This window comes from Melampsora larici-populina (assembly GCF_000204055.1).
Source record: "Melampsora larici-populina 98AG31 unplaced genomic scaffold MELLAscaffold_32, whole genome shotgun sequence".
Taxonomy (NCBI): domain Eukaryota; kingdom Fungi; phylum Basidiomycota; class Pucciniomycetes; order Pucciniales; family Melampsoraceae; genus Melampsora; species Melampsora laricis-populina.
In genome coordinates this window covers 298,207-367,468 of record NW_006768796.1, presented here as the reverse complement: position 1 = coordinate 367,468, position 69,262 = coordinate 298,207, and the positions used below count along the sequence as shown (strand labels likewise).

The following is a 69,262-nucleotide window of genomic DNA, read 5'->3' as shown; positions in this document are numbered from 1 at the left end:
GCCGAGGGCTAAGTCTGAGCAAAGACCACACTGGCACTCATGTCAATATGCTGCATCAAGAAAAGGCTGACTGAGACATGTTCCGAGCTCAAGCTAGTAGCAAGCGGATGTATTCTCACCCAGCAGGACCAAAACCACCCCCCTTTTCTAGATCTGTTGGCCATGCATGCTCAGTTGGATGGATGGTTCAGTATAGTAACAAGCATCACCCTCACAGCTTAGTCCAAGGAATTGTTAATGTCAATAGGAATCTCTGATCTATCCCCCCAACAAAGAAAGCCATCTTTGACCCCTGGGACCACTCACCTGTACCTGACAACAAATATCCGCAACCTCCTCAAGAATACAATGCTGAATGGTTCTCCCTGGCTAAGCCTGGCAAAGGTAAAATGCCGCCTTGTATTTTGCATGATGATGAAGTACTTGGTAATCACCTAGACACCACCAAAGGCAAACCTGCTCTTGGACTCATCTTTCTGGCGGAAAAGTACTTTGCAGCCCATCCTGAGCTCCGGAGACCTCTCACATCTGTGACTGCCACCACGACCAAGGCCAAACAAGGGAAACAAAAAGATTCAGAAGAATTGACTCTTTCCAATCAGGCACTGGATGATTACTTTAGTATTGATAATTCTCTTGACACTGTTCAATACTCGCGGTCAAGCAAAACCAAGTCAACCCCTTTGACTTCCACCAGAATCACCCCACCTCCATTGACCCGCAACAAGAGAGCTCTCACATCAAAATCCATCCGTTCAGTCAGACCTTCCAAGAGTCATATGGTTCATAATAGCTTTACTCTCCCACCACCCAGTCTGCGGCACCTTTTCCCAAATCCAATAGCTGAAAGAGCCCCGATCACAGAGGTGGTCCCACCAAACCCCACCCATAAGTTGAAAGAAACTGACTGCTTCAAATGGATAACTGAAATCTGACATTCAAATTTTCACAGTTGTAGCTTTTGATTTCCAAGCCCCAATGGACATTTCTGCCTTCGGGCAAAGCTTTCCAATGGCTTCACCACTCCAGTCCACTCAGACATTGGATGGTTTGATTGATGGAAAGAGATTACGTATGCAATCCAATTCCAAAGGAAGGCTTGAATGGAAGGCGGTTCAGTATTATTTCAAAGTAGTTGAGAGTACTGAAATTGGGGAAGGCAGATTCAGGCCATGCTACAAGGCCTTTGGCAAGGATGCGACAGGTCATGTGATACCTATGGTAGCCAAAAAGTGGATGGTCTTACCCTATCATAAATCTGCTCTTGATGTTCATAGAGAATCTGGAGGGACTTATGCGGCGGTAGCAAGTGTTATTGAGCAATTCAAGCAAAAGGCATCAGAAGTGGAAAGGATCAAGCTCTCTCCTCATCTAGCAAAGATATTTAGAGACATCTGTGTAAGTCTTCAAACAAGCTTGAACTCTGATTGAACATGATACTGACTATGTATGGTAACTAGATTGTAAACATCTTTCCTGTCTACTCCGGCAGAAGTATCAGTCCAGATTCAGCTTATGTCTTTGAAGAAATGCTTGATGTCAACAAATATTGCAAGTATACAAGCAATGTCAATTTTGAGTCCCGCGGACCAGAAGGTGACATGACTCACGATGTCATGCATGATCTGACTCATTGGTCTCACCGCTATTATGAAGGAAAGCGGATAGTTGCTGACTTGCAAGGGGTAGGCAGTGTCCTTAGAGCACCCACTATGGTTGCGTTAACTTGGTGATATAGCGTTACCCTAACACTAAAATAGCAACAGGTCCACTATGGACCTGTTTTAGACCTGCGGTCCGTACGGCTGCGTCAAGTCTTGCACTTCGTGTGCTCAGATTTACGCAAGCCTACGACTTGATTTATCGTAGGAACTAGGGAAAGCAGACGATAAATCATCCCATAGTGGATTTCACGCGGTTACCAACTTTGGTAAAACACGCATGATCAAACTTTGCGCTCAGGAACGCAAACTTTACGATAAAACACTCCCACCATAGTGGGTGCTCTTACTGACCCGTTGATAGTGGATGATAGTTTGAAAGTTCTCCTCCATACTGAAGACTCCACAATACTTACCTGATCCTTGCATCAAACAGATTGACATGGAATGAAGGTAACACGGGAAAGAAAGGTCTGAGAAACTTCAAGGATCAACACAAGTGTGGTAAAGTATGTGACTTCATGGGTTTAATGTGTCTTCCAGATTCCAACAATGTCAGTTCTGGGGATGAAGTTGAGCAAATTTATGGTAATTCTGCCTATCAAACTCATATCCCTCAAGGTACTCAAGATTATTAGTGGCAATTGGTTGTATACACGAGTGGCATACTGCTTGATTTCATTTTTAAAATAATGTTGAAATGAATAAAGAAAACAAGCATGATTACGCTAAATATTTTAGAGCAGAACCGTGCTTTTTATGATAAGAGTCAATCTTCCTTTCCAGCTGCTCATTGTAACTTCCTGCAATGGTAGGATGTTATCTTTCCCATGTTTCATCATCCATGTCCCCCCGCATATCCATAATACTCTTCATTGCTTCCACCACAGCTGTAGTGATTTGAGAGCTACAAGCAAAAGCCACCACATGCTGTACTCCTTCAAGAGTAGATTCAATTGTGCCGCCTTTTTGCTCAACTGCCCTTACTTTATTCTTCTGCCTTGTAATAGCTGCCTGTACATTGGTCAACTGCTTCTCCTCTTCAGGTGAAAAAAGCGGATGATTGGTATAATGAGTCACATCAGTAGCCCAGAGCAACTCTACTAAATCTGCAGCATCAATATCTATTATAAACCGAAACTCCCCAACTAGAATGACAAACTGAGCTCCAACTTGAGGATGTTGCTTTTGAACATGTTTCCCGTTTTTGTCTTGCTGCAACATCCCTTTTGCCCTTTGGGCTCGAAGTGCCAATTGTCTCTCTGGTGAAATGATATTGGCTATAGTAAATAGTATTCAGTAAAATAAACACATTGTAACGGGGACAAAAATTACTCAACATGTGTAAGCATCAATTAAACAAAAGAACCCAGATGCAAATCCAGTAGCATCCCAGTCACAATGTGGTGCATTGCGGAATCCACCAGATGTCACTATGGTACTTGAACCCACAAAAACTTGACTATGGGGCAACTTGGTCCCTTCCTTAGTGCCAGGCACAGGTTCTTTGGCAGCCCAAGACAGAGCAGAAGTTTCAAATGCAAGCTCCCTATCAGTTTTGTATGCGTGGAAGGAGAGGGAAAATGTCCTTTCTGCCTGAATGTTTTGAACCCAAGGTAGATCATTTTGCCGTTGGTCATTGTCCTGAAGTTTACTAATGTCACCACTAGTACTAGAATTCCGTGCATAAGGGCCTGTGGAAGCAGAAATGGTGAGGCCCAAAGGTTTGAGTAAATGTGGGACAAAATGCTACATACTGATTTTTTTCCCGTACTTGTGTTTTCCAGCTTGTTGCGTGGACCTGAATCCAATTCCCTTCATTTTACCTTGCCTCTCTTCCTCAGGCAGAGCAACTACTGCATGATTGTCTGGAAGATTTCCTCTACCCTCTGTGTGTAAATGCATGGTTCAAATGGCTTGGCGGAAGTCCTCCCAGAGTTGGATCTTTGATGGGTCAGCACTGGCCGTATCCTAAGCAGTCCATGGGGGTGTCAGCTCATGTTAACAATATAAAGAAATAGCACAATGCACCTCTAGGTTGAATCTGGCTACACAAATCAATTTGTTTGCTGCCAGGTTCACTAAGACTACGGTACCTTTCTTGACTTCCTGCATTTTCCGCTGACCAAATTGCGGAACCCACCACACAATCATCTGGAAGGCCAAACCTTCCTCTTACACCACTGTTGATTTTCTTAGTGATCAGGTCTTGTGTTTGACTTCTCACAGCTTTGTGCTGTGCATCATGCAACTTTTGTTGCTTCTGGTCTTTATACCGAGCACTCCTATCAGCCTTATAAGCAGCCCTCTTGACTGCTTGCTTTTGCTTCTTGGCTTCAGATTGGTGTTTAGCCATCTGTTGGAAAAACAAATGGGTGTAAGTATTGATTACCTTGTTTCACCTCAAGCAGATGTAACATATCATCTGATGTTACAGATTTAGGCAGATATTAAAGAGACAATACCTTGATTGGATTGCACTTGTTGGGTAGAATATTTGAAGTGTCTGGATAATCAATTGTATTAGTGTAAGTATTGATTACCTTTTCTCACCTTGAACAGATGTAACACCTCACCGTAACAGCACCACCTGGCTGCAGACAATGAAGAAACAAATGTCAGCATAATGAGCATGCTTCAGCATGATCACCCACATAGAGAATAGATGGAAAGGTAGACCCAGGACTCGTTGATATGTGACTCAAGAGGCTAGACTGGTACTTGGGGCTACCCTCAATTACCTATTCTTACCCCTAAAGAGCTCACATATTCTGAAGCACTGGGTCTATCCCTCCACCCCCTCAACATGAGGTGATCATCTGAAGATAAGATGGAAGGAAATGATTAATAAAATAATACCTTGGTGGAAGCCTTGCCTTGAAGGATGGAATTTTTGAAGTAACAGGGAAAACTGGATTATTGGTGGGGTGAATCTGCTCCAAGATGGACCCAGATCTTATAGAAAACAGGCTCAGGTCCAGCTTGTGGTTTGCATATCATCACATGATCACATGTCTTTGTAATATACATGGCCAGAATGTGGGTAGAACAGGTCATGTGACCTGTTGCGGACACTGCAGTGGCTAAATGGCAGACATATTCAATACCTGATTGGTTATGAAGGAGTCATAAATCAAGTGTTAATAAATGAAGAGAAAATTCAATCAAGCCACACCATTGATATAGGCCGTTGCTATTTGCAACCCACAAAAACACAATGTAGGCGCTGGCCAAATTACGCCTACATGGCTTTTTCCCACGAGAAAGCGCCTTCATTTATGATGTAGGCGTTCAAAACTTTTTAAAATGACACCTACAGGTTAACAAACCCATGTAGGAGTCATTTGGCTACGCCTACAATCTAAGAATAAAATGTAGGCACTATTTTCAAGCGCCTACATTCTCAAATTTCGAATGTAGGCACTTTTTTTGAGTGCCTACATATGCAATTCAAAATGTAGGCACTATTTTGAAGCGCCTACATGGGAAATTCAATGTAGGCGCTCAAAAAAAGTGCCTACATCTTCAAAAAGACATGTAGGTGTGATGTTTTGTAATTTTTGAGCGCCCACATTTCATTTTCTGTATGTAGGCGCTGGCAATTGAGCACCTGCTATGTAGGCGCTTGGAAATTACGCCTACATGGTTTTTAAGGCATTTAGGCATAAATTACAAGCACCTACATTGATTTTTTGGCTCAAATAAGAGCCTACTTGCAGTCTTACATATGTAGGCGCTACAAATCCAGCACCCGCAACTCCAGACTGGTCTGACGGGTAATGAAGAACAATTTTCCAGTCAAAATGAGAGTATTGGAAGAGGGAAAACACAGTTTGGACTTGAAATGAGAGTATCAGAAGATGGGCAAAGCTGTTTGGACTCGAAATGAGAGTATTGGAAGACGGGCAAAGCCGTTTGGACTCCAAATGAGAGGATTGGAATACAGGCAAAGCCGTTTGGACTCGAAATGAGAGTATCGGAAGACGGTCAAAGCAGTTTGGAGTCGAAATGAGACTATTGACATAGCAGTTTGGACTCAAAATGTGTAGTGCATTGCACCTGAAAGAGGGGGCGCAGCATATGTGATTCGGATGTGTCCGGTGGTAAAATGTGAATATTGGAAGACAGAAGAGAGGTTGGACCAAAGTTCCACGCCCACACATGTGTAGGCCCAGTCCCATGCCTCAATACACATGTAGGCGCTTGAAAATTACGTCCACATCCCCCAAAAAGCAATGCAGGCGCTTGAAAATTACACCTACATGTCTTTTTCTGCATGTAGGCGTCATTTTTGAGCGCCTACATGGAATTCCTTGCATGTAGGTGTGATATTCAAAAAATGAGCTGTAGGCGTAAATTTGAAGCACCTACAACTTGAAGGCGTAACCAAATTACGTCTACATTTCATTTCTAGCGTGTAGGCGTAGCCAAATGACGCCTACATGGGTTTTTTGACCGGTAGGCGTCGTTTTAAAATGTTTTGAGCGCCTACATCATAAATGTAGGCACTTTTTTGTGGGAAAAAGCCATGTAGGCGCTGTTTTGGCAGCGCCTACATGGATTTTGTGTGGGCTGCAAATAGAAAGGGCCTTGATATATCAATGAGTCATAAATCAAATACATAATTGACAAAGATAGAATTCAATCAAAGTACACAATTGCCAATTTGATTCCAACAGCATGTTTTATTGCAAGTGACATATTGTATTTAAGGGTAAAATTATAAGTTTACTACTATCCTCTCAGCTAAGTTCCATCTCATCACCATCTTCTTCACCTAACAACTGGATGCTAGCCCCCTTCACCTGTACAGCTGGTGTATAGGCAACAGGAAGTAGTAAATTTGGGTTACCTGGAACCCTAGTACTCCAGTAATATCCAATGTCATAAGCCAAGCATACTGCCAGGGGGATCTTCTGCACATGAACATCATCAAGCTTGGGATTAGAAGTGGAAATGTCACCTTTGAAAGAATTGTAATTCTTGGAACCCAGGCAGAACCAATTTTTGGGCGAGTGTTGAGAAGGTGTGATACAAAATGAAAGCTGTTCTCGTAGTCAGTCAAGTCAGGGTTGGCGGCAAATTTATTGTGCCTTATGACTTCGTCAGCAGCAACAGCGATGGTGTCTTGAAATAAGCAAGAAGCCTCTTGTTGTCAATATTCGGAGGGAGATGCAAGTGGCTTCATTGCACGGTAAATTTGGAATTCCATAGAGGACTTATCCTCTGGAGGGTCTTCTTTGGTTTCATACAACCGTGGGCTCCATATGCCAGATTGGAACAGCAACTCGCCTTCCCGAGGTGAGAAGAAATCAACACCTGCAGAAAGACACATTCAGTGACTAGACTCCAAAAAAGTAAAAAACATTCCAAAACTCACCTTGATCGTTGAGTGTTTGGGTGGATGGAATCCTCAATGTTTCCCTCATCATGAACAATCAACCTTTCTCTGCAGCTCTGTAAAAACTGTCAATTCATCTGGAAATATACACTTGGAAGTAACCACCTTGATTTTCATCAAATGATGGGAACGAGAGCCTTTCAAGCATAAAGTGGAACAGTATCACATCACCATTGAAACTCCTCAGTCATACACTCCTCAGGATCACTTTCACATCAGCCTAGTACCTCTAAGACACTCACGGATGCCCAAATGGAAAGCAGCTTACCCCACCCTAATCCATATTTCAGCTGAAGATCTTGCCAAGCTGAAAGCTATTCCTAGTGGATCTGATATGACACCTGTGAATCAAGTCAAAGCAGTAACCTCTCAGCTCAGAAGACACCAGCAGCAGGGCCTTGGATTCTCACTTGATTGAGAGGATCCACACAATGCTGCATTCACCTCTTTATGGACATCCAAGAGTAGTGCTCACTTCACCGTCTGGACCAACCTTCTGTGTGGGGAGTCATTTATTGCAACTGATCAACAACCAGCTCCTGCCAGTCCTGGAGCTTATAGCTTGAATTGCACATACTCTAGATGCAGCAAAAACCTACAAAAATAGTTATAATATACAAAATCCCAACAGTCAACTGAGAGGCTCTCATACTACTCTACTAATTTGTCTCAAGGGACTCATGGACAATTGGGAGCGTGAAATAGAGGTTCATACTAGGGGACTCAAGGTAATGCGCTGGCATGATACAAAAAGGTCTACTTGTACAAGTGACAAAGAATGGCATTCTGCCGATATCATCATAACAACATTAGGCACTCTGCAGGATGATGATGCAGCCAGTCTTACATACAACACTATATGGTACAGGATTGTAATAGATGGCGCCCAGTAAGTATCTTTTCTCACTGATCAAGCTCCTCTACCCTTGCTGAAATCCTCCTTTTCCTAGTATTATTCGGAATGAAAGTTTTTCCCGCCAATGTGTCACTGCTTTTCAAGCAGTCAATTGATTGTGTCTAACTGGAACACCACTGCACAACCGACTTGGAGACCTTCACATGATGCTCAAGTTTCTACATATAAAACCATTTGACAAGGATTCAGTCTGGGATACACATATTGCTCAGCCGGTTCAGTGGGGAAATTTAGGCCCAATTTCTCAGCTTTTAAGATATATTATGCTCAGGAGAACCAAGGACAGTCACCTTTTTGATTTACTGCCCATTGATCACTCAACAATTGTTTTAGATATGCAACCAGAGGTTAAAGAAGTTTATCAAACTTACTATCAAAGTTTTCTACGTCAATTTGGGGTTGAAAGGCAACAGAAGTTTGACGGAGGCAAATTTTTCAAGCAACTCACCAATCTCAGGATTGCTTGCAACCATCCCCTTCTATTCAGACAAACATTCAAGGGTGTTGTCCAAAAGAATCGACCAATCAATGCAATGGAGGAAAGGCTGGGTATAAAATTACCGGATGAAAGAATCCATGACATCAATGTATGGGATGCACTTTTGACTGACTGGAAACTTAGCAAAAAACTTTAATACTTGGTTCACAAGCTGCAGAAAAAAAATGTAATGGCGGGGGCAAGAGTGTTATATATACTCAGTGGAATTCTTTCATTGATTGGTGACCTGCTGCATACAAATAATATGACCATCAATTCATCGAATAACTTAATTTCCTTACAGGATCATCATGGCATTTGAGGCCTCTGGAATCAGATTCTGTCAGCTGCATGGTAATATGTCTACCTTTGAGAGGACTTGTCAGCTCAATCCCTTCACAAAGGATCCAGTGGTTGAGGCATTTGTAGTCTTGATAGAAGCTGGTGGTGTAGGGTTGAATATGACATGTGCTGATGAGGTTTATTTAATGGTAAGCCACTTTCCTACTTGTGTGCTGGGAAAACTGATGGAGTAGTTGTGAATTTTCAGGATGCCCATTGGAACCCCCAGGTAGTGCAACAAGCAGTGGACCACCTGCACCACATTGGTCAGACTAGGCCTGTAAGAGCCTTTCATGTGGTAACTGGACAATCCATTGAGCAGCATCTCTACAATGTAAGTCAAATAACCACTTTCTCTGCACACAGCTCTTGTCATGGTAGCCCTGACCCCCATAAAACACTTGATTCAGGTTCAGAAACGGAAAGCTGCACTTGCAAAGAGAGTGATTACATTATCAGTCCCTAGTGAGGAACTGGAGGAGTGTTCTGCACTCAAAGTGCAGGAGTTTCCAAAGGGTAATGTAGAAGATGATGGAGATCCCAACAAATGCTACAATAACAGTAGATATTGAAAGATGTTATTTCTTGACTTGATGAAGATGAATCTTCTTGTAACTTTCTCTCTTGTGTCTTTCTCTTGTCTCTAACAGATACACGTGTCAGCCTTTGTAAATTGTTTGTCATAAATCAATACACACATTCTGTTTTGTAAGCTTGAAATTTGTGAAATTGAATTTTCCAAGCTCAATATTACTAGAATCAGTTTAGAGTAAGATTAAAAGCCGATGAGCAGCACAGTATGCTAGTCACAACAAATAAACTACATAGTCACAAGGTCATAATTATTTTATTTTAAATACTAAGTAAGTACTGCATCTGACACACCTATCTGTGGTGCAAAAGGAGTACCAGTCCAGTTGTACTCTCTCAACCTCCCTAATACAAAAGTTAAAACTTCCCAAACATTAGTTGTTCTTAATTCTGAATAATCAAACTGCATGTCTGACATGACTTCATCGACTACACCCGCAAACCACTCAGGTGTCCTACTCCACAATTGTTCTTGGTCTGGATAATCCTCCTCAATGATCTGTTCAATTCTAACTCCAGGAACCTCAATCAAGAAATCTACACAATTAAACTCGTCCGCTAGGTTATATTAGCAATAGATAGCACTGCATCCAGTTGGCAACCTAGAGCGGTTATCTTTACACCATTGAAAATTATTTGTGCAGTCAGTGTAAGTGTCTAAAGCTTCCTGGATTGCAGGAATGTAGAGCTGCAGGAACAAGAGTCTAGAAGACAATGGTTTAGTACAAGAGACACTTGACAAAATTCATAGATAATCTCACCTTTGCATCAGATCATCAGAATCATAATCACTGTCAGCAATCCTTTGAGCAATATCATCTTTCAGATGACCAGTGGCTGAATTTTGCATCTTCTCCCAAGCAGATTCAATCCAGTATTACTAGTAGAGGGAACATATCTATGGTACCGGAAACCAGGGGTTTGAGTGCCGTATTGCTGTCCAAAGTACATTTGATGACCAGCAAGGTCAATGGTCTCAGTACCTTGGTCAGTGGTGAGTTTTTGAGGGATGCCACCGTGTTTCTTGACAAGTTCAAGATACAATAAATCAACATGTCAAGGGTCACTGTTGGTAACATGAGCATGGAGACCTAACAGTTTCCAAGACCAACAGTCAATGAAGCCATAGATTCCAATTCCATAAGTCATCAATTTATCATGTCTGTCACATGCCCAAACCTGGTTAGGACCACCTGCATAATATTGTTGCCTTTTCAGTTTGTGAGCCTCTCTGACTTCGACCGTGTCAGGATTGATGACTTTCAAAATAGCAGAGATAACATCATTAGAATAAAGCGGAAAGTTGAAGAGAAATGAAAGGTCCAGAAAATTCATCAGACATGATCAAGGAACGGATGTAGTCATAGATTAATTACCGATGAATATGATGGTTATGATCTGCCATGAGTTTTCTCTTGATACTCTTGATACCAAGAACATGACCAAATTTTTCCTCCATTTGATTTATTAGTTGCACAAGCTCATCATAAGTAATTTTGTTGAGATCAAGATCATCTCGTTTCCGATGAATCTGAAGTCTCTTCTCGTGGCGAGCTAAGGTGGAGCGGCTGATGTGGATTTTGTTTTTGTTTTTCATTGAAATGAGGGTTTGTTTTTGATTATAACTTTTGCTGTGCTTGTCTAACACAGCTTGCTTCACAGTCTCTTCATCATACTGAATTTGGTGTTTTACTCCCCATGCCTTGATATGTCGGCGGATGGTTTGAACACTGATCTTGATTTGGTGTGTTTGCCAGATGTTGTCTGAGACTGATTGTGCCCTCCATTTGTTGTCATGAGCTTGCTGAAGGATAGGGTGTAAGATGGCATTGGCGAGTTCTATTTGGCCAGGCATGATGAGATGGATTGAAGATAAGAGTGAGAGATTTGGCAATGAATAATTGATTACGTAACTTGTGTCAAAGTGACAGTCCAAGTTGAAGTGTGAATGTCAGCTGTGGGTGATGAGTTTTTGAAATTATGAATAGGTTATGTGTCTTCCGATGCAATGGAAACAGGAGTTTGACATGACTATGGTTGACTTGTGGGACACAATATAAGGTTTGTGTTTTATGTTTTTTGAATTTGTGAATTTTGTAAACACAAAATTTGATTTTTGGCATTTCCATGTAATAACTGTGCCAAAGTGCCAACCAAGCGGTGAATTTCAGAGTTGTGGTTCCGAAAGTTGTGAAAAGTGGCAGAAAACATTGTTTTAACCCCAATACAGGAACTTTTTGACCAGTAATTGAGTTAAATCTGATGTTTAATCTGGTTTTCTCAGTTTCTGACCCAAGGATTCTGAAATTTCAATTTTTGAAATTTGATTTGGCACTTTGACACACCTCGCATTCCGTACAAACATATTATACTATAGTGTAATTCCTTCCAATACAGCACACCATTTTGAAAAAACACACCACCCAAATGAGTGTTGAGTGATTACCACCACTAAAGCAACAATTGACCTCCAGAAAAAATCCACCATCTCCCCCTTCCATATTAACCTCTATCATAGCCACCATATTTGATTTTTTACAGCCCTCCCCCCAGATCAGATGACATCTAAAACTTTTGGGAGACATCTGGCAAAGAATCAAAAGAATGTCCTCCTGGATGAAAACGGTGTGTTCTTCTATTTAGTTCAGCTTTGATTTGACAATGCATACTGATTGTTCTTTTTTTAGAGTCGAATGGCACCAATAGTGATGATGAATCACACAACTCTTCATCATCATACCAAAGTAAGTCACAAATTTATCATTTCTTGTGTAGCCCACTACTTACTTTTTCACTTGACCTATCCTCTGATGACTAGAAGAATCTGATTCTGAGTCAGACAAATCTGGACAAGAGGCGGATCCATAAGATGGGGAAGAAATACCCTTGCCAAAAAAGTGGTGTAGACAAGGCAAGGTGGCCAGCAAATCAAGCAAGAATCCTCACCAGGAAGAAAAATTGCCTGTCTCTGACGCAGCTGCTAATCCTGTTGATTTGAATGGCTTCCCGCTCCCAAAAAAGCCCATCACCAAACCTACCCTGTTCAACTATGAGGAACTAGCTGACAAATGGACTGACATGGAGCTTGAACATTATCTACGCTGTGCAAAAGCCTCCGGTCACAATCAAATTCCTGTTGATATCCTGGCCAAAGCCAGGGCTCTTGAGGAGAAACTTATAACACACCTGAAAGTATTGAGTCTGGCTGGGGGGATTACATATGACACACTCAGATATGGGGTGTTGCATTGTTTATCTTGTTCTCCAAAGCAAAGGTTTTGTCTAATGGTAATTTTTCTTTTCAGTCATTGCGGAGGACACAATTTGGACATCCCACCCTACCATCTCTTCCGTAAATTCAGCTTGGTTGCAACAGTCGACAAAAAAAGTATGTAGTCTCTTGTTTCATGGCATGACGGACCATAATAAAAATGAGCATCTTTTTGTACAAAACCAGTGCCTCAAGTGGTTCCACCAAACAGTGAAGAACTCAGTCCAGAGGAATTGGACTGTCTTGCAACTTACAGCGACATAGGTTGTAACGCTTGGAAAGAACTCAAGCTAACTAGTGATGTTGCCATATTCCAAAAGATGTTGTTTGATCGCATTGCTCTTGTAATAACCAATGATCCAGCCCACCTTCAACCTCACAAATCACTAACTGTCGAAGAAGCAGAATACTTGCCTGTCTTTGAACGCCTCATCAACATCAAGAAGGTCAAAGACCATATGGCTTTGAGCCGTACAACTCAAATTGCAAAGTATCAAGAAAAAGGAATTGGAGAAATTGAACAAATACACTCATTGGTAGGTTTTTAATTGAAATTCAGTATGATCCACCTGTGCTAATGTCACTTTGAATCATAGCTTCAGGTGACTCACAAGGCATACGGAATTCAATACCACCTCATGGGGGCAATCTTGTGTACCTTGCTACTTTCTCTTCTTGCAATCGTCTCCTGGAGAGATTCAATCACTATGGCACCACACGCAATACCACCTCAAACCATAAGGCAAAGCTTACTGGTTCTGGTGTCAGTCCAAATGACCAGTTGGGCAAGGACTTTACCTTGGAATTGAATCATCTGGTTTGTAAGTGTTTTTCATTTGGAGTTGGCACCTATCTCACATTCAGGTTTTTGATCACTCACTCTGATTGGTCATGATCTAAGTAAACCACCTTGAAAGTGTCAATATCAAACTCATAAAACCAGAGTCCATAACCATTCAAAGAGGAGCAACTGTGATGTTGTATTACAAAGTACCATCTTTCCCAATGGTATTAAACTGGCTGTGCATCAAACCAGTGACTCAAAGGTGACCACAGAGATGCTATCAGCAGGCCCTGCAGCAATCATGAATGATAAAGATTTGATGCAGACCTGGTACCAGGATATCTTGGCTAGACGGTATACTGTAAAAGCTGTTACACCTGTTACTCCTGCAGAAAACCACCAACCCATGTTGTAGTGAACTAACCCTTCAATATCCCAATAATGTGGTTCAAATCTATCCAAAGTAATAATCATGCACTTATTTGACGTTTCCTTCTTTCATCTTCCAAAGATTCTGACTTTTCATGAGCAACCACTAGAATAATGGATTCTTGTGCGTGAGGTGCCCAAATCATTGAGCAATCATTAAAAATTAACTTGGTCCAAGCAATTCAAACAACATCACTTGACTTAAATGGCAGCACCCTGCCCATTGAGTGCAAAAAAGGGCTGTGTCCACGACTCAAACCGGGGGTCTCTAGTGCCTGGCTGCTTTGGTAGTCAGCAGGATCAGCTTCTAGCAGAGTGGGACACATTACTCATATCCATCCTCCTGGCTCTTGGGTGTTCCCAACAAATATTGCAGGCAGGATTTGGTGTTACTCTGGTTATGCGGGACCTGTAAGTGGTACCTGTAATTACACTTGTTATTGGTGACACTTGTGTCAAGTGTCGCCAATTCTTAAATTTCTATCATATTAATTAGTTAGGGCAAGAGCTGGTTTTCCTTTCCCTTGTTTCTTTGATCCCTCTCTATTGGTCCCCTTTCCATAGCAATTGCCACCATCACACTTCAATCACTTCAATCTTTTACCTTCCAACTGCACTCACTATCACTATACTTTGAAAGGTAAGTGCTTCCCTTCTTTACAATTTCACCCAGTATTCCCATCACTTCACCACTTCCTCATTTCCTTTGTTTCCACCAGATAGAGTTTGCTCCATTTCCTTTCCATCAAACTGAACCATCACTATACACTTGAAAGGTAAGTGTTCATTTCCTTCCCACATCTGATTCACATCAAACCATGACTTCCACATTCCCAGTGGTGCAGGACTGATACTACTCAGGCTGCAAAGACCACTACCGTTGCAACATGGGGATTGATAATATTCAAGTCCATTACACAACATTCCACCTCCGTTCAATTATACTTCTTTCACCCATGTATTTGTTTTTTAATCTTCTTTGTGTCATGATGCTCATCAATACCTTGTTCTTTCCCAGAATGCCGGCCAACAGAAAGCAGTACTGAGAACCTCAATGTCTGATTGAACCTTACCCAGCAGCCAAGGGTAACAGTAAAAGGACTTCACATTTGCCTGAAGAATTCAAGCCCAAAAAGCCTGGACATCACTACCAAAACCATTTCAACTACAACTCGATGATTGACCAACACATTTGGCAATTGCTAGAAGGTGTCACTCCTGAAGTTATTGACTTCGACCTGGCAGTTTCTTTCTTTCTTTTTGAAACTAATCACCTCACACTACCCAATATCCCTCAATTGGTCAACATTTTCCTCCAGGATCGTGATACCTTGTTCCCCATTAACAGTCGCCAAAATGACATTAGGAGATGTGCTTTATACATCAAGTCAACCATCCAAGCCCACAATTCTCAACCTGGTTCCACTGCCCCTTTTGGTCTTTGCTATCCCAATATGAAAGCCTTACAGCACCACCAACTTAGATGCCTCAGGTCGGGAGATCCAAGGTATTGTCGGATGCAAATCCTCGGACAGATCTTATTCAAGGTTTCTGTCCAAGGTATCATTATGCGCCAAAGATTACCTCCAATCAAAACCTCGGAAAGCTCCTGTCTAAGGTTTCAGATCCAGAACACCTCGGGTTTTGGAATCCGAGGTCAATATGTTGGCAGTGCAGACTCTGATTGCAGAGATATCTAAGTCTCCCCGCTCTTTGGCTTTGAATAAGGCTATTGTTTTGGTGGACCTTGCTGGACAATTCCTTGCCATGGGCCTTGCTCCCAATGCAAACGCATTAGCTGCCGCGGTTCATTGCTCACTCAGTCTTCTTAAGTTCACTATGATTGAATATTTTACTGATATAACCTCTATGGCTTTGCCTTACAGGCAAGCGGCCTCAAAGCTTTGGAAGGCTCTGCACATTTACATGCCTTTCCTGCTTTCATCAGACCCATTAACAAAGACCTACTAGAACCAAAAAACTTGTCTTCCACCATCCACAGCCCTTTTGACCCTTCCATTTCAGCGACCACACGCCACTCAAACCTTGGCAACTATCCTGTTCCTGTGCCTGGGGCGCTACGTGGAAAACTTGCCCATGAGTCCAACGGTGTCAGTCTTGGATCTGTAAGTACATTCATCTTAAGCTCACAACCAAAGCACCCAGTCCATTGCAAGCCTTCAAGCTGACCACATATGGAACAAGGCCAGTGCCCTGGCTGACACCAAGATGGAACTAGGTTTTGAATGTCAGGGTTACAGGCTTGAAGAGTGTGGCGACTGGCCCGATTCTGACCACAATCTCCCACAAGTCATGGCCCTGGGTGAGGATTGTCTTTTCAAGAGAGTTATTAATGCCAGAAGAATTCAAGAAATGCACTGGGCTTACAAAGTATCCCGAGTTATCAACGCTGAAGTCCAGCCTGATACCTATGAAGTGGCTGAAAAGGTTATCAGCTACCTCAAAGAGAACTCTGACCCACTGTTTGTAGAACACCTTGAAAGAACAGACAAGCACATCATTCATGGCAAGTGATACTCATCTAATGCTCGTCACATTGGTTTGATGTTAACAGATTGTATGATTGCTTCTCAGGACAACATATTAATTTTAATATACAAGTAGCACCTCATTGGGATGGCAAAAACTCAAATCCGATTGATTCAGTGTTTGCTTATGGTCAGGACAACTCAGCTGGGCACTGGAATTTTGGTTTGCTAGGTGTAAGCTTTTGTGCTGATCCTGGCTATTCTTTACATGCCTGCTTCAAATTTCTGGATCACTCTGTTGCCACCATACTTCCCATTGTAGACAGTAAGAAACTACCTTTGCAAATATCCATGGCTTTGTACTCACACGCCAATGTGTATGCCAGCACAGCTAGAGTTTCTGGTGCTAGAAGTGGTGGCTTTGGGCGAGCTCAATATATTGATGCTTCCATGATGTTACCCTTTCCACCCGCCCAATTTTTGGTACCAACTTGCAGGAAGCTATTAGAAGAGAAGAATACCGGTGGAGGCACAAGGCACGTGTCCATTCTGCTGCCCATCAAGCTTCTCAAAGTTATGTATCTGGCCTATGAATATAGTGATATATAGTTTCCTGGTAGAATTACAGATATTCAATTTGTTGGTTATGGCTTCAACTCTTTATAGAACAGATTTGCAAATGGAACAGATTTTCAATTTGTTTGTTATGGTTTCAACTCTTTATATAACATATTTTCAATTTGTTCTTTACAGTCCAAGTGTTTGTATTCCATATAAAGACTTGATTGATTTTATATGGTGATGTTATGTAAATATGGTGATTAGGAGAGCTTTCTGAAATTATAATTGTTGTAAACACACATCAAATATGATTGGGTCTACCTGAAATCATGATAAGGTAGCCATAAAGGTGACTTGGTTCTGTTCTATGATAAGGTATGTTGAAGGTGACTCAGTTTTATGATAATGTATGTGTTGAATGTGACAATGTAGGAACAATTCCAAAACAGTGTGCTCCTAAAGAAATTAAATATGGCATTACCTTCTCAAGGCTAGCTTCAGCTGGGCAGCTTGGCCGCACAGCCAAGAGGCCTTAGTCTTAGTAATAAAGAACATTGACGGTAAGACCAGCTGTGTTGCTTTGGTTTAGGTAACAATACAAGACCAGGTTGAGGAGACTTAGGGTTATTGATCTATTTCCACTTTTCATATCATTCCATTATGTGACGTATCTATAAGAGAGGTGGTTGTTTATAATTTTTTTGGAAACGTGACCATATTTATGAATCTCGTATAGTTATGAAGATGGTTCAAATATTTGTTTGTTAAAATATGTGGTCTCTAAAGGTGCAAATATACATTTTTATCTACAAAGTAAAAGGTGAAATGTTCAATCCAAAAATGTGGTTATAAGATAAAACAAGGATTGTTTCTTGCAATCTTTATAAATTCAATCATTCAAAATCATCTTTGTGACTGTCTTCCTAGCCAGGCAAAACCAAGAATGACTTAATTACCTTTGCTGTAGGGTGATTATGTGGCAAACTCCATTGGAATTGATGCAACATACTCTATGTCGCATCAATGTTGTGGTGACTTGCATTTATCTAACATCACTTACTTGGATTGAGTGTTGTGGTGACTTGCATTTATCTAACCTTACTTACTTTGATTGAGTGACCTCCGCAAAAAAAGCGTATACCACACCACGTTATGGAAACTACATAACATGTTTACATTTCCATATAAGCAAACATGCCATTTCTCTTGAATGATCTTCCTCAGACCAGGTTTACTAAGTTTGTTCTTACTAAGTTTGGTCTTTCGTCATTTTATATTTGACTAGTACATTCGGGCAGCGGGCGCCGCTTCAATGAATTGGCGGCTGGCGCCGCTTTGGTTCACGCAATTAAACTCCAACCCCCTCGGACTCATACAAAACTTGTTAATTTGTCCCTTCAACATCAGGGAGCGAACTGATAATAAGGCATGAATAGCAAATTAAGCCAAATATACATGAGCATTTGTTCTCAACCCAATTAACAGTATAGATATGTGCCTATGCGGTTCTGAATACAACTAAGGTCACGTGCTCAGTCAGATGATTGAAGCATTGCTGTTGAGGACAAAGTCCATGTGAGCAATACCACGCTTTTGACACTCGAACGCAACATAAATCCTAATACCACTCCCATGTTCAACTTGAGTATGAGTCGATGTGATATCATCTGTTGGGCAATGATAATTCCGTCGCACGATTGGTAGTACAAAGTATGCGTAGTTACCCTCCGAACCTGCTGGCATGTTTGTCCACCAACCCAGAACATGATACAAATTGGAGTTTCAACACATGTTAGCAAGCTGCCTGCAAATGTATTAGGCTTGTAGTATAAGCTTATAACTCACAAAATTTTTGAATCTGTATGTTTGACACCCGCTCCGCCACCATCGACCAGATGCAGTTCATTAATTGGGCACGGTTTGGGGTAGTACACGTCAGCATGGATTAAACTGATGAAGACGTGGAAACCGGGAAATTTGGAGTAGGGATTGGGAGTTTTGGGAGTTTTGCCGCTGAACACGGTCTTCCTTTAACTTGTATGATGCTTATATATAACTCCATTTGTTGGTTGTTGGATGACAAGATAAAATATCTGACAAAGAATACAATGCTAAAACTGATGATCCTAAATAACCTGAACTAAGAAATTTAAAACAAAGCGGATCCATTCTTCTGTTTTCATTTTCAACAGCAATGAAATTTGGTTGGTCTAATGGATGGTATTTAGTTTGATTTATCTCATTAATTGAATCACATAATTTATCAATTAATTGATCAGTTATGTCAACGCCGCCAAAGATACGGTACTGGTATTGTACCGGCAATACCAGTACCGTACTCGCTCTCACAGTACTCAGATCTACAGTACCTGATATCGTACTTGGGCTCGGGTACAATATCAGATACCGTACCAAAGCCAACGATACCATAAAAAGGATAGCAGGAGTGCCGTACCTTCGCTTGCCAGAAGAGTACGGTACTATACCTTATCATGGGATAGTGAGACGATACGGTACAATACCACGTACCGTGCAAAAAAACAAACACGTTGCCGTACCGTACCGTTGAATTTCATAGAAAATAGAAAACAGATGAAAAAAATAGTAAAAGGACAAAATGGACGTTCACTTTCTTCTCTCTCACACACCCTGGTCCTTTGAAATACATTCCCCCATCATTTCTTGTGCAGCTTCAAACTTGCCTTTCATCTTTACCCCCTGTACTGACCACAAAAGGCCCCCAACTGTGCGCTCAATGGTATGCGGCTTAAGAGACATTCTATTGTGGGAGTACACATCAGCCGACGCAAAAAAACTTCTCTCAACGGGGCATGCAGTGGCACTGATGGCCAAGTAGTCACGCGCAACAGTACTGAGGACTGGGTATTTGCCTTTGTTCAGCTGCACATAGATTCAATGGAACGGTAGAGGTAGATCAGAGTCTGAAAAAGAATTAAAGATAGAGAGAGAAACCTACCCTCCACCAATCCAAAGCTAAGTGTGGGTTCTCGCCCACCTCGGGTGCAGGTTCCTCCGCCATTTCTAAATAGGATCAAAGTTCATTGGCCGTGTTTCAACGGTTTTGTTCCTTGTGCTTGCGGAATTCCTCGTCATCCTCTCCCAGCTTCTTGCTTTGACCCACTGAACTATTTACTACAGTATTAGCATTACATCCACTATCCTCCATATCAGCCTTACATTGAGTGTAAGCGGCTTCAATAAGATATTTTGCCATAGCCGTCTTGGTAAAACCCACTCCAAAGGCAAAATTGAAGTAATCTAAGTGTAGGCTTGGATGCAAGATGGTCGCGAGAAAGATGACATGTGATCCAAGGGCTTCCTTCAGGTATGATTTCACTCGTACAAGCATGGTGTGGTGCTTTGGGAAAAGAGGATCTGCTTGTGATCTGGTAGCGTCAATCTTCTTTTGAAGTGCCTTCTGGAGCTTGACGTACTCCCGAATGACTAGTGAGGCAGTTGGTCCATCTTGTTCAAAAAACTTGGTCAAGTGTTTGAACTCCTACAAAAACCCATAGTGAGTAAGTGTAAGTGATAGTTTGAAATATGATGTGATATGAATCACCTGTAGAAGTTCCATAATATCCCGTATTTGTCTCCATTCTCAGGTGAAATCATCACTTTGTTGAATATGCCTTGTGGTTGATTGACACCGGGAGGTAACACGGTCTTGGCAGCTCTAACGGGTTGACCTCGGTGAGGTTGCTCCATTTGGTCTTCTTTTAGGATTTGATCGATAACCTAAAAATGTTTATTTGTTAGTATGGTTTGAAGAGATGAGATCTTTGTATGAATACTTACTTTGCGGGCGTTGTACAACCAACTCCAACACTGTAATTTGATGTTCCATCTAATCTCATAACCAGGGATTGGCCTTGGAAGTTTCTGCTTCAACAGAGCGTTGCTGACTGCATCAAACAGCATACACATCACTGCTGAACCACCAATCTTACGCCCTACCACATCAAGCTAAGGTGAAAAATACATGTTTGTGTTATGATCTCACATGTCAACACTCTGTGACATTACTTTATCACATGTCACTAAGTAGATTACCACATCAGTTGTGCGTTGCACCAGTTGTACATTCCTCATCTGACAATCTACCTATATAGCCAGAACCAACCTTGCTGAGCCACAACTCTTGTCGAAGAACCCCCGATCCTGGCCTTAACATATTGTCAGATCATCAACAGACAAGCCTCGAGGCATCAAGCACAGATTAGACTAGTATCGAATTTCAGAACGCAGATTTAGAGATAGACCATCAGAAACCCCACCAATCACCAGCGATTTAGATTTAAAACTTACCGAAGCATCGGATTTAGAATTGAGAACACATTAGAAACCTTGATATCAGATTCAAACTTAATCGAAGACTCCTGCAAGTTAAACTTCAAGAATAGATCAGCCGATATATTAGAGTTTAGAATAGATCAGAATCTTCAAAGTTAGATTAAAACTACCACTTTGAAAACCCTACAAGACATCAATCACGTCTCCTTCGTACAGAGCCCCACAAGACGACGACGATCTCGACAGTGACTCCGAGCCAACCTTCGTCGACGTTCCTACCGAACAATCCACAGAACTGCAGGTCGCTCATCCCCGCATTCCTGATTCAACTATGGAAGAGATTCAACGGCAGATCCTCGAACTCCAGAACTCATTGGCGAATGAAAGGTCCCTCCGTGAACAAGCAGAGGCTAATCATCGCCGGGCCGAAGAACGCTTAATCGCCATTGAGTCGCAACAAGCTAGACAGAGTTCTACGGCTAACGCGCAATCTGCGACGAGCCCCGGCCACACTCCTGCTGCTACAAGCGTTCCGGCTCCTTATTCTAACCTAGCACCAGTCCCAAAGGGACCTAAGGTAGCGGTACCTGACAAATTCAATGGAATTCAAGGAGGACCCGCCGAAGTTTTTGCGAGCCAGTTACAACTCTATATGATGGCGCATCATTACTTATTCCCAGATGATCGAAGTAAAGTAGTGTTTGCGTTGTCTTACCTCACGGGACCCGCAAGCGCTTGGGCACAACCCCTCACGATGGAGCTACTAAATCCAGAGACGGAACACCTCGTCACCTTTGAGCGCTTTGTTCAGAACTTCAAAGCCATGTATTTCGATACAGAGAAGAAAGCCAAGGCCGAAAAGGCGCTCAGATCTCTATCTCAGAAAACTACCGTGGCGGCTTACACCCATGAGTTTAATATACACTCTCACAACACCGGCTGGGAAGTTCCCACGTTAATAAGCCAGTATGAACAAGGCTTGAAACAAGACATCAGGGTTGCCATGGTCTTAGTTCAAGACGACTTCGCTTCAATCGAGCAAATATCAAACCTCACCATTAAACTCGACAATAAATTACATGGAGTTGCGGATACATCTACATCTTTCAATGCTCCTGCACGCGACCCTAACGCCATGGACGTTTCGGCCTCTTTCACCCGACTATCCGACAAAGAGAAAGCCAAACGCTTGCGTACGGGTTCCTGTTTCCGTTGTAATAAACAAGGTCATCGAGCCAACGAGTGTCCTAATGGAAGAGGTGATCGTGGGAGGAAGAGAGACAATTATGGTGCTAAGATTGCTGAGTTAGAAATGAAGTTGGCTGCATTAGGAGATAGAGGAGAGGGATCTAGTCGAGCGGATGATTCAAAAAATGGAGGCGCTCAAGCCTGAAGGTTGTGCCTAGCTTGAGCAAAGGGGGATCAGTAGAAACTTTAGAATTGGGAGCAAGTGCTGTTGTAATTTGCAATAATGACGATCCACGTCTGTTTTTGCCAGTTTCTCTTTCATTGTCCCAAGTCCCCTGAGCCACACCATATAGAATACCTCCAGCTCGCCTTTTGATTGACTCCGGCGCAACTCATAATGTGCTGGGAGAAGCATTTGCCAATGCAGCTGGTCTGCTTCGTTACGCAATTAACACCTCAAGAGACATCTCAGGTTTTAACGGATCCCAATCAACCTCGTCATACGAAATCGACCTCAACATCGACCACGACTCTCAAGAATCAAGATTTATTATCACACCCATCAAGAATACTTATGACGGAATCCTCGGCATGCCATGGATCCGAGACAACCACCACCGGATTGACTGGAACAGCGGTACCATCAGCGATTCCAGCCCGATTTCTGCCTCTGCTTTGACAGAGTCGTCTTACCCGACAACACCCTTACCAAATCCTGTCGTGGAAGTCGTGAGGGAAGCTAGGCGTAGTGACGAGGGGATGTGCGTTAGTAATAATGCGTTACCATCCCCGCAGAGTAAGTCCTATCACTTGTACACCTACAATCCCGAAGAAGAGACTTGCAAGCATCTACATTCCCTACAGAACCTACCACAGAACCACGTCAACACGGACAACGACAATTGCACGAATACCCTAGGCTGCGTTGCGACTGTCCCGACGGTCTCGTCAAACCCGCACCACACCCCAGAGGATCCTGACGCGGAACTTACTGGGCAAGCTAGGGACTTTGACGAGGGGGCGCGTGTCAGAAATGATACATTCACGCCCCCGCAATGTGAGTTTGCTTCGAGTACTATCCCCAAACATCTCGAAACAGCTTGCAAGCTTTCTTTTCCCAGGAATTCCCAGTCACACGAGCCCACCGACGTTACCAACGCCGAATTGACCGATATCCTTGCATACAAGACGGACAAGAACAACTTGAACTCACCTACACCACATGAAAGCATTGCGACTGTTCTCACAGTCTCGTCGAGCCCGCACCACACCCCTAAGGATCCTGACGCGACACTTTTGGGGAAAACTAGGGACTTTGACAAGGGGGCGCATGTCAGAGATGATACATTCACGCCCCTGCAATGTGAGTTTGCTCTAGACCCAATCACCAAATTTGTTGAAGCAGCTGGCAAGCCCCTATGCCCCTTGAAATTTGATTCCCAGATTAGTGTGGACGCAGCACGGACGTCTTGGTCAACATCTGCCCGATTAGCCGCCGACAAGAAGAAACTAATACCCAAAAAGACAATTGAAGAACTGGTTCCAGTGGCTTACCATTGATATCTTCATATGTTCTCCAAGGCAAAGGCTCAAGGACTACCACCCCGACGACAGTACAATTTCAAAGTAGAGCTCATTAAAGGCGCTCAACCTCAAGCCAGCCGTATAATCCCATTATCACCTGCTGAAAACAACGCGCTGGAAGAAATGGTGAAGACAGGACTGGCTAACAGAACTATTAGGCGTACAACTTCACCTTGGGCTGCGCCGGTGCTGTTCACCGGGAAAAAAGACGGTAACTTGAGGCCTTGTTTCGACTACCGCAAACTTAACGCGGTTACGGTCAAGAACAAGTACCCCCTACCGCTAACCATGGATTTGGTCGATAGCTTACTGGATGCTGAAGAGTTTACAAAACTAGACATGCGGAATGCATACGGCAATCTTCGAGTTGCTGAAGGCAACGAAGACAAGCTGGCATTTATATGCAAATTGGGACAATTCGCTCCTCTGACAATGCCCTTTGGCCCAACCGGCGCCCCAGGGTATTTCCAGTATTTTATTCAAGATATACTGATGACCCATATTGGGAAGGACGTAGCTGCCTTTTTGGATGACACCATGATCTACACGAAAAAAGGCGCTCACCACGTGTCCGTTGTTAATGAAGTTCTGGAAATATTCAGCAAACACCATTTATGGCTAAAGCCAGAGAAATGTGAATTCTCAAAGACAGAAGTGGAATACTTGGGCCTTCTAATCTCAAAGAACAAAATTTAAATGGACCCAACCAAGGTTGCAGCAGTATCAGATTGGCCAGCCCCCAAAACCGTGACAGAACTCCAGCGATTTATAGGTTTTGCAAACTTTTATAGGCGATTTATTGATCACTTTTCTAAAACCACTCGACCTTTGCACGACCTTACAAGAGACAAAACACCATGTGTATGGGATCATAAGTGCGACGAAGCTTTCAACAAACTCAAAACCGCCTTCACGTCGGCACCAGTACTAAAGATTGCCGACCCGTATAAGCCTTTCGTATTAGAGTGCGATTGTTCAGACTTCGCATTGGGCGCGGTGCTATCACAAATGTGTGAAGATGATGGACAACTGCACCCGGTGGCGTATCTATCACGCTCATTCGTCCAAGCAGAACGGAATTACGAAATTTTTGACAAAGAATTATTGGCAATAGTTGCATCCTTCAAGGAGTGGAGACACTACCTAGAAGGGAACCCCAACCGCTTAGATGTCATCGTTTACACAGACCACCGGAACTTGGAATCTTTCATGACCACCAAACAGCTCACACGACGCCAAGCTAGATGGGCCGAAATCTTGGGTTGTTTCGACTTCCAGATACGATTTCGACCTGGGAAACAAGCCGCTAGACCTGACGCATTGTCAAGAAGACCCGACCTAGCACCCCCTAACGAAGAAAAGCTTACATTTGGACGGCTCTTACGACCAGAGAACATCACATCTGAAACATTCACGGCTAACATTGATAGTGTTGAATCATTCTTTCAAGACGAAGAGATTACGCTCGAAAACCCTGAGCATTGGTTCGAGATCGACGTCCTTGGAGTATCAGAAGCTAAGACCGAGACTGAAGACAGAGGGCCGAACGACACCAAGATCATAGATTTAATTAGGCAGAGTACCTCAAATTGCTCACGACTACAAGAAATTATCAACATTATCGACAACCCGATATCCACAAAGATCAAGAAGTCAACATCTCATTATAGAATAACGGACGGTGTGCTGTACAACAACGGTAGGATTGAGGTACCAGATGACAACAAGATCAAACACGAAATTCTCAAGAGCAGACACGATAGCTTACTAGCTGGCCACCCCGGCAGAGCTAAAACCCTCGCACTTGTCAGGAGATGCTTCAACTGGCCTTCACAAAAAGCGTATGTCAATAGGTATGTTGACGCGTGTGATTCCTGCTTACGTACCAAATCAAGCACAAAGAGGCCATTTGGGACATTAGAGCCGCTTCCCATACCCGCAGGTCCGTGGACAGATGTCAGCTACGATTTGATCACCAGTTTACCGAAATCAAAAGGCCACGACAGTATTTTAACAGTGGTTGATCGATTAACAAAGATGGCTCATTTCATCCCTTGTAATGAGACAATGAAGGCAAACGAACTCGCTGATTTAATGATCCAAAATGTATGGAAACTGCATGGGACACCAAAAACCATTACATCGGACAGAGGTAGCGTGTTTATATCTCAAATCACCACCGAATTAGACAAAAGACTTGGTATTTGATTACACCCGTCAACCGCTTACCACCCAAGGACTGATGGACAATCAGAAATTGTTAATAAGGTCATTGAACAGTATTTGCGACACTTTGTAGGCTACCGACAAGACGATTGGGCCGACTTACTTCCTATAGGCGAATTTTCTTATAACAACAAAGACCACGCATCGACGGGAGTTTCGCCTTTTAAAGCAAACTACGGATTCGAACCGACTTTTGGTGGAGTCCCTTCCAGTGCACAATGCGTACCCATAGTGGAGGAAAGAATCAATACATTGAAAGAAGTACAAGCTGAATTAACTGAATGTTTAGAAATTGCACAGGATATTATGAAGAAACAATTCGACAAGACCGTTAGACCCACGCCAGAATGGAAGATTGGAGACCAAGTCTGGTTAGATAGCAAGAACATTTCCACAACACGACCCAGCCCTAAGCTAGATCATAAGTGGCTAGGCCCTTTCAATATTGTAAAGAAAATATCACGTTCTGCTTATACACTAACGTTGCATCTATCCATGAAAGGCGTCCATCCAGTATTTCACGTGTCACTACTTAAGAAACACACACCCGACAGCATCAAAGAAAGAAGGCAACAAGAACCAAGTCCAATAATAATTGAAGATAATGAAGAATATGAAGTAAATGAAATATTAGATTGTAGAAGAAAATTTAACAAATTAGAGTATTTAGTTAGTTGGAAAGGATTCAGCGCAGAAGAAAACTCGTGGGAACCAGTACTCAATTTGAAGAACAGTATGAAATTAGTCAATGAGTTTAATGAAAAGTTTCCGGACGCATCTTCAAGACACAAGAGGACACGGAGAAAAAGGTGAGAGGGCAAGCTTTTTCCCCACAGGGTTTTTTAATGCTGCCCAGGGAAGGAACGCAGAGCTTACAAGAGAGAGCTTGGGCGTAAAAGGGGGTATAGTGTTATGATCTCACATGTCAACACTCTGTGACATTACTTTATCACATGTCACTAAGTAGATTACCACATCAGTTGTGCGTTGCACCAGTTGTGCATTCCTCATCTGACAATCTACCTATATAGCCAGAACCAACCTTGCTGAGCCACGACTCTTGTCGAAGAACCCCCGATCCTGGCCTTAACAGTTTGTTAGACTTTCATCTGATCAAGTTTGATATTGAAATTCATATCAGATGTCACTTACTTTAGTTGTGAGTAAGTGTACTGCATTTGCAGCGGTCCTGTCAGTCGCAGCCACTTCTTTGATGTCATGTGGGCCATCGACAACCCCATACCAATCGGGATTGGCAGCCTCTTGAGGTACATTCACATCACCATCATCCACTTTGTCGTCAGAGTCAGATTGAGCATCAGGAATTGGTTTGCCTTCACCATTCTCATCTTCTTCAATAACTGTCTGAAGTGTTGTTGTTGGAACCAGGAAATTGCCTAGCATCGAAGATTTGACCAGAGGTGGAGGGGGAGCCTGGATTCCCAGCACTTGAAGGCCTGCGTTGACAATCAGAGCTAGTTTGTGACATACACAGCTAACTCTGTCGGTCTTAGCATCCCAAAGGAAGAGTTCATTTTGATCCTTGCAGTACTTAGTCAACCGAGTTTGCATTGCTTCCGCCAGTGTATTGTTGTTGCTGCCGGAGTTGTGGGTTTGAGCTAACACGTGGTTATAAGGGACAGATAAGTTAATGACACATAAAAGAGATATTATAAAAAGATAAAGTATTAAGAGATAATACTTATCTTAGTGTGTAAGCCGTGCTTTGTCAACAGATTAATCAAAGGTTCGGCAAGCCATTCACCTTTGTGGTGCCAGGCGATGAGCTTGAGTGCAAAGTGGCAGGTGACAAAGGTCCAATTCGAAGTGATGTATGTGACACTGGCGCTGATAAAACTGTACCGGTTGCCTTTGGTCGTCCAGGCGTCGTGGATTAGACCAAAGGCACTCTTGAGGGACTGATCAAGGTTATTAATGAAAGGAATTAGTGATTGAATTGAAATGATGAGAAATACATAAAGAGCTCACCTTTAATTCGCCAGTGACTACAGCATGTAATTCGAGGTAAGCCTCATGAGCGAAAGTTGCCACCCAGGTCCTTCCAAATAACTGAGCATTTGGATTGGCATAACGGAAGCATGCCGGCAAATAAGTGTCCTCCACACGAGCCCAAGGTTGGGCAGTCCTAAGCACCCACATGCCCAACATTTGATTGAGGGTTTGGTTGTCAAACTTCCGTACTTTCTGAGCATAAGTGGTAATTGACGTCTGTCCTTTTTTGGAGGCCAAGGCTGCTTCAGTACGCTGTTGAAAGATTGTGAGGGGTAAGATACAGCCTTGCTCGATAGCTGCATCCCTCGCCTTGCAACCGGGCTTTCCAGATTTCCCGTCTTGCTTCGAACCATCTTGATGAGTCCACATATTGGATGTGAACCCAACAAGAGATCTGACTAAAGTCCCACAGAATAGACATGCATAGTAAGTGCGCTTGCCAGGTTCCTATGGTCCATCGATCATGGTAGCAAACAATTGAACATAAGAGGTTAGTTGATTTGACTTATATAAGAAGAGATTATCATAATAGGAAACGAGTTAAGAAGTCACTTACATCTTTTGGGCCCTGCTCGGCCTCGCTGTTGTAGTATTGCTTTAGAGGATCGAATTGGGATTGAGACTTAGTTTTGTTGACTCCTTTCTTTAGGACTTTATTGTTCTCGTCATTGAAATCTTGAATTAGGTTAATCTCGAGTTGTACTTGACTTGTCGATGAAGCAGGAGCGGGTGGACTATCAGAGCGTTGATGTGTGCCTCTGGCTCGTTGATTGAAACTAGACTTTATAACTTGTGAGGCATGTGGACGTTTACTTTGAGGTTTAGCTGGTGCTTGAAAGGTTTTCTTGGGTTGGGACTCGGGTGGTTCGTCTTTGTCTGATTCATCGTCTAAGTCTATGCGTTTGCGCTTTAAAGAGGTAGAAGCAGTTGGAGTGTAGTCGTCCTCAACGTCTGCAGCTTGACGCATGGAACGGCGAGAGTCAGATGGGGAAGCCAACATGGCAGAAGGCCTTCTGGCGGGAGAAGGACGTGTACTGCAACAAGCAGTTGGTTCGGCGATCAAAGAAGATGACATGATTGAAAGGATGAATGTGAAACGGTTGAGACTGTGTTGAAAAAGCGGAAATTGAGAGTTATGAGTTAAAATAATAGAAACTGAAGATGGATGGATTGAAAAGACAGATGGATTTGGGACAAACCTTGTTGAGGAGCGCCATAGGCTGCTCATATACCGCCTGGCCACCCTTGCACAGCCTGGTTTCGATTTCCATAGCCATGGTTGCATGTCAAGATCGGAGCTAGTAGTGAAAAAGCGTACAAATTGGGTGAATGCAGGGATATCAAGAGTGAAGAGGAAGGAATGAACTTACGAATCTGGATACGAAGACGTGGGCCAGAGGGATACCGCCCCTCCCCAACCAAAAGCAGACACGGTACTGATACCGTATCCGATTTCTGGTACAGTCAACTCTCGATATAAGCAAGCCCCATGTATGCATATCACGATGTAAGCAAGGGTTGCCACGCAATTTTTTTTGGTATACGTGAGTGCTCCGCCAAAATCAAATTGCTTGATGCATAATGATTAAAGCATAAGATTGGCAAAAATATGCTCTTATCGCAAGTTTTTCTCTGTGTATACAAGCATAAATCTCACAGGAGAGGAAAAATATGCTTTTATGGTGATTATTTGTGTGGTAAGTCCGATTGCAGGGCGGTACCATATTGACTTGGCGGGGCTGGGCTGGCTCCTCCCCGCTCACAGTGGGGCTCATATTTGCGCGCCGGGGGCCCATTCTCACCATAAACGCATAATTCAAGCCAAAAAAGGACAAAACTTGAATTATGCTTACTTTGTAATTATGCATCGCTCGATGTAAGCACAGCAAATCTGTCAACGGTCAATATGCTTACATCAAGAGTTGACTGTACTGGACAGCCTAGATATTGGATATTGTACCTCAAAACGATTATGGTACAAATTACCGTACCGGGCCCTCCGATACCGTCAGGCAAGGCCTTGTGGTGCCGTACCCCTAAAGTCAGTATGGTATCCTGGGTACGGTACGGTGCGGTACCGGTACAAGCACCGTATCTGTGGCGGCGTTGGTTATGTTTGTATAGATTAATGATGCTACTCAATTCTCATCAGAGTGTTCAGTCATGTCTATGAACCTAGGTGGTGGTAAGTTGTAAGGTTGTTCTGATAAAGTCAGAATCCATGATTTGATGGATTCTAGTGTAGAGCTTGGTGATGGTGATAACCTGATCATGATTATTTGTTCGTGATCAATAATTGCTTGTAATGTCTTGGTTCAGTTATCACTGTCAAGGCAACTCAAAGTTGGTTCTTAGATTAAAGACTTGGCGGTTGACTTACTCTTCTGGAGCTGCTCCTGTTGTGTTGGTTCTATTCATCATTATCAAATATTTTCCAAATTATAAATGATTAATGATTGATGATGTTGTTGGTGTTCAGGGTAAAGACCACAAAAAAAAATTTTGAGTTGACCCAGTGATTATAACACTACACAAAATGTAATGTTTACCAGGCGGTAAAGAAAACTACTGACATAGAAAAATCCTGAGGCAACAGGAAGAGGGCTAAAAATCTGAAAAATATGCACCTTGTTCTTAGATGTTGGGGTGTCATGATGAGTATTTTTTTGTATTTTACACACAGATATTGGTTCATGTACTAACAATAAAGGCTGAAAATCATCAATAACCCACTTGTAACAATACCTGAAATTTGGCCCATGATTTGGAAGACAGGATTTTGAAATCCTCAAACATCAATACCTTTTTCAGTTCTGAATCACATCACTCGATTTTCAGTTCATCAAAAAGGTGAGTATTTCCTCTACATTTATCATTCAGACATCACATCTGTAGCTGGTCTGCAAAAGATTCTACAGAGCTATTTATCAAGAACTGTTTGAACATATGTAGAGCGTTTACATGACTAGATAACACCTTACTACCTGTATGAAGTGTAAATGAGAATGGTTCAGCTTTTGCATGAACCAGAAATGGAGTTATTTGGAGCAGAACTTCAAAAGTTATCCAAGTTTTTAGACCACAAAATATTGTCTTCATAATCATGACCCAAATTTCAGGTATTGTTACAGGTGGGTTGTTGATGATTTTCAGCCTTTATTGTTAGTACATTAACTAATATCTGTGTTTAAAATACAAAAAAATACTCATCATGACACCCCAACATCTAGGAACACGGTGCATATTTTTTCAGATTTTTAGCTCTCTTCCCGTTGCCTCAGGATTTTTCTACATCCGTAGTTTTCTTTACCGCCCAGTAAAGATTACAATTTGTGTAGTGTAAAGAGAGAATGTCACAGTGGAAGGTTTTAGGGGTTTCACAACGAGGGTATCCCTTATACCCTCCTTTATCCCTAACTCCATATTATCCACCAATGGGTTGGGGATTTGTGGAAAATATGATTAGAGATTACATCAACTGCATATTCCATTTTGTTAAACTTTGTGGGGACGTCTAAGTCCATATTATCCTCAAATGCTTTAGGGGATTGTGGACAATATGATTAGGGATTACTTCCCCTGCCTGCATATTCCTTTTTATTAAATGGAATATGTGGATATCACCTCTTCAGAGCAAGAAGAACTCTTTGGGTATGAAGATACACAAAGATCAGGTGCTTCTTGCTCTGTGTCCAAAGATCACATCTGCATTTGAGGTCATTCAGCAAGAATGACCTGAATTTGATCTATTTCCATTAGATCAAATTCAGGTTGAATAAGCTCTGGGTCATGATGGATTAACCACATGGAGTAATTAAATTAATGTGTCAGGCAAACATCACAATGGATTTGTATCTAAACATTGCACAAATAACTTTGAAACATTTCATAATACCAACACCCTGCCCATCAGGTTTCTTATGTGCTCATACACATCTTCTTCATTGTCTGTGGTGGAATAATGGTTGCTCAGCCATGTTTTTCTATGCATCGGACTCAACAGAACATTTTACAATAGATATATATATATATATTTCATTGTATGTTTATAGTGATAAAGTAAAAGGAGACTAGAAGCTTCTCTACTCATAGCCCAAGTCATATAGAACCTCACCATTCATGTCATATAGATGGTCATACATATAGTTTTCTTGTTCCTTGTACATGTCAGGCTCCTCAGCTCAAATGACAGGAGCCCCACCAATAATCTCCCACTCTTCCCCAGCCCACTGGTACACCCTACCCCAAGACACCTCCAAAGCATTGTTAAGCTCTGCGCATACTTCCAGATCTCCACGAGTATCCTGAAGCTGATGCTTCAGATCTTGGCTCCAATTCTTCCACAGCTTGCAACACCTTCTTGATATGATACTGTGTAGAGACATCTTCCTAGTCTGACAGGCTGGATTGTCTTCTGAAATGGCAGACGGTGGTATTAGTTCCTCATTTGAATGTAATAAACATAGAAGTAAGCTCACCTTATTGTGTTTCAAATGACATGATTTGTTCATAATAACAAGGCTGCAACTATACTATACTATACTTGACTATACTTGGTATAGTATAGTCAAACTATACTGTACTTGAACTATACTCGGTATAGTATAGATGAACTATACTCAGATATACCAAACTATACTGTGCAGTATAGTTGGATAAGTTGATTGAAAACATATAAAACACTTTTCCAGGTATAGTTGGTGAAAGGATACTAGACTGAGTATAGTTGGGTAAAGTATAGTTCAACTATACTATACCCAGTATAGTATAGTATGGTGTAAACAATACTATACCCAACTATACCTATACCGGTATAGTATAGTTGCACCCTTGATAATAATTGATCTCCCAACCAATCATCTGTCGGACTTCCCTTGCAATGCGTCTCAGCTCCTTGACTGCCCTTCTTTGCAGTAGGGTTGCTTCTATACCCGCTCAAACCTTGTCAGCATGTTCACCATGCTCTTCTTCATCCACCTCACCCCAATTCCAGAAAACATCCTCCAATGACATTTGCATGACAGTTCCAAGGTCAGGGAGTTGAACATGTACCGCCCTTGGAAAGTCGGTATGGTACTTTTGGACTTTGCACTCATAAGTTTGGTACTTCCTGCGTAGGTTTGCTGTCTTCTTGCTGTGGCTGCCTTGACGCAAATTGTATTGCGCAGCTTGCTGCCCTATGATTTGACATATAAAACTGTCAAATCGGTATGATATTGTGGATAAACTGGCATTTGTCTGTAAGCAAGGTCATTTTTCACCTCTTACAATGCCATTTGGACCTATGGGAGCCCCGGGGTACTCCCATCACCGTATGCACGACATATTCATAGGATGTATTGGTAGAGACACCACTGCTTACCTAGATGACACGATGATCTTCACAAAGAAGGGAATTCATCACAAGGGAGCAGTTTACTTGATTCTGGACATATTAGATAAGCACCAATTATGGCTCAAACCTGAAAAATGTGAATTTTTGAAAGACAAAGTTCAATACCTGGGTCTTATCATATCAAAGAAAAAATTCAGAATGGCTCCCACTAAAGTCAAGGCAGTCAAAGAGTGGCCAGCTCCTTGGAACACCACTGAACTGCAAAAATTTATTGGCTTTGCTAATTTCTACTGACAATTCATCAATCAATTCTCCAAAACTACCAGACCCCAACACAACCTGACCAAACTGAATGCTCCAGACTACTGGGATGATAAGTGTCAACAAGCTTTTGAAGGACTGAAGACCACATTCACCACAGCCCGAATACTGAAAATTGCTGATCCCTACAAAAATTTTCTATTAGAGTGCAATTTCTCTGACTTTGCCCTTGAAGCAATGCTGTCACAATGATCCAAAGATGATGGCAAGATCCACCCAGTTGCCTATCTTTCTTTATCACTTGTGCAGGCCAAACACAACTACAAGATTTTTGATAAAGAACTGCTTGCAATTGTGGCATCCTTTAAAGAATGGTGCCACTCTCTCAAAGGAAACCCCAACTGCTTGGAGTTCATAGTCTACACCAACCATCACAACTTAGAATCTTTTATGAATACGAAGCAGTTGACTCGCCAACAAGCACAATGGGCCGGAACATTGGGATGTTTTGACTTTGTGATCAAATTTAGACCCGGACAACAATCAGCCAAGCCAGATGCACTATTGCTCCGGCCAGATCTCAAACCCACTGAGGACACCAATCTTTCTTTTTGGACAACTACTGAGGCCGGAGAAAATAGGACCAGATACTTTCTGGTTGACGTAGCCAGTATTGAGCATCTGTTTGATACCAAAGAGGTCAACTTGGACAATGCTGAGCAATGGTTTGATGTCAATGTACTAGGCGTGATTGATAATGACAACACACAGGAGGATAATTTGACTGACAATGCTATTATTGAACTTATACGCAAGAGCAACAAGACAGATGAATGAATCACCACCTTGATGGATGCATGTGCCAGACCAAACTTGTCAAAAACAAAGGACACAATGCAGGACTACTCAATCAAGGACGGTATGCTTTACAAACAAGGAAGGATTGAAGTGCCCTACAGCGAATACATCAAATATCACATTACGCAAAGCCGGCACAATACACTACTAGCAGGCCACCCGGGCAGAAGTAAGACGTTAAGTCTTGTCAAAAGACACTTTGTATGGCCGTTGCAGAGAGCATACATTAACAAGTATGTAGATGGGTGTCACTCTTGCCTACGAGTAAGATCAACAACACAGAAGCCATTTAAAACTCTTGAGCCGCTACCAGTGCCAGCAGGACCCTGGACCGACATTAGCTATGATCTCATCACCAAATTACCCATATCAAACGGCTTTGACAGCATTCTGACAGTAGTGGACAGACTTACTAAGATGAGTCACTTCATTCCATGTCAAAAAAACATGACAGCTGAAGATCTTGCTGACCTGATGATGAAGAATGTTTGGAAGTTACATGGAACACCAAAAAGTATTGTGTCTGACTGAGGAAGTATATTTATCTCACGGACAACAAAGGAGTTTGACAAACGGCTGGGAATAAGATTACATCCCTCAACCGCCTACCACCCACGTACTGATGGACAATCTGAAATTGTCAATAAAGCCATAGAAACATACCTCCAACACTTTATCACTTACAGACAGGAAAATTGGGATCATTACTTCCAACTGCTGAGTTTGCTTATAACAACTCACAGGGGCAAAAATTGATGCTCACAACTATGTGAGTGTTGAAATGTTCCTGTTTTGTTCCCATTTGTTTCCCACTTGTTTCCAATTTGTTTCCCTTTTCTTTCTGTTTGTCAGCTGATTACGTGATCATCAGGAACTGAGCAGACAAACTAAGCCTTCCTCAGCATTTATTCCTGAGCAAAGAAGTCTGAGGAAGGGCTGATCCTGAGCGGCATTCCCTGGTTCAGTAAGCTCCAAGGGATGCCACCAATGTATAGCTTAGGGGCTGAGCTGAACTGAGTATTCCCTTAGCTAAGTCTCTGAAGTATCCCCCAGATGGATCACAGAGCGCCAAGCTTGCCTCAAGCTTGATGGCTCCGGAATGAAGCCTGAGGCCCGTCTGCTCGTTCAACTGAGCTGCTCAGTTATTCCTCAGGGGCATCCCTGAGATCAGGAGGATCCGGAGGATTTCACTGCTCATTGGATGAGGGGCTGCTCAGTTATTCCTCAGGGGCATCCCTGAGATCAGGAGGATCCGGAGGATTTCACTGCTCATTGGATGAGGGCCTGCTCAGCTAGTCCTCAGGGGCATTCCTGGCCGGATCAGAAGGATCCAAAGGATGTCACTGAGTATTGGCTGAGGGGCTGCTCAGTTGATCTCAGCCCCTCAGTGTGAAAAACTTTATCCGGGGATATCACTGAGGATTAGCTGAGCAATGAGCAGATGGGATGACGCTTTTATCAGGCTTCATTCCTCAGCAAGGAAGTCTGAGAAAAGTCCAGCCCATCAGTGATCCAGTCAGGGGATGCTACTGAGTATTTGCTGAGCAGCTCAAATGGGACGCCCCTGGGCAGGCTTCTTCACTGAAAAATGAAGCCTCAGGAAGGTATAGTTCATGTGCTCATCTTCATTTTGAACAAATTGCTGAGTATTCAGTGCCTCATGAGCTGATCCTGAGTACTCATCGGGAATCAGTTATTGCTCATCCAAGATGGAAATGAGCCTTCTCAATAAATGTCAAGTAAAATATGAGAACCACAGGATGATCACCTGAACACAAACAAGATTGTGAATTGAATCAATCTGAAAGAAAATGAATCTTTTTTGGAGAATTCCAAAAAGTCTACAACGCTCACATGTATGTGAGTATCTATTTTGGCCCCTGTGACTGCAACCATGAATCCACTGGAGTGTCACCCTTCAAGGCCAACTACGGGTTCAACCCTTCATTCAACTAAATACCACCAAGTGAACAATGCATCCCAATTGTGGAGGAACGGCTAAGTTTATTGGAAGATGTACAAAGGAACTAACCACATGTTTAGAACTATCTCAGGACACTATGAAACACCAATTTGCCAACACTACACAAAATGTAATCTTTACCGGGCGGTAAAGAAAACTACGGATGTAGAAAAATCCTGAGGCAACGGGAAGAGAGCTAAAAATCTGAAAAAATATGCACCGTGTTCCTAGATGTTGGGGTGTCATGATGAGTATTTTTTTGTATTTTACACACGAATATTAGTTAATGTACTAACAATAAAGGCTGAAAATCATCAACAACCCACCTGTAACAATACCTGAAATTTGGGTCATGATTATGAAGACAATATTTTGTGGTCTAAAAACTTGGATAACTTTTGAAGTTCTGCTCCAAATAACTCCATTTCTGGTTCATTCAAAAGCTGAACCATTCTCATTTACACTTCATAAAGGTAGTAAGGTGTTATCTAGTCATGTAAACGCTCTACATATGTTCAAACAGTTCTTGATAAATAGCTCTGTAGAATCTTTTGCAGACCGGCTACAGATGTGATGTCTGAATGATAAATGTAGAGGAAATACTCACCTTTTTGATGAACTGAAAATCGAGTGATTTGATTCAGAACTGCAAAAGGTATTGATGTTTGAAGATTTCGAAATCCTGTCTTCTAAATCATGGGCCAAATTTCAGGTATTGTTACAAGTGGGTTATTGATGATTTTCAGCCTTTATTGTTAGTACATGAACCAATATCTGTGTGTAAAATACAAAAAAATACTCATCATGACACCCCAACATCTAAGAACAAGGTGCATATTTTTCAGATTTTTAGCCCTCTTCCTGTTGCCTCAGGATTTTTCTATGTCAGTAGTTTTCTTTACCGCCTGGTAAAGATTACATTTTGTGTAGTGCAAAAACCTAAGCCAAACCCCAGATTGGAAAATAGGGGACAAAGTATGGCTAGACTCAAAGAACATATTGACAACAAGGCCAAGTCCCAAACTGGGACACCGCTGGCTGGGCCCATTAAACATTATGAAAAAGTTTCCTAAGTCCACTTACAAATTAAATCTACTGTTGTCCATGAAAGGTGTTCACAAAGTTTTTCACGTTTCAGTATTACAAAAGCACAATCCCGACACAATTTATTACAGGAATCAGGCAGCACAACCACCTATAGAAATAGGCAACAATGAAGAATGGGAAGTCTCAGCCATCCTCAACTGCAGAACACGCCACAACCGGAAGGAATATCTAGGCAATTGGACAGTATTGAAATCTAGTCACGACTCATGGGAGCCTCTTGATTGATTTCAATTTTTGTGTTGAGACTGAGGGCCCGTTCACTTAAGCAATTTCTGGTGAGAAATCACATCCTGCAAAATTTAAAGTGTCTGTTTGGTGGTGCATGTTTCATTTTTGCATTAAAAAATTTACAGAATGTGATTTCTGGTCACAAATTCCTTAAGTGAACACACCCTGACACTACACCAAATTGCAAATTTACTGTGTGGAGTTTAAAAATCGAGTTGACATAGAAAATTATAGAGAAGCTGGCAAGGGTCAGAAAAATATGAAAAAAATAGAAGGGCCCTTCGATGTGTTCCGGTTGTCTGTCATATTTTTTCTTGTTTTATAACCACAATGCATATAACACTACACAAAATACAATATCTTCTGGGCAGAAAATATACAAACCAACCCACAAAGATATTGAGCAGTCTGGGAGAGAGACAAAAATACACAAAAATATGCATATTGTTCCTATGGTTGAGAGCTTTGATTTGCGTATTTTTTGTATTTTCAGTGTGAAAATTGTTGATTGTACTAATAAAAAACCTCCAGGATTGTCAGATTATGACCTGTAACAGATATTGGAGGGCATAATTTGAATTCAACAATCCCTTATATCTTGGTCAAGTCTTGGTCAAACCACTTGATTTTTAGTTCATTGGAAAGCCAAACTCTGTGACTATATCTTTCATTGAGATGGAAAATATGTGTCTAAGTTCAAAGAATATCTATGTGGCTATATAGGAAATTGCGTCAAAGACAAAAAACTTTTTTTGTAGTGGAGCTACAGATTTGATGCATTAACATAACAGTCGAATGCTTTCCATGGCTTCTTAATGAACTAATTATCAAGTGTTTTGATCCAGAATTGCAAAAGATATGAGGGATTGTAGAATTCAAATGAATCTTGGAGGTTGTTTGTTAGTACAATCAACAATTTTCATACTAAAAATACAAAAAATATGCAAATCAAAACTCTCAACCATAGGAACAATATGCATATTTTTGTGTATTTCTGTCTCTCTCCCAGACTGCTCAATATCTTTGTGTGCTGGTTTTTGTATTTTTTGCCCAGAAGATATTATATTTTGTGTAGTGTTATATGCATTGTGGTTATGAAAAGGCCCTTGCTATTTGCAGCCCACACGAAATCCACGTAGGCGCTGCCAAAACAGCGCCTACATGAAGGTTTCCCATGAAAAGGCACCTGCATTTATGATGTAGGCGCTTTTTCCTTTTTCAAATGATGCCTAAAGGCTGAAAAACCAATGTAGGTGTCATTTGTGTACACATACATTCTAAAAATAAAATGTAGGCGTAAATTTGAAGCGCCTACATTGTGTAGGCATCACGAAGATGCGCCTACATCTTTTTTTTGACTGTGGGCGTAATTTTTGTGCACCTACATATTGTAATACCAACACCCTTATAATTTAATTCCAACACCCTTATATTTTAATACCAACACCCTTATGATTTAATTCCAACACTCTTATAATTAATTATAAGACCCTTATAATTTCATAATCAAATGCGCACTCTTACATTTAATGCCCTTATCACTTAATACCAACACCCTTATAATTAATCTCACCACCCTTATAATTTAATACCAACACCCCTATATATTAATACCAGCACCCTTATAGATTTGTATTCACATGTGTATAAGACCCTTATAACTAACTTAAGTGCCTACATGGAAAAAACAATGTAGGTGCTCAAAAAAAGTGCCTACATTCTATTTTTAGAATGTAGGCGCTTGAAAATAGCACCTACATTTTATTTTTAAAATGTAGGCATACACAAATGACGCCTACATTGGTTTTCAGCCTGTAGGCATCATTTGAAAAAGGAAAAAGCGCCTACATCATAAATGTAGGTGCCTTTTCATGGGAAACCTTCATGTAGGTGCTGTTTTGGCAGCAAAATGTAGGCATACACAAATGACGCCTACATTGGTTTTTCAGCATGTAGGCATCATTTGAAAAAGTAAAAAGCACCTACATCATAAATGTAGGCGCTTTTTGGCGGAAAACAACAGTGTAGGCGTAATTTGGACAGCGCCTACATGGATTTCATGTGGGCTGCAAATAGCAACGGCCTATAAAAATATGAAAAAATATGACAGACAATCGGAATGCATCAAAGGGCCCTACCATTATGTTTCCATATACTTCTGACCCTTGCCAGCTTCTCTATAATTTTATATGTCTACTCAATTTTCTAGACTCCACGGTAAATTGAGTAGACATAGAAAATTATAGAGAAGCTGGCAAGGTTCAGAAAAATATGCAAAAATAATGGGAGGGCCCTTTGATGCATTCCAATTGTCTGGCATATTTTTTCATATTTTCAAAACCACAATGCATAGAACACTACACAAAATATAATATCTTCTGGGCAGAAAATACAAAAACCAACAAACAGTGATATTGAGCAGTCTTGTAGAGAGACAAAAATACACAAAAATATGCATATTGTTCCTATGGCTGTGACCTTGGATTTGAGTATTTTTTTGTATTTTTAGTGTGAGAATTGTTTGAAGGGATGTGACGTTGGCACAAGGAATGTCCCCTGTCCATGTCACGAGTTCTCTTCGAGATGTCCTGTGAGCAGAAGATGATGTGAGTGGTAGGACAGGCCGTTGTGCCCTGAATGAACTCACGAGTTCAAGGACTCTCTTTCGCTCCTCCTCATTCCACACTAGAGAGTTGTCCCTCTCTCACGTCTTTTTCCTCTTCCACTCACTTCACCTTTCCACATCGAAATCCTACGATCATCCTGAAGATAGCTTGTCAGTCATCAAATCTCCTTTTTGAGCATGAGGTCAAGCAGACGGAATCTAGGACTAGGCCCGGAATTCTCTCCAGAACCTACTCCTCCAAATTCGGACAATTATTTACAAGATTTCAAAATAGAAACAACTTTAGAAGAAGAACAAAGAATTGCTAGGGAAGATGAAGAAGAAGAAAGAAGATCAAAGAATATAAAAGAATCAATGGTTGAAATGGATCAAGATGATGTAATCATATCGACTGAGATGAATAAAGACGTCGTTTTGTCTTCGGACGATTCAGAAGGTGATGAAGAGGCTTTAATGGAGATAGATAAAGGAAAAAGGTCAAAAGGTACCGATAAGTCAAGTTAGTTATTATTGATTCACACCTCCTTTCTATAACTATTATCCTACTCTGAGCTTGAGTCAAGTGTATAATGCACGACTCAGTTGTCTAATAGTCAAGTGTGAATTCACGACTATTCCATCAAGTGGTATTGTCCACGATGGTTTTACAATACTATCCATCAAGTGGTCTTATCCACAATGGTTTTCAAGACTCTTTCGTCAAGTGGTCAGATCCACGACGAGTCTGTTAACATCAATCGTCAAGCTAATTTATAAATGCGACGATTGAGTACTGTTCGTTGAAAGAAGATACAGATAATCACACATCAAATCTCATACCATACAATGAAATTTCTATATTTACATCGGATAGTTTTGACTGATGTTGTGTCATTGAATTGCTAGGTTTTTTGATAGAACAAGCTAAAGCAGCCTTAGCAGCTGGAGATGACGTACTGTTAAGTAGAATTTTAAATGTGATGGAACCAGATAAAAACCTAAAAGCTGAAAAGCATATCGAAGAAAACCCGCTTAAAAATTACAAGAAAGGCGAGACTTCTAGATCTGGCTTGAAGGTGTTTAATGATTTTTGGGATGGGCATCTAAAGAAGATGGACTACCACTTACCTTTGACAATTTTCAATGAAGAGTGGATTGAGTTGGATAAGTTGGTAGCTAGCAATAACACGTCGAAGAAAAAAGACAAGATCCCTGGCCAGATTCCTAGAAACAAGTGGTATTTGTCCTTTGCAGAATGGACAAGAGCGAGGCAATTGATGGTCAGATATGTGAGAGACCACTACAAACATAGATTGTTTGCAAAAGAGTACAAAATTCTTAAATGTGGATTTATGAGTTGGAACTAATATAATTCGGTTTGCAATTGAATGTGTAGTTTAGAAGAACACTTCAATTACGTACAACAACTGAGCGTACGCCATGGATGGGTTACGGCTTTCAGATACAACATTGCCGTAAGGACAGATGTGACCTGCAATCAGGTTAATGGTGCACCAGGCGATCCTTCAGTCAAGAGAGTTGAGTTCCTAGAAGATGCTTTGGCGAGGACAAATCTTTTGCATGATGGCAGAATAATGAAGTATGATAACCGTAAGCAGTTATATTTACCAAACAATAATCCTTAGAAAAATTTGAAGTTGAACAATTGAATATTTGTTATAGCTTACGCAAAGGGTCATGAAAGAGAAAGGTTTAGCCCGATTACAGGGAATTGCTACCCGGTAGGAAAGAACCACAATTCAACTGACTTAGATGTAGAAGTTGAAGAAGATAACAGTTACTTGAAGGTACCAAGTTATCAGAGAAACAGTAACAAAAATAATTTCAGAAATAACTTCAAGTCTGACTATGTAAAGAATAATAGAAGATCGCCATCTCCTTATTTAAAATCCGAAAAAGGAAAGGGGAAGGCGAATCCCAATCCGAATTATAAAGGAAATAACTACGATGAAAACTATGAAAAAGGAAAGGCTGATAAGGCAGACGGGAAACAATCGTCTTCAAAAGATAAGATGTGAGCAGCTTGTGATGAGACCCCGAGTCAAATTTTTGTCGTAGTTGGTTAATAACCAATATAGAATGTTGTTCTGAATGATTTGTATTATATTTGAAATATTGTTTGTATTAGTGTACCTATGAAACCACAACTAGAAAGTGAAATTAAGACTCTTCCGCTTATTTACAATAAATCAAACATTTGGCCTTCTAGAGTGAGGTGTGAAATGAATGTGAAAGTGTGGGAAAGAGAATTAGAAAGATATGGGTTATTGACAGATTATCTATATTTGTTAGACAGCTTCATAGATGGTTTTCACCAAGGGATCCCGAAACACACAATACAAGGGTGTAAATGGTTTTCACCGCCAAATCATAAATCAGCCTTGGATGCGAGAGAAAAAATTGAGAAGAGTATTGAGAAAGAGGTTAAAGCGAATAGGATGTATGGTCCATTTACCAAACAAGAAGTGTATGATAGGTTAGGATTTTTTCGTACAAGTCCTTTAGGAGCTGTAGAGAATGGCGACAGTACTTTCCGCCCCATAAACAACATGTCTTTCCCTAAATTCGACAACAATATCCCCTCAGTTAATTCGTTTGTGGACAAGATGGACTTTGCCACGACTTGGGATGATTTCAAGTTTGTAGCAAAATTTTTCAAAACTCTCAACAAGAATGTTCAGATTGGTCTGTTTGACTGGGAAGGCGCATATTGCCAAATACCTCCTCATCCATCGCAGTGGCCCTATTTAGCGATTAGAGACTTGAAGGGTTTGATTTATATCAACTTGAGGATTGCCTTTGGTGGCATAGCTGGATGCGGCTCCTTTGGTGGTCCTGCAGACGGATGGAAAAATTTGATGAAGGTGAAGTTCAATTTGGTGGAAGTGTTTCAATAGGTCAACAATAATCTTACGATTAAAGACAAATCAGACCCTCTTTCAATGTTAGAAATTGTAAGAGCAAGTGAGGAGATGGGAGTGAAAACGAACGCAACAAAATATTCCGAATTTAGCGACAAACAAAAATTTATTGGCTTTTTGTGGAACACTAGGTTGAAGACGGTAACATTACCAGAGAAAAAATTACAGAAACGGAAACTAGATCTAGTGGCCTTCTTGTCGAAGACTTTGTTTAGAAGGCAAGATGTTGAAAAATTCAACGGGAAGTTGGGTCACTTGACTTTAATCTTACCACAATTGAAAGCTTACCTCGCTGAGAACTTCAAGTGGGTAGCGACGTGGAGGACCCCAGGTTTTCGAAAAATGCCGCCTATGGTGAAGGAAGATATGCTCTTTTGGAAAGCCTGTCTAGACAATCTAAAACCAAGCAGATTAGTACCAGATCACAAGGTGAAGAACGTCGGTTGGGTAGGGGATGCGTCATCCAGTTTCGGAATCGGCATCATCATTGGACAAAGCTGGGCCCAATTCAAATGGATTCCTGGTTGGGCCGATCCACATGACTCACCCAGACGTACGATAGCCTGGGCTGAGACTGTGGCAGTACGTCTAGGTTTATTAATGTTAATAGCCACGTCGGACGTGGCAGGCAACTGCTTCTCTTGTCTCACTGACAACACTACCATGGAGGGCGCGGCATGTAACCACAAATCAAGACTTTTGGGTTAATAATGAGTGGAAACGCGTTCAGGAACTGCTGATAGGTAACGACTGTGACCTACAGCTGGTCAGGGTAATATCAAACGACAATGACGCGGATAAACTATCGCGTGGCTTAGACACTACAAAAGCGGCAAACCATATGATTAGAATCAACATGCCACCTGATCTCGTCCCTCTCATTAAACAAGTATCCCCAAAAACAAAACCTTCTGCTTCCGGAGTCTAATTCACCACTTTCTTCATGCACGCGGAACTGGTTCTCTGTCAATCGAGTCCAGATGTTTTTCCCCATCTAGACAACGCTAGTATGTTCATCTTAAACCATGGTTGGGCACCTTCGACAAAGCGCCACTACGCAGCTGCCGTCAACCGTTACTTCAAAGCGATGAAGGACTTCGACGGTCAAGCTTTCCCGGCGACAAGAGCATCAGTATACCGCTTCATTTCATGGTGCAGATGTAATGAGACAGACGACACAGTTTTGAGTAATACCATCAAACGTTATTTAACGGGGTTACGGATGTGGCATACTTTGCACGACATGGACTTTCCCATCGTGGACAAAGACAGAATACGGTTGTTATTAAAGGCCGCTAGCAAGACTGAAGTTAGGCGCCAAAGTTGCAGAGCAGGACTTTCTTTGATGGATTTGAACATGCTGGTATCCAAACTCAGTAGCAAAACGGCTTCTGGTTTGGTTATGAAAGGACTGTTGTTGGTCGGATTTTGGGGCTTGGCTCGGCTGGGTGAACTAACTTTTAACCACGATCACCCCCTCGTGTTCATTTGAAGGAAGGACATTGTCTTCAATGATGATTTTTCTCATGCTACAATACGTATTCGCCTTGCAAAAACTGCCGCTCCTGGCGAATCGCAGTTTTTACATTTGTCACGTCAACCTAACCGTCTGGACCCGTTACGAGCGATCAAAGATATCTTGAATAACGTTCGAGGTGATTCAAACGCGCCGCTATTTCCTTGCGCCGATTACGGTGGCCCATTGACAAGGGAGAGTGTGATCGATTTTATGAATAGGTACAAGCCGGAGAACGGAGTGACTTGGTCTGGTCATAGCTTGCGAATAGGAGGGGCCTCCCTCAAAGCTCACATGGGTATGTTGTTGCGTGCGTTGAAAAGATCGGGGAGATGGAAATCATCGTGTTACCTGCTGTATGTGCGTCGCTAAAATAAGAAGACAGCGCAGCAGACTTTTAGTCTTGCGCAGAAATTGCGTCGGGATTTTCCTTTGAGGTTATAAACATAGCTCCTTGACCTCCTTTAAACTTGTTCTATTATTTGTATTGTTTACTTTTGCAACTAGTAGTAAAATATTGTGTGGGTGTTTTTTATATGTCGGGATCTCAGTACTTCGAGATTGGGGTTGGAGACCCTTCAGCAGAGTCTTGGCTCTCCGAACCTCGATCCCTGATTTGGGCTCTAAGGATCTCCTTCCCCAATCTACTGAGATTGTAGCATATTCTCGTAAGGTTCCTTCACAGGCGCCTGACAGAGATGCATCAAACGCTAGGCGTTTTTACACCCACAGCTGAGCAAGCCTCACTCCTGTTCTTCAGGAGCAAGTCTTGCGCCCAGCATCAATACCTAGCGTATTGGACCCATTCCCTAAGTTAGAAAAGCTTAGCTTTTCTATCTCTTCCTCCATCTCAAGGTTGGAGATGATGAGACATGGATGATTGTACTAACAAAAAACCTCCAGGATTGTTAGATCACAACCTGTAACAGATATTGGAGGGCATAATTTGAATTCAACAATCCCTTATATCTTTGTCCATTCTTGGTCAAACCACTTGATTTTTTGTTCATTGGAAAGCCGAACTCTGTGACTGTATCTTTCATTGAGACAAAAAACCTGCATCTAATCCCAAAGAATATCTATGTGGCTATGTAGGAAATTGTTTCAAAGACAGATAGGTTTTTTTGTAGCCGAGCTACAGATTTGATGCATTAACATAACATTCAAATGCATTTCATGGCTTCCTAATCAACTAACTATCAAGTGTTTTGACCCAGAATTGCAAAAGATATGAGGGATATGGAATCCCAGATATCCCCTTGTCACCCCTTGGCCAAATTCCAATCCGTGTTACAGGTTGTAATCTGAGAAACTTGGAGGTTTTTTGTTAGTAAAATCAACAATTTGTACACCAAAAATACAAAAAGATACTCAAATCCAAGGTCTCAGCCATAGGAACAATATGAATATTTTTGTGTATTTTTGTCTCTCTCCAAGACTGCTCAATATCACTGTTTTTTGGTTTTTATATTTTCTGCCCAGAAGATATTATATTTTGTGTAGTGTTCTATGCATTGTGGTTTTAAAAATATGAAAAAATATGCCAGACAATCGGAATGCATCAAAGGGCCCTCCCATTATTTTTTCATATTTTTCTGACCCTTGCCAGCTTCTCTATAATTTTCTATGTCTACTTCTAAACTCTACAGTAAATTTGCAATTTGGCGCAGTGTGATCTGATTCAGATACTATCAAAATGATCAAATCAGATTGAGATGATTGATTTTTGATTGATTAAAAGATGGATTAGTTTACCTTCTTTCAATGGAACTAGATTCTATCAATCTTTCTTGACATAATCCATCATGAGTTCTTTCAAGTGAGTTGACAGTTCTTTTATTGATTGTAGTTGAAATTCTTGATTTGAATATTCATTGTTGAAGTGGTCTTGGAGTTGAGAATGTGGATGGTTGATGTTGAAACTTGTACTGGTATGTGTGATTGTGATTTGTATCTTTTGATCAAGTGATATTTAATTACAGTTTCAGTTTGATTAATCTGCAGTTTCATTTTTGATTGTGGTCCAAAATTGATCAACTTTTGCTTGACTTCAACCCTCAATCAATTGAACCTTTGATAAGCCAAGATGATTCACCCTGGTGTTAACAGTGAGTTAAATCTGAGTTCAATCAGAATTGAGGCTGGGACCAATTCCTTCATCACAGAAACACTCAAAAATCACCTACATGCTTTAGTCAATGCAACACACAAGTATGCACTTGACAGTGGTGTAATAATGTGGTGAATGCAGCCACTATACAAATACATCATAGGAAATGTTGGTCTAGCACAGCCTATAGGTAACTTCATTGAGAGTTAGTAATCAGGATTTTGATGATCCTTGACAAAACTCACAAAGCTTTATTTGAGGAATATTATGAGCCCGACATAACTGATTGTGCTTGTATGCTGATATTGAAATCACTCTGGACTCAAGACTTGCAGTATCAGAGATTTTACATCTCTATGTTGCAATCTTATTATAACCCAAGGACACCCTTTTTTGTAGACTCTTGATTTCCAACTCACAAGGTCCTAATAAATAAGGAACATATGGAGATGTCCACCCAAAACACCAAAATGGTACTAATTTGAATCAGCAAGTTCGTACCATATACAGCTTTTACATTACAATTACATCACCTGAAGATATAACAGTCATGATTGGACCCAGATAATTATGCTTCTGAACTCTTTTCCTTGTGAGTATCTATAATTTCAGCAGACAATTTACATGCAGAAATCATGTGGGATGATTCATTGTCCCAAACAGTGAACTTTCTTACATACTCTTTTGAAGATTGTTAGTACATGGGTTGTAATCTGGTTCACACAGTATATGCATTAGGTATGAACATTACTTTTTTGGTTATTTTCAACAATGACAACTTAACATTTCTTGTGCATTCACAATACAAGCTGAGTGGAGATTCTTGAATTCAGTAGAAACCCCCTGAAACTAGGCCAAAGATAGGTGTTGAAATTCGGTGTAAGGGTATAAGTACAATTGAGTGCATTTTGTATGATAGCATTCACCAATCAATGCATGTTGCTTTGGACTGCACCCTGCGGATATTCGAGTTGATTTGCAATTGGCCTATTGGGGGCACGCCTGCAAAGTCTCTAGTAAATAAAAAAGGTCAAAATAAAAATTCATGCAAGTATTGTCAATGAACTAGCCCTAAAAATGGATTGTGCTCAAGTGCTTTGCCTATACTTTTCTGTTGGTATTCTTTTAAAAATATTAACAAATAGGCAGGTGTAAAGTTTGGCAAGGGAAAGGGCACAGGCCATGCCCTGGCGTTTGCGGGGCACAGAAGCCATACAGGGTGCCCTCCGGGTGCCCCACATCCAATAACAATTCTGAATAAAAAAGAAGAGACTTTCATGAAAATAATCAATTGAAGTTGAACCTTTGATTGTTTTCATTCTGAAGCTGATGGTTGATATGGAGCTTCACATCCTTTATATACTTCTGTACAATCTTCACATCTTCCAAGTAATCAACTTATTAACAATCACTGAACTAATAAACCTCATCTCTAACAATCACGAATGACAAAATGAGTTGGTCTCCTATCATATATTCCTGGTTCCAACTTTCTTGAAAACATTCAACTCTCAAGAATTTGAATGAGGATGTGACCAGAACAAACCCAACTGATTTCAAATTTCAGGCTTATGAGACAAATGACACCAAATGTTTGTATTTGGTTCTCAGTGAGCTCAAGATCCTTGTTTAACTTAAACTGAGGCTTTGATTCCAAACTCTTGATTTTTCTTCTCAGTAGAAGAATGCCAGTTTTTTCGCACAGAACTGATTGAAAGCCCAAAGTTAAAAGCAAGCTGATGGTTTTTCAGAGGTTATGATTTGCATTACAGAGAACACGGAACAGCATATCTGAAGGATTTGAAAAGACTCTTTTTGAGAAGATTGAGGATAATCAAAATAATGTATATTTGAGAAGGTATGTGTGTGAAGATTTAGCTCCTATTCCAGAGGCACTGATTGAGTTGCTTCAAACTTTGAGGAACACAAGAGATATGTCTAAAAACTGTTAGTTGAGGATCTCCATTTAACTTTCAAGCACACTTGCTCCATGAGTGTATTGGCCTTCATAGAGCATCTGTAATTGTCCATTACATGGCCTGCATCTGGAAAGTATCTTTTGAAGGAGACATGCAGTCTCTGTTGAAATGATGTGGTCAAAAGCATCAGCAAACTCCTCTGCTACATTCATATGATTTGGCTTTGGACTTTTAGTAAAGTACTTGAGACCTGCTTGCACTCCCAGATTGATTATGTGGGCTATACATCCATTGAGGTGTTTGGAGCAAGAGAATTGGGGAATACTACCTTCAAGGCAAGATGCCTGCAAAGTGTTATTGTTGGAAGCATTGTTGGCAGTGATGCAGTAAAGTTTGGAGTGTAACAAAAATTGATTGAGGACACATAGTGGATGTTTGGTTAGATTTTCACCACTGTGTGGACCTTTGATTTCAATAAGTGAAATGGTAGCATTCTTCAACTTAAATTTTGAATCAATCCAATGTGTTGTCACCCCCAAAAAATAGATTTGTGATTAGGTGAGGTCCAGCAGTCGCAAGTGAGGCTGATGTGATTGATAGATTGAAATTGCTTGATAAAGTCAAAATGATCCAAATATTGCATCTTTCAATGCAGTGGGAGTTATGAAAAGAGATTTTGATCTTGGGTTGAGAAGTGACAACAGATTTTCAAATGCCTTTGAGATGACAAACTGAAAAGGCAACTTGACTTGAATGCACATCTTGACAAGTGCTTTCTCAAAGGATTCAGGTGACAAAGTGGCCTAATGTGATTCATCATAACTGAACATGTAAGCTGATCAAAACAATATCACAGAAAATTGATAATGATGATATCTTATCATGTCATTTGGATCCACTTCTCCAAGCTCATCCTTGGATAACAATCTATGAATTTGATTGAGATGACAACTGAGAGATCCAGTGCCACCATTTGCATTTTGAGCTATTGAACTTTGACACAAATCATTTGCTAACTTTTCACTGGGAAGCTGGCAGACAAATGAACACAATTGGTGCAGCCAAATTGCACAAATTTCACCATGGTCAATCTTTCAACTCCTGCAATGAGGACATTAAATGATGAGGCTGGCTTCAGCTGATGTTTGCATATTCAGTTTTCAAACAGACTTGTTGTTCCCAGTAGGGGTCAAGGTCAGGGTGTATGGTATAAAGCTTTAACCAAGACTTTTGTGATACAGACTACAATTAAGCATCTCAGAGTAAAAAATGTAAAGCTCAAGGAGTGGGTGACTAGGTCATTGATTGCTGCGAGAAGAATGTCTTGGCCTTTAAACACGTAGGATTTACACAGTCTGGGCAGCGGAGACCAAGTTGTCTACCAGTGCGTGAATGACTCGGTAGGCTGAGATGCTCAGCCACTATATCTGCCATTGCTCGGACAAACACTGGATCGGCGTTCAAAGATTCCACACGCTTGACGCCAGTCATGCCCATCTAGAAGCAGGCGGTTGTGAAGACACGTGTAAGCGAACATCATTTCGGTCGTGGGAGGTATATGAATGGTGCAAGCTGACCTCCTTGGCTTCTTCGATATACTCCAAATCTAATTCAAAAAGAGTTTCGATGTGGTCGGAGGTAAATGCAATCGGTACCAGTAACAGATCATTGACACCTTTTTTGGCGTATCCCTTGATGGCATCTATTGTCTGGGGCCCCAGCCAGGCCGATGGACCTACCTGACTTTGCCAGACCAGCCGATAAGGATTTTTATGCTTCAAACGGTGCATCACGGCGTGTACCGTGGCAGCAACTTCGGATGGATATGTATCACCCCGGTTGACCACTGACATGGGGAGGGAATGAGCAGAAAATAACAAGATGACGTTCGATCGTACAGTCGGATCATATGTCGCGAGAGATGTCTCGATGTGCTGCGCAAATGCCTGGATAAACATGTCGTTAGAAGAGTAATTCCCGGCGAAGACAAGAAAAGACAGAGCGTTGGATGGCACCTCTACTAAACCAGGATGGGTTGGCCAACGATCTATCACACTCCACTCGATGCTACGCTTTTCGCTCTCAGATTTTTTGATCAACTGGCGATAAAGCTCGTTCAAACTGCTACCTGTTGTTGAGCAGCTATATTGAGGATATTGAGAAAAGGCAACGGCCCGAGTCACTCCGTCTTGAGTCATGGTTTCTAGGCAATCCTCAGTTAAAGGTCGAGCATATCGAAATGCGACATAAGGGCGGTGAGGGGCAGTCTGAGGCGAAAGTTCGTCGAGCAGTTTGCACATCCCTTCGCCTTGCTCCGTGGTCCATCTCAAGATGGGGGATCCGCCGCCAATCTTGGCATATTGTTCTTCTATTTTTGGTGTCCTTCTTTTGGCAATGAATGGCGCCAATGTGGATTGGAACGGTAGAGGAATGAGATCTCCATCGTGAAAAAGCCGCGACAGAAAATCGCCTGTCTCGTCCACAGTGCGTGGCCCGCCCATGTTCATCAGGACTACTCCAGTAGGTCTAAGTGGTGAGGCCGCATCAAAAAGGTATCAGCACGATCCTTGGTATAAGCAAGCCTTTGGAACAAACATGATGGAGAGCTTGCAATGCTTTGAGGGCAGATTCTCTGGACTTACCCATGCGAATGACCTGAGCGAGCCTCACGGAGGTGAGACAGCCGACGCCGAAGGACACCAGCCGTAGCACCATTAGGGATATCCAAGCCGCGTCGGAGCGTCGACAACATGGCGAGATGTATAAGAAGCCCTGGACTTCAGCTGGAACGGAATAGGCCTGTTGTAAGTTGTGGATCGGCGATTCAGTGAGACCGAAAGATTGAGATGTGGAAAGTTTTGTGTATGTATGTATGTAAAAGAACTTACAGCCGTTGTAAGATCTATCGGCAGATTTTTAGATCAGTGTTGTTGCCAGATTTAATGTAGAGGTCAAAAACTCCAAAAGACCCTTTTGAGACTGATAACTAAGGGTACTCAAAGTAAGTATGTACGTGTACATACTTTTTGCTATATACTTTTTTTGGCGGGGAAGGCGAGGCCAAAAGTATATTTTTTTTTCTTTGTCCCCGCCAAAAAAAGTATGTAGCGAAAAGTATGTAGCGCTACATACTTTGCTTTGAGTACCCTTACTCTACTGCCCATTGGTCAGATCTAGCACAAGAACAATTGAGTTACTCGCCAACGATTGGAGATGCTCTTAATTTTTGAGTTTTTGACTTCAAAAGTTAAGGGCCCGTTCGGCTGAGACCCAAAAACGGTTTTTGGCCAAAAACCCCACCAAAGCCAAAAACTGTTTTTGGGTTTTTCCAAAAACGCCGGTGTTTGGCAATTTCAATTGACCCAAATACAAAAACTGTATTTGATCAAAAACTGTCAAAATCGAAAAACAGCCTCAAGGCTGTTTTTCAAGCCAAAAAGACTTTTTGGCCCTTCACCTCAATCCACCGATCAACACCAGGAATTCACCACCTCACCATCTACAACCTCACCACCAACCCCACCACTCTCATAATCCCTACATATCCAAATCGAAACAAACCAAAGATTAGATCTAATTCTCAATCTTCTTCTCTAGAACATTCCTCTTCATCTCAACAGCCAATGCCTTGAAGACCAAAATGTATTTTATTTCATTCTAATCATCTAGAAATAAAATCTGATAGGAAAGCATACAAAAAGTTGATTTTATTATCTGATGTTGAGAATCATATCTTTGATTTCCATTGATACCATTGAGCAATTTGTTGTGAATAATATTCTTTGTATGTCTGATATGACTTTGGAAAGGTAAGAACGACACTCCATGTTGTTTTAAATCGTGTGATGCGAAGTGTCAAGAAAAGGATTGATGAATTTGGTTGTGACCAAACAGTTGAATGGTGATCAATGGTCAACGATGATCATTTTGATCTTTCGTTGACCTTTTTGGTTGACTGTTTGGTAATCTAAAAAAGCCGAAAAACGAGTTTCTCTATCCGCCCCTGAAAAAGAGTTTTTCAGGGGCGGATAGAAATTTTGTTTTTGTGTAACAATTTTTGGCTAAATCAGCCGAACAGGCCCTAAATCTGGCAACAACACAACTTTTCAAAAATCTGCCAGTAGATCTTACAAACGCTGTACTACATACAGGTTGGGCCCAAACTTAACTAAGTCCCAGTCTGGACCTAACCACCAACTCCAGAGAGGGACTTACACCTAAAGTCAATTTTTTGGTGTGAGATCTGTTGGGGCTTTGCACCAAAAACTGGCTGCCTTATAAAACTTTTTTTTTGTAATTTCAACTTGCTTCCACATTTATTATGAAGATTGTGCGCCTGGACTCCCTCTACAACCTCATACTCTTGGTTTCTTGTTATCTTGTTTGGATGTGTAGATAACCATAAGGGTTGTTTCGGGCCCAAAGGTGAAATTTACAGTAATTTGGACTGCTCCGTGTCTGAAGTTTGAAATTTGGTGTGACATCAAAATACCAACTTCTCTAGATATCTTTGGAGCCACTCAAGGTATCAATAAGCCCAGAGTATCTTTCTTTTTTGCAGTGGAAAATTGAGTAGATGATGAGAAGGAAGCTTGAAATGGAGTTTCAAAAAAACAGACAAGGAAAGATTTCTCACTATGGGGTGTACAGAATTTTGCGTGTGCCTTACATCTTGATACATTATTTGTTTGTGCACCCTCATCCTGACTTGAGAAAAACTACCCATACCTGAAGCTGAATAATACAGTTTGAGTTCCTCATTGTGTCAATACAATAGTGGCTCTCAAAGTAGACCCAGTTCAAAAAACCTGGTTGTCCCAGTTAACTTTTTGGCTATGAGCTGTCAACAAATGTCAACTTGATCCACAAGCTGGTTACTGCCAAAAAGCAACTTGTTCAACTGGGGTTTGTTGGAACTGGGTCCAATTTGAGAGCTAATGACATCCAACATCCAAAATCCAGCTTGGATGTGTTACAGCTGTTTCAAGAAAAAACTGCTGCCCTGCTTGTTTTTTATTTTTTATTTTTTCAAGGTTGCACTAAAAATTAATGACCCAGATTATACATAGAGCAGCTGTAGTCAACTAAGCTTTATATATTGTAATCCACCCTATAAGTGTCCTCCCACCTTTCTGCTGGTTGCAACCATACCAAAGCTTGTGCATTTTGGATACAAAGACAGCAACAATGGTGATCTTTCACAATCACTGCACCCTTGAATGAGTCACCTACAGCTCTTCTGTAGGATCTAGGTCAGTGATATTTAGTACAGCCTTCAAACATAAATAATAAAAAACCAAGCAGGCAGTGTTTTTTGTCAAAAGAGCTGTATAACATTTGACCCTGCTGAGAAGACTCTGTTTGCTCAGTGTCCTACTAGCAAAGAACTTGTTAAAAACTTAAAATAGTTCATTTATGTTATAATGCTACTTTTTTCTCCATATCCCTGTTGATTGTGATCTTTTGTGATGCAAAGTAAATCTGCACCAAACCTGTACTTAGGTTTTGTTTAATTCTTGGGAGGCTGAATTGACAATTGCTCATGTACAACCACCTTTTTGAAATGCACTGTTGTATTGGCACATATGGTACAATTTTTGAGTCCAATAGGGGTTGGGCAAAAAAGCGACCAACTGGTTTTGCGCCCTTGAGAAGTGATTCAAAAAGAGCCGAAGATGGCCAAAATCAATTGTGGACGGTGGCCGAGGAGCGCCATATGCGCCAAAACGACAAAATGTCAAATTGCCCCAATTTGGCCCCAATTGAGGCCCCGTCCAGCCTGTTTGGGCTGTCACTTCCTGACTCTTGTCGCCCTCTCACTTGATGGGCTATTCCACTTCCACTCCAAAATTTCTTGTCAACACCCCCTTTTTGAATCTCATCCGTTGTTGTTTCCTTTATTGCATGATCAAGAGAATCTTCTTTATGAACTCTTACATAAGCATAAAGGCGTTATAAGGCATCAATTAACATTTTTTAGAACTTGAAGTTCTGGTTAAAGAAATCCATACGATACCGTGTTTATTGTTTTCATTGTTCTTATTGTTCTTATCTTTTATCCTATGTTCTTGCTACATTGTTCATCTGTTCTTGTTTGTAGTTTGGCAAGCTTCCACTTGTACCAAAACAAATTCCCAGCAGATGCGGAGTCTCCCGGGCTAATCAAGTAGCCGATACCGTGGAGTACCAGTCCAAACAGGCTGGACAGGGCCCCAATCGGGGCAAAAATGGGGCAATTTGTTGTTTTGGCGTTTTAGCGCAACTGGCGCTCCTTGGCCACCGTAATTGTGTGAAGGTTTCACAAAGGTTTCACAGGTCTGCCAAGGTCTGCTGCTCTGCCAGGGACCCAAAGAGTCCCAAAGTCAGTCTTTGGCTCTGATTTTCCTCCTCCAGCCCCCACCGATTGCTCAGCAAAATCCACACCAGGTGGTACTTGGGTAGACTGTTGCACCTTTCACAGAAGAGACCAGAGACCTGTAAAAGGTGAACAGAGCATTTGTGTGGCTTGTAGCGGCACAAATGGCTTAGCCCTGTAAGACTTTTGAATGGCGACAGCTTTGGAGTCGTGAAGAAACACTTCATACCGGTATATTTTTTTGCGACACAAAAAGACAGACAAAAATGTTTGTCAGTTTTGAGTGGCTTTCATATTGCTTTTGAGCAATCTCAAAAGCATTCCCAAATTTTTGAACTGTGACTGAATTGAGTTTGCCAACCGGTTGGTCGCTTTTTCGCCCAACCCTTAATATTGAGTTTCACCAAAAGATTGAATGGAATGTTACCCGGTTGGCTTGCTGCCATTAGAGGAAGGATCTGTAGTCGGAACAGATTCACTCTGATTCTACACCCTGCTCTGGAGTGAAGCCAAAGCCACTGAAATTACCACCCGGCAACATTTGATGAGAGATACATACACATTTCTTTGTACAAACATGGTCAAATTGATGTATATGGGCAGTGCAGTGGTGTCTATCACTTATTTTGTTTGGGGAATCCTGGCAATGCTTGGCAAGATATAGACATATTTGTCTGTTATGGGTAGTATGACTGTACGTGTAATTTTAAACGCTAGATGACTTCAGATGATAGATTTAGAATTGTCGAAGTCTTTATCGGTTTGGAGTTCCGCTGCGATATCGAATGTGATATGAATTGGTCCAGAATGTTAAGACAAGATGTTGAGGAACTCGCTCAGGCGATGAATTGGTGAGAAATGCAGGCCGCAGTGATCTGAAGTTGCAATGGACAAGTACAAAAGTCATGCAGGGGAGCGGAGGTAGCGGAGCTTGTTATAGGACATAAACCATATTCAAGGAAAGCAACCGGCCGCATGCCCGGCCTTTGTGTTTCGGTACACATTGTCTGCGTCTGCCCAGGCAATCAAACCGTAGGCTGTGAAGAGAAGGGTGTACATATGAGTTGTTCTTAGTACTTAGATGACACCTCTTGATGAATCCAATAGGCTAGTCAGACTTACCAGCAGCAAATGGAAATGCAAAGTAAGGCACCTGTACAACAATTCGTCGATACCCTTGGAATAGGGAATGGCTGATCACATTTTTCATGGGACTTTGACGGTAGGGCGAGATAGCTAAGAGACCGCGTTTGAAAGTACACGGACCACAGGGATCAAAAGGATAACGAGGGGAAGAGGGACAAGATGAACATCATGATCAACTGCGGCACATCAGCGAGCAAGACAACAAGCGAAGCGCACCATATTGAACGATGCCTTTCTGCTTAGGCCCTCCCATGCTCCCCCACCATCCGATCTGATAGAGTAGAAAGTTCGAATTGAAAAAATAGATGTCAGGAACTCCCTTCGTGGTATTTCACATTGAGAGAATCGAGGCCTTACATAGTGTTTGCCTGTCATTATAGCAAGATGGAAGACATCAGGATCAAGTCAGCGAGATTCTTCCGATCGTGTTACATGTGGCGTGAATTGAGAGATAAAAGTTGACAAACCGGTGGGCATGGCGGATTGAGAAGGCTTGGTTGGGAACATGGCGAATGAGATTTCTGATAATATCGACTTTCGAATCTTCTGGCGCGATGGTGTCTGCAGTGGAGGTCGCTGGACTGTGGACAGGAGGAAGGGACGAGCCAATCGGGTGTAGCCGCAACGCAAATTGTGTGTACATTACAATACATATGCGGTACTCTCACGGGTCGGGCTGCTGAAAACGGTACCGCAACGATGTCATCGAGTGGCTCGATTGGCATTGAACACGTACGACATCACTCTACTATTATTACTTCTAAAGTAGTCTAACTAACAACATGGGTGAGTACTCTTGATTGGATTGTTTTCTCAGATCAAAGGAAACTTATCCTCATCCGTTTATCAATTTATCAGGCGTCTCCAAAGTCAGTAGCGGGCGTCCCCGTCTCCGGTATTTCGCGACCTGTTGAGAATTCCAAGAGCTGACGATGATTACTGCTCTTTAGTTCTTCAGATGGATGAGCGAGCGGTACCCTTTTGTATTGAAGCTGGTGGAGCAGAACCGAATCCCTCAATTTGGTGTGCCTAAGTGTCTTGAATATCTTCTGGACGTGATCAACATCTGACACTGTTCACCTAAATGCAGATAACTTGTATCTCGATATGAATGGGATCATCCACAATTGCAGTCACCCGAACGAGGAAGATGCGCACTTCCGTATGTACGCATTGGTCACTTTGTACTCGGGCTTTTGATTCGCGCGACCATTCTTCGCATTTGCAATATGAGCATTCCTCACCATTTCGATGCACATCGAACGAACCTTTTGATGAAATTGATACAGAACGGAGGAGCAGATATTCCTAGCGATATTTGGTTACTTAGAGCATCTGTTTGCTTTGGTCAAGCCGCAAAAACTGTTCTTCATGGCCGTAGACGGAGTGGCACCACGAGCCAAAATGAATCAACAAGTAAGTAGTTGGTTAGTTGCCCTGCCCTTGATAGTTTGGAGGTGCTCATTCGCTCCGATCAGCGTTCCAGGAGGTTTAGAACTGCCAAAGATCGCAAGGATATGATCGATAAAGCTGAGCGCAAAGGAGAAACGCTTCCATCCACGGAAGCCTTTGATAGTAATTGTATTACTCCAGGTCAGACGTCCATCAGCGGTCTCTCATATTCGCACTATACTTATGTCGTGGCTCAACTTCAGGAACTCCTTTCATGGCAAGGTTATCTGAACAGTTGAAGTATTTCATAAATCAAAAGGTTTCGACCGACTCGGCATGGCAAGGTGTTCAAGTGGTATTCAGTGGACATGACGTAGGTTTCTGCGATTGGGTTCGCCAAAAAATTCTGATGGATGAACCTCTTTCGCTCTTTGTTCATCAATTTTAGGTTCCTGGAGAGGGTGAACACAAAATTATGGAATATATCCGGCTAGCCAAAGCCCAACCTGACTATAACCCGAACGTCCGGCATTGCCTTTATGGTCTGGACGCGGACCTGATCATGTTGGCATTGCTATCTCATGATCCGCACTTTTGTTTATTACGAGAGGAAGTGAAATTTGGCCCTGCAAGAAAACAAAGTCATAAGGGACTCGAGGAACAGGCCTTCTATCTGCTACATATCTCGCTGGTCCGAGAGTATCTCGACTTGGAGTTTGCAAGCCTACGAACTGTTGATAAAGCCGCCTCTGGGCCCACATTCCAATACGACTTAGAGCGCATCATTGACGACTTTATCCTTCTATGCATATTTGTGGGAAATGATTTTCTACCCCATCTTCCCGGCCTGCATATCAATGAAGGAGCATTAGGTCTATTGTTTGAAATCTATAAGAAAGTTGTACCTGTCGCGGGTGGATATCTCAACGAGTCTGGAAAGCTAAATACGCAGCGCCTTCAACTTATATTGAATGAATTAACCGCACGCGAACGAGAAGAGTTCGAACACGAATTTGCGGATACCAGCTGGTTCAAGGGGAAACAAGCTTCTCATGTCGAACAAGTGAAAGCATCTCGCAAAAACTCACAACTTGTTCTGAGTCCTCAACAGCGGAACCTTTTCAGTGCGATTGACCGATTCATTATTGCATATTGGAAACATCCGACCCCTGCAACATCCACCATATCGTTCCCCGCCAATTATCCCGCCAAGGACCGCCGTTTCTTGGCTGACCTGGCCAATGCTCTCAACCTGGCAATCAGCTTTGACGAGTACAATGATGAAGATGAACCTATCATTGTTCTGTCAATTCAATCTGACGGGGAGGATCAAAGTACAGCCAATGACATTGCAGACATGCTTGAAAATACTACCTTGGTGGACGATAGCGAACATGCGGAGTCGAGAATTGCAGCTGAGCGAGTACTACATAGATACAGAGAAGCGCCTACCGCCAAGGACTTGACCACAGAGGAAGTGGAAGCGCGACAGGAAGACATACACAATGAGAAGATAAAAGAATGGAAATCAGAATATTACTCGGTAAAATTTCAACTCATTGACATCATCTCAGACTTCTTCCTAACATCATGGATTTTGTGTAGCAAAAAATGAATCTTGATCTTTCTGATCCCGCACAACTCGAGAAACTGGCCTACACTTATGTGGAAGGCTTACAGTGGGTCCTGCATTATTACTATGACGGTGTGGCGTCGTGGAGTTGGTTCTATCCTTACCACTATTCTCCGAAGATCTCGGGTCAGTAGACTCAAATCGGATCACTACGCCCTTTCTGGTGATCTGCGTAATGAATCTTAGGCCTATACGGAGCTGATGATGTCCGTAATATGTGTGCTCAGATCTTTGCCACGTTGACACCTATCAATTCGATTTCGCACTTGGCCAACCTTTCAAACCGTTCGAACAACTCATGGGAGTATTACCTAACCTGAGCTCTGCTCATGTTCCTCCTGTTTTTCGGGTTAGTTGGATATCAATCTGATCAAGACTGTCTTCTTCGACCATCAGCTGATGGGGTACTGATTCATCCTGTACATAGGATTTGATGACCAACCCCGAATCCCCAATTTTCGACCTCTACCCCCAAGACTTTGAGACGGATATGAACGGCAAAAAACAAGAATGGGAGGCGGTTGTGAAGATTCCGTTCATCGACCAGGAGAGGCTTTTAAGAGCAATGCGGGGTGAGCGATCTGTCCGCTTCCCTGTCAGGTTTGCTACCCGTGCTGACCACCGCAGACAATCGATGAAACTCAGGTCCCGAACATCGATTGACTGAAGAAGAGCGAAACAGAAATACCTTCGGAACCAGTTGGCTTTTTGAACACGATCCTAATATCTCTGCAACTTACCCATCATCCCTGCCAGGTTTCTTCGCTGATCTCCATAACTGTCGCAGCAAGATGACACCCTATGATCTACCTACTCTGGGTGGTCTCCGTCTTGTCAAAGGTTTATGCGAAGGTGTCTTGTTGGGAAAAGATGCTATTGCGGGATTTCCTTCATTACATAACCTGCCGCATTATGGGACATTAAGCTTTCACGGGATCACTATTTATCAGACGGCAAGCAGAAAAGAGACTATCGTTGTCCATATTGAGAATTTATTTGAAAGTTTGAAAGTTGAAGACATCGCTAGAAGTCTGATTGGTAATCGCGTTTACATCGACTACCCCTTTCTTCGAGAAGCCAAGGTTGTCGGTCTTTCCGACTCCCTATTTCGTTATGAACTGGATACAAAAACCTCACAGCTCTGTCCCACCCCACATACTGATGCCAAACTAGCAAGTTATAAACGAACCGTCGAGCATCTAGAGTATAATTATTCAAAAAAGTGTGGGCTGATCACGGGAGAGATCGAGGTCTTGTTGCACGTCAAACCAATCAAGTCCTTGACCCGAGCTGAAGATGGTGCGTTGATAAAAGAATATGAAGAACGTGAAGTCGAACATGCTCTTCAAACCGTCGTCACATCTGTTTCCTCTGAAGATCCCCGGTTTCTGGTGCGTTTTGCCTCAATGTTGGTCTTTTGCAGTGCTCTAATGAATCATTCGTCTGGCAGGAGCGGGCCGCGTGTCCCATTGAAGAAGAATTTCCTGAAGATTGCCCCGTATTTTTCTTGGGAGCATCGCAATATGGTAGTACAGGTAGTATCGTTGGGCATGCTAGTGACAGTCTCGCCATTCGCATTGTGGTAAGACCCCAGCCTTTGACATCTCTTGTGCTCACATCTAATGTCCAATGCCTCCTAAGAGATCGTGCCGCCAAGATTGATGGAGCTATCTGTTGATTGCGTCTCAGTTTTTTCCGGACGAAAAGCAAGAAAATTTAGCCTTCAAAAGTGCTCTTCGATCTCATCACTCTGAGAACTACCTACCTTCGCATATGGTATCCAAGAGGCTTGGGATCCGGGCGTTAAGCCTGAGTAAAATAACTTCGAGTTTAATGCTTTTCGAGTCACCTACCAGCGATAATAAACTGAACATCGGACTCAACTTGAAATTCGAAGCCAAGGCGCTTAAAGTCTTGGGTTATTCGCGCAAAAACGAGAACGGATGGGAATACTCAACCAAGGCTATTGAGTTGCTCGCGGAGTACAATGTGAGAACATATTGGATTACACGACTTCTAGTTCTTTAGCTAACCTCCGCCACTCACCTACATCGATGTGCCTGTAGCGCTTGTTTCCAGAGATTGCTCGAACTCTAGATGGCCACGCCAACGAAGATCTCTCGCGAATCGAAGTTTTTTTTCCACATGATGCAGAAAAGAAAATCGCCGAGATGAAAGCCTGGTTGAAAGAAAAAAATGTGAAGGGATTTGAAAGGGTATCATTATATGCTGAGATGTTGGACAGTAGCTCGATAGCGCAGCTCGAAGCACTAGCTATGCGCTACAAAGCAACAAAGGTTCCAGAGCGCATGAAGCAAGCGATCATTCGCAATATTCCCAGGAGGGCCGTTCTGAAGCCTGCTCATGCCTCAGTACGCTTACAGGGGCAGACGTTCCAAGTGGGCGATAGGGTGGTTCTGGTCACGGATAGCGGAGCCGTACCCCTCAGCGCCAAGGGCACTGTGGTCGGCTTGAGTGATCACCTAATTGATGTGGTGTTTGACGCGCCGTTCATTGGCGGCACCAATCTGTCTAACAAGTCAGTCCCTGAATTCAAAGTCAGCCGACCTCATTGCACCGAACAGCTACTGACTCTCATGATTGTAGATGCTCCGCATATCGAGGTGCCTCGGTTTCCCCTGCGGCCCTTCTCAACTTAACGAGTCCCCAATATGCACATAGCATCGCCGCAACGCATCCTCCTACAACAATTTCTCCACCAACGGGTTCCCCCTATCGAAATGGCTTGCAGTTCGCGCAGGGAAGAAGAGTACAGCCTGCACTTATCCCACGGCAAGCTCAAGAGCCGAACGCATATCCGCCAGCCTCCCATAGAGGCACAAGAGGCATAACAAGACCAGCTTCCAATCGAGCACCGCCAACTTCGACGCATGTGGCTCGCCCGAGTCATCATTCAGCCACAGGACCGGGATCCCTTCTAGAGGTCCTTCAAACAAACAACGCAACCCAATCAATGAACAGAGGTTCCGCATGGCGGGGAAGGGGCGTGAACGTGACTAATGGGCCGAGCAGACCTAGCTACCATGCCGTTCCACCACCGAGGATTCTTACTGCGCGACGTGGAGGCCCTCCGCGCGGCCGGGGACAACATGCATATCCTGTGGCGCAACAACTGCCAGGGGGGTTTCTTCCTGTGTCTGTAGAAGCTCGGTCAAATGGCACAACTACCACACATCCTCCCAGAGGGGGGTCTCCAGCACCACGCGGACGCGGCACAAGGGGAAGGCGAGGATCCGCAGCTTAGAGGTTCCAATCCACGCAAGGAAAATGGTGTGTGTCCAATAGAAGCATTTTTAGACTGCAGCCAGTCTGGCTTATTACAAATATGAGGTTTGTATGGAGTGAAATTCTTCAAGGATCTGTGCTTTCTCTGCTTGCTGTAATGGAGGAAGCTCATTGTATGTAAGAATAGGTCTATCTATCATGAAAGCTCAACTGCCGTTGACCTCTTCAAGAGTTAGAAGAACAACGCCAATTGGAAAATCGTCTCTGCTGATGATAATCTTAGATCAGATTGGAACATGGGATGAGATGAACGCAATGAGACTTGTAAGACGGGCTATTCTCAGAGAGGAGCACCATTCAGGAGAGGGTCTTACACTGCACAGATCCCCATTTGGAGTCTGGTCTGGGTCGTCGAGTTTGAAGTCTTTTGAGTACAAATTGTCAACAATTTGGTAAATTCTTAGCATAGTTTGTAATCCTCAACCAAGAGCAAGGGTCAAACGCGTTGATATCTCGAGCCCGATCAACAACTTGCAATTCGACATGAGTACATATGACACAGATTTTACAGGAATGAATTCAAGTGTGCGAAGATTTCGAGTTGGTACTCGCTATGAGCATACTGAAGTATTCCTATACAGAGTAGCCGCATACAAGATACATAGATGTGTACAGTGCGACCGCATTAAAAATTAGATCAAACAAAAAAAAATGCTCGGCCAACTCCAAACTTGCTCAATCGCTTCTCTTCCTCAATTCTCGCCAACAACATTCACACTCGATGGCCACTGCGTCTACCATCAACGCCGATCCGTCTGTTATCGCCTTGACGGACATTGCTCAATCATATGATACCATGTCAGTCTTTATACTTTTACATTGTCTCCTAATTTGTTCGACTTACGCACCATGCTGATTGGCTGCAGTTGTTTATTCTGCTTTTTAGTTTGATTCTTGACTTTGGTTCTCAATATTCTCACCTAATCACAAGACGATGTCGAGAACTCAACGTAACGCCTTGTTCAGATCCTGCAATTGTGTCATGTTCCAGATGACTGCGGTAATTGACGCACAATCGTCATTTTTAATGTCTTAGGTTTACTGTGAAATGCTACCATGCACGTTCAAAATAAAGCAGCTGAAATGGCGGCCCAAAGGAATAATCCTGTCTGGATCTCCCTACTCGGTGTATGAGCCAGATTCTCCTAGGGTTGACCCAGACGTCTTCACGTTGGGTGTACCTGTTTTGGGTATATGTTATGGATTGCAAGAGATTGCTCGAACATTTGGGGGTAAAGTCATTGCTTGCGATCGTAAGGAATATGGTAGCGCTATGCTTGATATCCGCAAGGTCGATAGCAATGGGAACCCGAACGTCTTATTTGATGGCCTCGGAGACCAAGTTCAGGTGCGTACTTTCATATCTTCTCCATCCCGATGATGGTTTGATGACTCTCCATTCTATATCTGTATCGATTGCATATGTCAACAGGTCTGGATGTCACACGGCGACCGAGTAGACAGCTTGCCGCAAGATTTTCAGATCCTAGCGGACACCCCTTCTGCCCCTTATGCTGCGATCAGTCACCTGACCAAGCCCATCTATGGTGTACAGTTCCACCCTGAGGTTACTCATTCTCCTATGGGAAAAGAAATCATCCAACGATTTGTTGTCGGTGTTTGCCAATCGAAGACGGATTGGACGATGGTGTGCTATATGAATTTTTCCTTCGATAGGGGTCCTAGGCGCTTATCTGAATCATCCTACTTCCTGGCCACAGGAAACCTTCATTGACAAAGAAATCGCTCGAATCCGAAGTGTGGTAGGACCCGAAGATCATGTGATTGGTGCAGTGTCTGGTGGTGTAGATTCATCGGTGGCCGCTAAGCTGATGAATGAGGCAATCGGACATCGATTTCATGCCATCATGGTTGACAATGGTCTTCTCCGAATGAATGAGGCCGATCAAGTTCATAAAATGCTGAATGAGGATTTAGGTGTTAATCTGACTGTGGTGGACGCTACAGATACCTTTCTAGATGCTTTGAAAGGTATAGAAGACCCAGAAGCAAAGAGGAAAATCATCGGAAACACTTTCATCAATGTTTTTGAAGCCAAAGCTGAAGAAATCGATGTCGAACTTCAGAAGCAGGCAGGATCTCAAGACTCGCAGAACCGAATTAAATATCTTCTGCAAGGTACCTTATACCCAGATGTGATTGAAAGTATCAGTTTCAAGGGACCTAGTGCGACCATCAAAACGCACCATAACGTTGGAGGGTTACTTGACGACATGAAATTGAAACTCATAGAACCCCTTCGTGAACTCTTTAAAGGTGATCCATTCTAAATGCACAGTTCGAAGATGTCCTCTAGCTAACATGATCAACTTTGATACTTTCAGATGAAGTCCGCGCCTTGGGAAGACTGTTGAATATCCCGGCCCACCTGGTTAATCGCCATCCTTTCCCAGGTCCTGGATTAGCTATCCGAATCTTAGGTCCTATCACAAAAAGCCAACTTGATATTGCCCGAAAAGCGGACGCAATTTATCTAGAGGAGATTGTACGAGAACCAAATCTATATAATGCAATCAGTCAGGCATTTACCGTTCTGTTGCCAGTCCGTGCTGTTGGTGTCCAAGGTGACAAAAGAACTTATGAGCAAGTCATTGTCTTGAGGGCAGTCAAAACGGAGGACTTCATGACCGCTGATTGTGAGTTAGACACCGGTTCCCGTTTCTATTACATCTCAATCGCTCACAAGTTTTCCGACATGCAGGGTTTGACTTCCCTCCACATGTCCTAAGACGGATATCTTCACGTATCACAAATGAGGTTCAAGGAGTGAATCGAGTAACTTACGACATTTCTTCAAAACCTCCAGGAACAGTAGAAGTGAGTTTCAACCTGTTGTCTATACCTCACATCTGTTTATTAACGCTTTTTGCTCAACTTCAGTGGCTATGAGTAAGATATTTTCTGTTATTTTTTTGCATGTGCATAAGATGTACTAGACTTGTTAGATGTGCCGTCAATCCCCATAGATTGCAATAATAAGTTTCCAGGACTGCTTTAGAGGTAGCAAGTTTAAGCTGAGATCGCATGACACCTCATAAGTCCTGAATTGAGTAGGCAGAGTAGGAGACATAAGAAGAACAATTCACTCCCTGCGTGGGAAGTATTTCAAGACTGACATGGCTTACAGTCCATCTTGAGGGTGCCCTGGAGGTGAAGGCTGAAAAAATCTTTGATTCAACTTAGATTTTTTGTATCCCAACATCCCACCTCATCCCACCCATTGTGCTTAGCTTTGGTATTCTTATTGTAGTGTGCGCCGCCCCTCGGGTCTCTGGTTCGTTCTTACACTGCAATTCACTCAGGCCCTCCGGGGTCGTCCAGCGTTTTGATAGTAAAAAGCTCTAGTCTTTGATCAAGATCTTAGGTAGCCTTAACCTCTTCCTCTTTTGTCTACTTCAAGACTGTATTCACGTTCCATAAAATAAAGATTTGTATTACTCTTTTTCCCTTTTTCTTCGTTGACCAAGGCAAATATTTACTATTTCCTTCTCAATCAAAGTTATATCTTTTACCTCGCCTGTTTCCGAGGAAAAAGTGCATGACTACAGAAAGATTGGTCACTTAAATTAGATGTGTACTGGCATACACACATGTGTAGTAACAGCGTTGGTGGTGTAGCTGGTGTGCATGGACTCTGACAAGGCCGTCAAGGTTGATAAACATCTAACTTTGATTACCTCTATACTATAACTAAGAATTTGAGGTTTTGTAATACAAGGGAGAGCAATGAGATGGACTGATACTCAGGGCGCGTTCACTTAAGGAATTTCTGACCAGAAATCACATTCTGTAAATTTTTTAATTCAAAAATGAAACATGCAGCACCAAATGGACACTTCAAATTTTGCAGGATGATTTCTCACCAGAAATCGCTCAAGTGAACGTGCCCTCAGGGCATGTTCACTGGTAAGATATATATATACTGGTTCTGCTTTCTGTTCTTTTATTCCCCAACACTTCACTTCTCCACAACTCATCACTCCACCTTCCAAACTATACATCCTTTCAATATTCCTACAATTCTTCATCTTATCTTAAAATCTCACACTGTCCCTCAACCAATTACAAACACAAAATGTGTGATTATCCTGACCAGTCTTGTGAATGGAAGAGGCAACTTGCCTGCAAGGGGCTTGCTACGTTCCGGATGCCCACGTTTTGTACGCTTGCCAGCACCATCCCTCCATGTAAGCCAATCTTTACACATTAGATGCATATCTTCATTTTTACTTCACTAACATGTCAAAAACAACCCTATGTCCTTTGTACTTTTCTTGGTGGTGAGTGTTTTCCCAACATCACAGTAGTCACATCTCTTGTATGCTGATCAGTACATCTTCCCAATTCACTTGACCCAGCTCATTTGTACCACACTTGTGCTGTAGGTATCTGGAATCTGCATACATGTAGATAGTACAATACTCCATGGCTCACATCACACTGATGTGCACTCATCTTTTCTTTTTGACGACCATTACGGATCTGCCTTCATTTTTGATTACATGGTGGTATTCATACTCTTTACCATCCATATCATCTTTTGTCAACTAGCACAATCCATGGCATTGGAATCTATGCTCTCTATGGATGAGAAGGATTTGAAGACCGCTTTGTGCCAGTCAAGTTTTTAATTGTTCACACATTGCTCATCATGGTAAGCTGGGCCTGAATTCACATTCACAACCAAAGTTTAAAATCTTCAATTTCCTTCTGTTTTGTTTTGGTAGGCTTTTAATTCTCTTTACAGTTTGGTGACTGGATGCAGACCTGGTGAAAACAATCTGCATTGTGATGTTAGATGTGTATGGCATTTGGAACAGGACACACCTCACAAGGTTGTAGAACAGCAGGAGAAACAAATGTTGATCAATTCTGCCTGATTACCAATGAGCTTGCTGTGTTTTTCTCTTGTTACCAAACCTCTTTGTAGCAATACCTAATAGTATCTTTGCAGTCAAATTCATCACACTTCAGTGCCAATAGGATGTCACTTGCCACACCATTGTACACAACTGAAGCAATCTTTAGAGACTGAAGTGATGGTTGGAAATTCAATGAATTCACGACTTGCTGTGATTTTGATTGAAAAATTAGACAATGAGGATGCAAATAAAAGTCACAAGCTTATCATTAGGACAAAACAAGGGCAAAGATGCTGTGATGTTTAAGATTGATGAATTTCTAAAATTGGTAAGATTGAATGAGAGTTGAGATTCTCATTCCTTGTGAGTTTGAACACATTTCAACTAAGGGGAATAGGTGGATTGGCTTAGTGAGAATGGTGAAATCTGAAAGACTCTTTTGTGGTTTGGGGTTGGCACAAAGTGTTAACAAAGTGCAATGTGTGAAATGGGGAATGCAGGTGGGGGAATGACATACTGGCATCGGGTCACACATGTAAGCTTATCTAAAAACAGGTGCAAGAAAAAGCCAACAACAGACTCCCCCAACAAGTGTACGTACATGCACTTCATCCGGCCTCAGTCTCACCTCCCAGTTGTAGAGCTTTCCTTGATTTTGTATCTTTCTTATCAAAAAATTGTGTATTAAAAATCCAAAAACTATCTCCAGCTTAATCATTTAGTACAGTTTGTTCTACATACATTTATCTACAAATCCAACTTCAGTTTTCAGTCTTGTTATTTTTTCAGTTGCTATAATTTTTTTTTGTTTCCTACCAACCACCCTTCTTGTCAAACAAAGGGTTAAGGTACATGTGGTGCAAAAGTTGTTTCTATATTTCTCTTTCACACAGTTATCTATTTTACAGGGAGAGGGGAGCATCACAGTGGGATTGCTCAGCGCCAAGTTTGGCCACCCACAGTGCTCTCTCTCTCATCTTTTCCCACCCTGGGCCACCATGAGTAACACACATAACCGTCAGCCAAATGAACCAGCACTGATTCATTGTGTCATCATTTTAGAGCCTTCTTATCTTGAGAGAGTAAGAGGGGCACATGGCAAACACCATGGGCTGCAATTTTGTGTCATTGTCAACTCCCTCTAGCCAACCATTCCATTATGAGACTTTACATTGAATGCATACGACTGTGAGAAATTCTAATAAACCTGTTCAGTACTGCATTCAAGGCTCCTGTGCATTCTGAGATGTATGGTGCTTGCATTCTGACCCCAGAATTACAGCCTGAGAAAGCAAAAAGGGAAATTGCAAGATATTGGAATGTTTTTTTTGACAAAGTTGCAATAGCAAATGCCAAAATCATAATCATGTGTAGAATGATTTCAAAGGTACCCAGCCAATCTTGAAATGTATCAGGCAACAAAAAGTAAATTGAATTTGGACAGCAAAAAAGGGC

General features: G+C 42.1%; 7 protein-coding genes across 7 annotated transcripts; 5 read left to right on the top strand and 2 right to left on the bottom strand.

Annotated features, from left to right (window-relative positions):
* Positions 1 to 8,767: 8,767 nt before the first annotated feature.
* Positions 8,768 to 9,264, top strand: MELLADRAFT_89725 (uncharacterized protein; the record flags this gene model as incomplete). The annotated part of the gene is made up of 2 exons (XM_007412743.1): positions 8,768 to 8,947; positions 9,007 to 9,264. The coding sequence occupies 2 exons, from the start codon at positions 8,768 to 8,770 to the stop codon at positions 9,262 to 9,264; spliced, it is 438 nt and encodes a 145-aa protein (XP_007412805.1).
* Positions 9,265 to 15,640: 6,376 nt separating this feature from the next.
* MELLADRAFT_65209 (uncharacterized protein) lies at positions 15,641 to 16,971 on the top strand (the record flags this gene model as incomplete). The annotated part of the gene is made up of 4 exons (XM_007412744.1): positions 15,641 to 15,679; positions 15,760 to 15,999; positions 16,040 to 16,356; positions 16,449 to 16,971. The coding sequence occupies 4 exons, from the start codon at positions 15,641 to 15,643 to the stop codon at positions 16,969 to 16,971; spliced, it is 1,119 nt and encodes a 372-aa protein (XP_007412806.1).
* A 33,236-nt stretch (positions 16,972 to 50,207) lies between these two features.
* MELLADRAFT_49320 (uncharacterized protein) lies at positions 50,208 to 51,951 on the bottom strand (the record flags this gene model as incomplete). The annotated part of the gene is made up of 4 exons (XM_007412647.1): positions 50,208 to 50,589; positions 50,670 to 51,038; positions 51,108 to 51,618; positions 51,735 to 51,951. 4 exons carry the CDS (start codon positions 51,842 to 51,844, stop codon positions 50,386 to 50,388), a joined length of 1,194 nt encoding a protein of 397 aa, XP_007412709.1.
* Positions 51,952 to 56,401: 4,450 nt separating this feature from the next.
* MELLADRAFT_89723 (uncharacterized protein) lies at positions 56,402 to 57,100 on the bottom strand (the record flags this gene model as incomplete). Its single annotated transcript, XM_007412646.1, has 5 exons — positions 56,402 to 56,484; positions 56,570 to 56,683; positions 56,810 to 56,864; positions 56,951 to 56,961; positions 57,061 to 57,100. 5 exons carry the CDS (start codon positions 57,098 to 57,100, stop codon positions 56,402 to 56,404), a joined length of 303 nt encoding a protein of 100 aa, XP_007412708.1.
* A 582-nt stretch (positions 57,101 to 57,682) lies between these two features.
* Positions 57,683 to 58,622, top strand: MELLADRAFT_28527 (uncharacterized protein; the record flags this gene model as incomplete). Its single annotated transcript, XM_007412745.1, has 5 exons — positions 57,683 to 57,759; positions 57,883 to 58,009; positions 58,072 to 58,186; positions 58,249 to 58,358; positions 58,434 to 58,622. Coding segments are annotated over 5 exons (618 nt in total), but the record flags the coding sequence as incomplete, so codon positions are not given.
* A 3,827-nt stretch (positions 58,623 to 62,449) lies between these two features.
* MELLADRAFT_72474 (uncharacterized protein) lies at positions 62,450 to 63,091 on the top strand (the record flags this gene model as incomplete). The annotated part of the gene is made up of 1 exon (XM_007412746.1): positions 62,450 to 63,091. One exon carries the CDS (start codon positions 62,593 to 62,595, stop codon positions 62,881 to 62,883), a length of 291 nt encoding a protein of 96 aa, XP_007412808.1.
* Positions 63,092 to 63,615: 524 nt separating this feature from the next.
* On the top strand, positions 63,616 to 65,933 carry MELLADRAFT_117187 (uncharacterized protein; the record flags this gene model as incomplete). Its single annotated transcript, XM_007412747.1, has 8 exons — positions 63,616 to 63,722; positions 63,811 to 63,874; positions 63,961 to 64,272; positions 64,357 to 64,572; positions 64,646 to 65,201; positions 65,270 to 65,581; positions 65,647 to 65,762; positions 65,826 to 65,933. The coding sequence occupies 8 exons, from the start codon at positions 63,646 to 63,648 to the stop codon at positions 65,832 to 65,834; spliced, it is 1,662 nt and encodes a 553-aa protein (XP_007412809.1).
* Between the last annotated feature and the right edge of the window lie 3,329 nt (positions 65,934 to 69,262).